At 32.0% G+C, this 72089-nt stretch overlaps 3 protein-coding genes across 4 annotated transcripts in view; 2 read left to right on the top strand and 1 right to left on the bottom strand.

The window, feature by feature from the left end:
- The window catches only part of LOC140446458 (uncharacterized), an 8645-nt gene extending 6450 nt beyond the window's left edge, over positions 1 to 2195 (top strand). Inside the window, exon 3 of the mRNA XM_072539031.1 lies at positions 2125 to 2195. Coding sequence (XP_072395132.1) covers positions 2125 to 2195 — 71 coding nt within the window. The remainder of the gene's footprint in view (positions 1 to 2124) is intronic.
- An 8256-nt stretch (positions 2196 to 10451) lies between these two features.
- On the top strand, positions 10452 to 24288 carry LOC140449348 (uncharacterized). Of its 2 annotated transcripts, XR_011951782.1 has the most exons (3): positions 10452 to 10529; positions 16060 to 20944; positions 21350 to 24288. XR_011951782.1 is itself a non-coding variant. In XM_072542494.1 (2 exons), exon 2 carries the CDS (start codon positions 16144 to 16146, stop codon positions 19837 to 19839), a length of 3696 nt encoding a protein of 1231 aa, XP_072398595.1. In that variant the 5' UTR covers positions 10452 to 10529; positions 16060 to 16143; the 3' UTR covers positions 19840 to 21343. The 2 variants fall into 2 exon arrangements, 1 of the variants encoding a protein (XP_072398595.1); XM_072542494.1 differs by lacking the exon at positions 21350 to 24288 and having other exon boundaries at positions 16060 to 21343.
- A 1988-nt stretch (positions 24289 to 26276) lies between these two features.
- Positions 26277 to 26729, bottom strand: LOC140446512 (uncharacterized). Its single transcript, XM_072539085.1, has one exon. The coding sequence runs from the start codon at positions 26727 to 26729 to the stop codon at positions 26277 to 26279; it is 453 nt and encodes a 150-aa protein (XP_072395186.1).
- Between the last annotated feature and the right edge of the window lie 45360 nt (positions 26730 to 72089).

Consider the following 72089-nt stretch of genomic DNA (forward strand, 5'->3'; position numbering starts at 1 on the left):
TATTATGGTTGGAGATTAGTATAAATCAACTTATAATAATTGGATATTAGTATATTGAAAAGAAGAATAAATATAAATGCTGTTTGCTGGTTTGGTTGGTGGTGTATAGATGCTGGTGAAGAAAAATATATCTTAAATTGGTAGAAGCTGATAATTGAAAAAAGTAATTTCAAAAAAAACAAGGATAACTGAAGTACGAAGACATTCAGTGGTGATTAGAATCTATATACTTAGTGGAAAATAGTTCATTTAGGCATTCAGTGAAAGAAAGGTACAAAATTTTGTTAATATAATTTAGTTAGTGTCATAACAATTTCAATTTTGAAGATAGTTTTGTTTAAATTTTAGATTGTCTATAGAATTTAATTAGTTTTATAAGAATATCAATTTAAAGATAGTTTATTTTAAATTTACATTGACTAGGTTAGATATATATGTGTGTTTCATAATAGTTATAATAAAGATAATTTAAAAAAGTACTTACAAGCTAATTCTTTGAGAACCGCGATAAAAACCCTATATATTATATTATTAAAAATACTCACTGCTCATCATTCAAACAAAAAACACATCATAACAATATATATATATATATATATATATATATATATATATATATATATATATATATATATATATATATATATATATAACCAAGAAAATGCTTATCAGAACTGAAATAAATTTCTGGCCCCATTCAGCTGGACTATCCATACTTTTTACCAATAAAAACTACAAGGAGATCAGTGCGTTTACCGAGGTTTTTTAAACTATGTAGTTAGTTACTTCCTTATATGAGAACTATTTATAAAATCTTAAAATAGTACCAGTAATTATAATAAAAGGTATAGTGAAAAACGTTATAGGACGAAAGAAGCAGAAGTAACAATTTGCGGTTGTAATAATTTTAAACATTTTGCAACTATAAGAAGCAACACAACTCATGTATTGAGAGTTGAAAGATACGAATTACTTCAAGTTATACTGTAAGGAAAAGTACAGGGCAAAATATCAGTAGGAAGACGCCAGAACTCGTGGCTGAAAGATCTGAGGAGATGGTTCGACCGCTCATCCGCAGAAATATTTCGAGCAGCAGTTTCCAAAACTACAATTGCCATTTGAATAGCCAACCTTCGAAAGGAGACGGCGCTATGAGAAGAAGAACTATAAGAAGCACTTTTACCCAGTATTCCGGTTTTATTTACAAGTGTAAAACATGCAAATGGGTTTCACAGCATTTGTAAAAGTTACATATATGAAGAAGAAGTATAACTTTTTTTTTATTTTTAGTAAATTTTATATATTATGTATTATGTATATACTTAATTGAAGAATGTAATTTTGCTATTTGGGTAATACAAATGTCAGTTTTTTAAGCAAGACAAAAATAATTATTCTATCGACAGTTTCGCAACAATTAGTTTAATTTTTCAAGATTAAAAACTTTGTCAATGTGTAATAATTTTATTTTGTACCGGGTGGTTCAATAAGCCGATCTCTCGGCTATATATCAGAAACTATTCATGTATTGAGAGTTAAAAGATACGAATTACTTCAAGTTATACTGGAAGGAAAAGTACAGGGCAAAATATCAGTAGGAAGACGCCAGAACTCGTGGCTGAAAGATCTGAGGAGATGGTTCGACCGCTCATCCACAGAAATATTTCGAGCAGCAGTTTCCAAAACTACAATTGCCATTTGAATAGCCAACCTTCGAAAGCAGACGGCGCCATGAGAAGAAGAACTATAAGAATCACTTTTTCTCAGTATTCCGGGTCGCCTTTGATGCCCCCTCTAACGATTATTCTTTAGATCTAACGATACAGAAGTTGATCGATGGATCTACCGAAAATACCTTATTTTCTACGGATTTTTATTCTTTTGACATTTTACCCTAGATGTACCTAATCTTGTACATTTTTTCGTACAAGACAAACAAGTATATTTTAAGATATACTACCCAGTATCGTCCTGAAGATTCGTGCATTTAAGTTTTTTAAAATGGTGTATTATTTTTTAAATCATCGTGTATGTTAAAGATTCATACATTTTAATGAAATAGGTAACATCATAATCAAAATATATTTTATCTTCTCTAATTTAATGGTTTGTTTATGTTAACAGATAGATTGTGTTTAATTAACTTGTGTCAACGTGTGTTGAGCCCCAATTTACTTGCCCCTGAGGCCACTTGAAGGCTAGGTGCTGACTATCATAGCAACTGCTGATCCCTACATTTATAATAATATCCGTAATCCTAAGATTTTGTCGTAAGATATATAAATTTAGTTTGCTCGTTTATATATTATTACTTTAATTAGTTATGGTTTTCGGCATCTCTTATTTTCCAAAAACAATGATTTTGTCTATACTTCATTTCAGATGTCTGTGCAGTAAAGGAATGTGCAATTTCCGTTTGAAAACAAGTATTTATAGGCTCCATAGTAATAAGGGTTTTAAAAAGTCTTCTAGACAAAAGTTAATGAGTTTATAATGGTTTTATTTACAAGCGTAAAACATGCAAATGGGTTTCACAGCATTTGTAAAAGTTACATATATGAAGAAGAAGTATAACTTTTTTTTATTTTTAGTAAATTTTATATATGTATTATGTATATAATTAATTGAAGAATGTAATTTTGCTATTTGATTAATACAAATGTTATTTTTTTAAGCAAGACAAAAATAATTATTCTATCGACAGTTTCGCAACAATTAGTTTAATTTTTCAAGATTAAAAACTTTGTCAATGTGTAATAATTTTATTTTGTATCGGGTGGTCCAATAAGCCGATCTCTCGGCTATATATCAGAAACCATTCATGTTATACCTTTAGGAGAAAAAATTCCTTATTAAAAGTGGCCAAGAGAAATCGCTGGAAATAACTTTCAAGTTTCTGGGTTAACCGCTATAGGGCGTACCCTGTGAAGAAAACTTTGAAAACCAGTTTTTTGGGAAATATGCCCAATTATACCAAGTGCTAAATAAGTAAACTAGATAGTGGCCTAACTTCTTCACAAAGCTGTTCAAGTACTTTTTTTTATTTTTTCAAATAAAGGGTGGGGGAGTGTGGGAAATTATTTGTGGATAAATACCTATAACTTTGGTATGGATCAACCGATTTTAACAAAATTAGTGTCATTAGAAAGAGTGTGGATGATGTAATTTAAATCTACTATAAAATAATTGCATTTAGTTTTAATTGTCATAGGTAGAGGGTACTTTCGAATAGAAAAAGTTAAAATTTGTTTTTCTTCAAAATGTTTAATGGAAACACCTATTTATTGTTAATTATATTGAATTAAATTCGTAACAAAATGGCGCAAACCGCATGTTAATAGCTTTTATCGAACTCGAGATATGAATAAAAACACATAAACCTAATTAAGTATAGTATTGACTCACATAGTATTATAAATTAAATTAAAAAATAAGTCAGTAGGTACTTTCAAATTTTTTTTATAGCAGAAGAATCTTAATGTTGATACCTATTTTGACCATTGTTATTTCATATGATTAAAAATAGTTTTTTCGAAACTAAGTAGGCTAAGACAATGAATTTGACGGGGAGTTCATATTGTTTATTTACTGACAGCAGTCAAAACATTGTTAAGAAGTGTTATATTATAATTCGAATTGAAGATTGCACTTTTTTCAATAGATATTAATATTAATAATATTAGTAATTAATTATCAGTACTAATAATTCGTGGTGAGTATATCAAATGCAGAATTGTATGATATGATTGGAGTTTATTTCAAAAGTCACCAAAATGCCGCTATTGCCTCACGTATATATTCTGTAAGATATCCTGACAAGAGACATTATGGCAAAGAAGTATTTGAAAGAAAGGCAAGAAGATTAATAGAAACTGGTAGTTTTCATCGTCCTTGTTTTAAATGACGTAGTAGAGGTATGACCGAAGATAACTCAATCAATGTTCTTGCTTTAATTCAACAGAATCCACATAAAAGTAGGCAAATCAGTAGAATATGGGGCACTCAAACCAGACAGACACACTGCGCATGCGTCGACATAGACCAGACATAGCGTCGGTAAGCATTGGATCTGCATTACCGGCCAACGTATAACTTAGCATGGTTCCGAACCTTTTAGTCATGACCGAAACCATTTCAATTCTTTTAATTATATTTTAACTGTTTATAATATTTTAATTTCTGTTAACCATTGTTTTATTCTTACAATAATATTTTCAATTAATTAATTTTTTTTAAATTAAAGAAAAAGTCATCCAGAGGTAGGATTTGAACCCGTATGAAATATTTACTAGACCAGCATACTGCACGCGACACCACGAGCTATTAATGTTATGCGCTTAAAAGAGTATAATAATATAATCCGGTTACCAGCTGTGTAGGAATTTTAAACATATAGGTACTCCTCGTTTTTATTGCTGACAAATTAAGTGACTAAGATGAATTATACTAAGAGATAGAAAAAAAAAATAGCAGGTTAGGTTCTCGAAATAAATCAGTGCGGTAACAACACATTTATATTTTTTAAATAAAAATTATCTATTATAAAAGAAAGTTTTTAATGAGTTCTAATAAACGAAAACTATCATTGACCCGGCAATATTAAATTGATATATAGTGGTAAACCGCCGTACAGGATTTTAAATGGATAACTTAGAGAAATATCAGTCTCTAGCTGTTGGATATTTAATGAGATGACCCCATTGGTTGACTTTAAATGAATTTTAATATATATACTACCCCTACAATTCATTGAACGTCTGCTGCTTGACAAAGGCGTACATTGACCTTTAATGCACACTGGTTGACACAGTTCTTTCATGCACACATATCTCGTACACTGCTCAATATAGACATACAATTTCGTCATACACTCCCAATCAAACAACCACTTTTAATGTTAACAATAATTTTTAGGAATTTATTCACAACGGGGTACTCAGAAACTTCATTTGCCTAATACACTTTTTGTTATTCTAAACCATCGTCCTTTTAAATGCAGCACAGATAAATGTCGTTTCAACCTTTCAATAAAACATCTTACTTTCTCTCTCTCATACTTTAACTTATTGGTAAAAAAACTTAAATTAAAAAAAAGTATTCGGAATTTAATAACATTTATTCAATCTAGCAATTGGAATAATACCAGAAATAATTTTTATGCACGGGGTTTTCAGAACTTTCATTTGTCTTTGTTATTCTAAACAATTGTTATTTTAAATACAGCACACACATGTGCGCGCGACGGCCATCGCATCAACTTTTAATGAATGATTCCTACTCTATTACTTAATCATGTTACCAATAAAAATCGCCTTGCAAGACGGAATAAGAACAGAGATGGTAAAAAAGGTGGATAACTCTAGAATCAATAAAAAAATCCTTAACAGATGCCTAACAAATTATAATCGTGGCACAACACTCAAGAATAGAGATCGAATAAACATGAACCGGCCAATTAGTCTTTTACCACACCCATAGAAATTATTAACAAAGGTTATATATATATATATATAATAACGGATTTATTACGGCTGTCGCCGCTTCTCCGCCCCCAATTTCCATCTTTTTCTGTCATATGCAGTTGCCTCTTCTAAGTCTCTTGCCGCCATTGCTTCATCAATATCGTTGCGCCAACTTCTCCGTGGTCGTCCTCTCTTTCTTCTTTCAGGAGGGATCCATTCCAGTACTCTCCTAGGCCATCTGTACTCTGGCATTCTTTTAACATGTCCGAACCAGATTAATTGTTTTCTTTCTATGTCATCATTGATATTTCTCTCCATTTTCATTTCGTTTCTTATTTGTTCGTTTCTAACTCTCTCCAGTTTCGATCTACCGCAGCTTCGTCTCAGATAATCCATTTCTGTCGTCATAAGTTTGTTTTTATTAGCTTTGGTGACGTCCCATACTTCCGAACCGTAAAGTGTAATACTTTGAACTATACTACCGTAAATGTGTTTTTTGGTTTCTCGTCGAATTGTTTTTTGCCAGAGAAGAGAGTTTAAGGCACGGGTCGCTGCTCTGCCCTTGTTTATTCTTTCCCTGATTTCATCTGCGCTATTTCCCTTCTTGTTGAAAATGACCCCCAAATATTTGCAGGATTGCACGCCTTTGATTTTGTCGTCTTCCAAGACTAGGTCACATATTTCATCTGTTCCCACTGAGAGATATTCACATTTTGTCATATTCATGTTTAGACCTGCCACCTCATATTCTTCTTGCAGTTTTCTTACCATATAGCTAAGATCGTAGCTGTCTTCGGCAATTACTACCTGGTCATCCGCAAAGAAAAGTGTATATAGCTTGTTTTCTTCCACCGTTATTCCCATGTTTCTGCATTTTTTTACCCATTTCACTAAGGATCTGTCCAAATAGATTTTAAATAAGGTGGGTGACAGACAGCAGCCTTGTCGTAGTCCTTTTGTTGTTTGAAAAGGAGAGGTGATTTCTTGTCCCATTTTAATTCTCGCAAAGTTTTGTTCGTAATATTTTTGAGTGGCGTTAATAAGAATTGGGTTTATTTTCAAGTTACCCATTTCTATCCATAGTTGGGAGATCGGTACACTGTCATATGCTTTTTCCAAATCTATTAAAGCTATATGAGTTTCTCTATTTCTCTGCACTCGTTTTTCCATTGCAATTTTTAATGTGAAGATATTATCCATAGTGGAGCGTCCGGCCCTAAATCCCGCTTGTTCTTCGGGTTGTTTGTCTTTGATATCATTTTCTATCAGGTTTCGTAGTACTTTTGAGTATAGTCGGCCTATAGTAGCAATCACTGCGATCCCTCTATAGTTTTTAGGATCCAACAAAGGTTATAACAAATTAGATTTATACCAAAGACGAACTCCACCAAGGATAGAATACAAACGATCATCACACATACTTGGAAAAATTCCACTTAAGTCGGCATTTTTAATAAAGCTTGCGATTTTATAGAACAATGGGGAATGGGTAGTTCATGCATTAGATAACGGCAAAAGTTTTTTAGAAAACATTTACAGTAAAGCAAAATTTAAAATAAGTGAAAAATTAATATAACAAGTTAATGAGGAGTCAGACAAGGAGACACGATATGTTCCAAGCTATTTACAATTGATTTAAAGGATATTTAAAAAAAAACTGGAATGGGGACAAAAAGTTACTTAACGCATCACTTGCGATTTGCAGATGACATTGTACTAATTACTAGTGATTGTGTACAGGAGATATAAGAAACGTTAAAAGGCTTAAGCATCGGGGATAGTAGGACTAGCATGTTGAGAAAATTAACGTAATATTAGCTGAAGAAGTAGACTCTTGACGATAGGAAAATTGATAAATATTTACGGGATATAAAATAAAAAAAGAAAATCAAATTGCAAAATGACTAAAAGAACCAAAGGGATAATAGGTAAATTCAGCTTTATTATAAAAGATCCAGTTAATTTAAAACGAAAGGTTTTTGGCACATGTATCCTTCCTGTTATGACCTGAGACCGTGACACTTAATTGTCAGACTTAAAGAGCTATTGAGAGACATGTTAAATGTAAGCTTAAGAGATCATACGAGAAACGAAGATATAAGAACAAAACAGATTAAAGCTATCGCAAAATCTAAATGACATGTGGTAAGTGGGGAAATAGCACATAAACAATAGGAAGACCACGAAGATGGATCGAGGATATTAAATAAAAGAGAGAGGAAGAAACCGGATAACTCAAGAATATGGAAAACATATGGTCCAGGACTCGACCAGAAGAAGCTGCTAAAGACCAATAAACGGTCCCAAATGCCTCGACCCTTCCAACAAAAAAAATGAATTACAACTGAAAATATCAATATGATACAATTCATGGGTGATAGATTCCAAAAACTTGAAAACGGACAAAATTATAAGTAAAAATAACATCTCTATTGTTTAGTCAAAAATACTTTAAGATCACACAAGTTCTGTCCAAATCAGTCAATTCGCTACCAAAAATTTGATTTACGAATAAAAACATTAGTGATAATTGACTCCCGAGTTACAATGGATCAACCTACTTTGTTTTTTTTTTTAGAAATTTAAGGCGTAGAGCTGGAAAGGCTTGAATTAAAAAAACATAAAAAATGTGATTTATTTAAAAAGTAATTAACATACAATTGTATTATATGAGTAATATTATGTAATAGGTTTTCAGCATAGTCTGTATACGGTCTATCAAGCCATACATTATTCAACTTTTTTTTTGGTTGATAGATATCCATTTAATAGTGACAAGTAACCTAAAATCATTACAATAGCAATTAAATGTGATTTTGCACTTTCAATTTTACAAATTATACAACAGTTACATGTTTTAAAAAATACATAGTTCCTTAGAGAAGAATCATCTATGTCCAGAGGTTCTCAACCACTGGTGGTATATATCATTATTTTGCGTTGGTACGCAAAAACAGCTAAAATCAACACCACATAAAATAACACAAAAAATAATAATATTTTACGTTACAAGTTTAGTAGGTGACTCTAAAATTAACACTCGGGGCATTGTTAAAATACTGTTTTATTTAAGTTAGGTAGTACCAAAACTAAAATAAAAAGAGTACATTACTCAAAAAGGTTGAGAACCACTGATCTATGTGATTTTACATAATTATATAATATGAAAAATATTATAGGCAACTTACATTCTACCAGCTTTTGTGTGCTGGGGTATTAGACACATAAATCGTCTCTATATTTGTTTACGGCTTGGCTATACTGAAAAAAAATCAATCTATTTTGGCTATATGTAGTGTCTGTAAAGATAAGGTTTAAATATTAAGTGTTTCTGTCTTATAATAAACTGTACTCTGGTTGTTAAATTTAATTGTTACGTTCAGTAGTGGTTCCTAGCTATTGAAGTATACCTATAACAAAAAAAATGTACGCAAAAGTGTAAGGACTTTTAATCAATTTGGTTCAAGCAAAATTCATTTGTTATAGTTAGTTTCTCACTTTGTGTAAGCTTTTCCATAAAAATGTTAAATTTTCAGAGAAAATAATTATTTCTAAAATAACTAAATTTTGCTTTTAACAGTAGTCGCCACGAGAAGGCATGATTCAGTGACTACCGGGAAGGGGTAATATTAGTATGGGACAAACAGTTAGTATGGAGGTGAAGGTATACTTATCTGTTATCCGATACATATTTTAGTAAGCAAAAAAAAAAAACAGTATTGAAATAATATTACAAAAATAAGGGTTTAGTAAGCATCTTTTTATGACCTGTTGAACATCGTTTATTAGTTTTTGGAACATTTAGTATACATTTTAGGTTCCAAAAGTAAAAAATTTGAGTGGTTCAGAACAGATTCTTTTTTGTGGCTTATTTGACCATCTTTTTTTTAAATTATACAAAATATGGGCCAGTAAGCATCTTTTTATGGTCTGTTGAACATCTTTTATTAGATTTGTGCTTATTTTAGTATACATTTTAGGATAAAAAATATAAATAATTTGAGTGGTCCATACAGACATCTTTTTATGGCTTGTCCTGACCATCTTTTTTTTTAAATTATACAAAATATGGGTCAGTAAGCATCTTTTTATGGTCTGTCGAACATCTTTTATTAAATTTGCGATTATTTTAGTATACCTTTTAGGATCCAAAATGTAAATAATTTGAGTGTTCCATACAGACATCTTTTTTTTATGACTTGTGCTGACCATCTTTTTTTTAATTATGTAAAATATTGGGTCAGTAAGCATCTTTTTATGATCTGTTGAACATCTTTTATTATAGTTTGGATTATTTTAGTATACATTTAGGTTCCAAAAATAAATAATTTAAGTAATCTATAACAGATTATTTTGACATCTTTTAAATTTTGGTATCTGATTTAAAACTTTGATTTGAGCTATTTTGAAAATAATATTAGAAAACAGATAAGCGCTTCTACCATAAGGATAAGAAAAGTAAATTAATTTAATCTGAAAAATAAAAAATAATAATACGTTAATACTATAATTTACTAAAACTCTTATTATCTATATAAAAATATTCTAAATAAAAAAAAAACAAATATTAAATTTTGAGTTTTTTGTAACCGTAAGGTACCGATGTGAAATTTTCGGAAAATTTTCTCTTGGTAGAGTTAGGTCTATATATCTTTTCAAGAGTTTTTGTAATGACACAATGATCTTGGGTCCTTTGTATCTGTTTAGTAACGATAGAAACAGGATCAGCCTTTTCGAGAACCATTTCTTTAATTTTATCAAAGTTTATGGTTTTAGATGCTGCATTAAGTAATATTCTCAATCATCTACATATTTCATTTTCACTACAAGTAAAATATTAAACACCCCGTATAAACGTCTTAACGATTTCAACTGTTATTGCCCTCAAAATTCTTGTTAAGTTAATCAAGGTCGACAAGAACCAAGTTCAAAATACCAACGAATATAGGCGGGGCGTTAACCACGTACTCGTTTTCATAAAGGTTCGTGGTGAGGCCGGTCAGTGCTGTATATATTCTACTTCACTTTGTGTTGGGTTGACATCGGTGCTCAACATTTTTTATTTAGGTAGGTACAGATCAATTTTTTAATTAAGATTAAGAAACTTTTTAATTTTATGTAATACTGATTTCTTTTTTAAAAACGTTTTAATTTAATAATATTTTGTATATTTATTTCAAAAACGTTAATCATAAAATTAACAGATTATGTTTATATATATATATATATATATATATATATATATATATATATATATATATATATATATATATATACATATTTTCTCTAATGTAAATATACGCAAAAATACATGCATTTTTAAAGGTTTGCTTTTAATGATAGAATGAACAGATTATGTTAATAAATACATTTTCTAATGAACGAAAAAATATATCGTTTAAAAATTAGCGTATACGGGGCTCCAAAAAAAATTGTCGGATTTTTTTTTTCTACTATAAAGGTATGCTTTTATATTATTAAAGGTGTTAGTAAATATGTTTTCTAATATACGAAAAATATATATATATATAGTTTTTAAAAAATTAGCATTTACCAAACTAAATTCAATTTAGTCTCTCCTCCACTTTACCGTAAAATTTTCCAACATTTCAGCACCTGTTTAAAATAAACACCACAGGATATTTTCTTGAATATCACCCGTAATCGAATCCAGAACCAACAATAATAAATATGTATGCTGATTGTCCTTTTGTCATAATCTCGTTCTAGACACATAGTTTTTTTCGTTCACAATTTTCACATATTCATCCGGGGTTTATTTGTTACTTAATCCTCAGCAAACTTGGTCATGTATTTTTTTTGTGTAAAGTTCAGCGTAAGTTTTTAACAAGGTTAGTTATAATCATTGCCCCAAATTGTTTAGCTAAGATATGCGTCATCGGTCTATGCTTCTTCTGCATAGTATCTTGGGTATAATAAACTTATTGTAGAATAATCTACAGCAACGCATATCTCTCACGTCTCATGACAGATACTGCAAATTTCATTTTAATCGTATTTAATATCTCCTTTTCTTGTTTTACTCTTTTTTAAAACGTCGTTTTTGGCAATCTTCTCCATCCGACTTATTTTTAAAATGTTTCTATAACCCCAATAATTTAAATGCTTCTATTCCGTTACTTATATCCTTCTTTTTTACCGCCAAAACCTCAGTTCCATATTACAGAAAATATATAACACCTCAGTATTCGTACTATGAGATGCAAACTCATATCATTGCTGCACAGTACTTTTCCCTCTTTTTGAATGCTGATCAGGCTATACATGATTTGATCTCCTGTTCTCGGTTACAATTGTTTCCAAGTATGTATATCTGCTCACCTTTTGAATGAGCTCATCTTTAACCCATAACGTCTGTGCCTTTGCAATGGTCATGCATTTCGTCTTTTTTTTATATTTTAAGTAAGTACGGCCTTTTTGCTACAATCTTATTTATCAATACCAGCAATTCTTTAACCGACTAACCGACTCTGCGACGTATCATCATTTGATAGCATTTACAGGTTCTCTGTTGAAAGTAATTCAACTTGCTGTCTCCTAAGGACTTTCTGAACTTCCGGCCATACATATTTGCTTTAATACATTAAGGGCAAACAAGACCGTTATTATATCTATTCATTGCGTTTCTGAAGCCAAAACTGAGTATTATCTTGCTCCAGTTTTTTTTTGAAAATCCTTTGATGTTTTTTTTTTCTTTAGAGTGTGGTTTATTTACCTTAAGTCACTGTCGCTCGATTTGTGTGCACCGATAGTGGCTGCGGACTATGAGCCCGCATACTTTTTTTTTTGCATGTGCAAAGCGTCATATATATTACACATGACTTTTTTTTTTATAAACAAGCATTGTAAATTATTATTATATTTTAATTTGCTAAAAATATACAAAAGAAGAATGTAAATATACAAAAAGAAATAAAAAATATAATTTAGGTATTTCTTTAAACAATATTATCAGAATAACATTTTGCACATGTATTCAAAATCTGCCTCTAAGTATAAAATGGTGTCTCCAAATTTTACGACCACTTTAGCAGCCAGCATATAAGTTATCAAGTTTACTACACTCGTTCGTGATGTAAGAAGTAGGTGCCTACTTAATGTTTTCATCTTTTCTAACTAAGAAAAGGTACTACTTGTGTCTCTACTATATCCTCTTTGCTGCCTTCGTTGTTATTTTTCACCCTCTTTCTATTGCTCTATACCCCAAGTCAGGCCCTGGCCTTAGTATATATTTGATCTGATTAATTTATTAATTTTTGATAGTATTTCGTCAGAACCTGTAGCCTATTATCTTTTGCCGATTTTACTGCATGCATACCTTCTTCTTTTTGTTATTACAGTTTCTATGTTTGCTTCTTGCCTGTCATTTTTAAATAATTTTTGTATGCATCTTCTTCTTTAGCCTTAAATAATCCAACTTTGGACATAGGTATCCTCTAAATCAATCAAGGGTTTTCTATTTTGCGCCACTTGCTTCCAGTTGTGTCCTCCGATCTTTTTGATGTCATTAGCCCATATTATTAGTTGTTTTCCTTCGCTCCTCTTTTTCAATCATGGTCTCCATTGTTGTATTTTGTGGTTCCATCTTTTATTCTTCAGTCGGGCATTGTGTCCTGCGAAACTCCATTTTAATTTAGCAGCCTGTTTTCCTGCGTTTTTACGTTTGGTTTTGCTTCTAATTCATTTGTTTTTTTTTTGTCCGTGCTCAGTCTCAGTCCGAGCATTGATCTTTCCATTACTCTTTGTGCCTTTACTATTTTAGTCATATTAGACTTGGTGAGTGGCCACGTCTGTTAACCATACGTAAGTATAGAGAGAATACACTGATCGTAAATTCTGGTTTTCAAATATTGTTCTATGTTAGTGCTTTTCAAGATCCAACTCAGTTTTCCAAATCCTGCCCACACCTGTATGCATAGTTTCCATATAATCTCGTGCTATTCTTTTTTTTTTTGTGTAGACATTACTCTGTATGTTTGTTCAATGTGCCTCCAGTTGTCATTCCATCGTTTTTGTGGTCTTCCCACTGATCGATTTTTATTGTAGAACCGTCTCTTTTACCACTCTATTTGGTGTCATTTGGCTTATATGGTCGTTTTAGTCTGTTTTGTTTTTTGTTTCACCCAGTTATTAATGCATGTCAAATAGTGCCTTACCATCGATTTTTTCGAAGGGTTTTCATCTGTGCTGTTTCATTTCTCTCTACCAAGTTAAGTTTCTGCCGTGTACGTCAAGTGTTCTGATGACTGTTTTCTGCCTTTTTTTTCCGATATTTTATTGGCCCATATTTTTTATTTTAGCAACCTGCGACTTTTTTTTATTTATTTGGTTTTCAACTTTTGCTTCAAACTTTCCGTACCCGTATTATGTAAAGATATTTAAACTCCATCACTTATCTGACCCTCCAGCACTAATTTACTAGTAAATTTGCTGTTATAACCATGCATTTCGTCTTTTTTTTTATTTTTTGGCAGCATATGTTGTAAATCATCTTCGCTTTGAGAGATTAGCATCGTCTGCAGATTATTGTAAGTTTTTTCCCCATTTAATGCTTTTTTTTTCGTTGTAATATTTTCGTGTTTTTTTTTAATTTCACCTTTATCTAATAGGATCGTATGGTTTTGTTTTTCAGATTCGACCAGTTCTTTTCTATATAGATTGAAGTTATCATGTAAATAGTACTTATATTTTCAATTGTTTAAGTAGCATTCTTCTTTGACTTCTCATATTTTCTAAATACACTATATATACCCTTATACTTTTTAATGTCTACGCTCTTGTACAATCTTCACTTTTTGACAACTTAAGTGTAATTTTTTTCTATCATCGGTCTAATAATGAAAAGTCTTTCGAACCGCTACCTGTGTTCTGATCTCGCACCAGCTTCAATTGGGTCAGTTAGTTAAGGATAATTTCACCTTTTTCATCCAATAGTACACTGTGATTTATTTTTCGGATACCGACCAGTTCTTTCCTATGTAGATTCAGGTCATCATGTCTTTCCAATACTACTTATACTTTCGCTTGTTTGATTACCATTGTTCCTTGGCTTGTCTTATTTTCTAAATATACTATATATGCCTTTACATTTTTCAATGTCCACGCTCTTGTATAATCTTCATTTTCGATCATCTGGCTCAAATTTTTTAAGTCGAATCGCTACCTGTTGTTATGATCTCGTAATCAGTCGGTGTCATCATCTGCTAGATATATTTTTCTAGTGCAAACCATTGCATTTTATCTTTGACATTTCTACAAATTTCTTACTATATCTTCGAGGGGTATTACTACTTTTACTCGTTTTATGTAAGTTCCCCTTTCAACATTTTATGTCGTCTTTGTGTGCCATTAGGGTTACCCAACCCGATGAAATTCTGATTTATAAATTCGAATCTTCTATAGAATTTTAGTCCTTATGATCCAACATTTGGGTGTTTTCTTGATTACATTGTTGATAGGCTTTCCTTTATAAGTATATCAAGCCGTCTGCTCTCAGAGTATTTTTACTTAAAGGTTTAAGTTATACACTTATAACACTTATTCCAAATTCGTGTACTCCTAAATTTATCATACATTTGCTTTAGACCGCTATAGTAACTAGTTTTGATAACCGGCTGTTTTTAAATATTCCTTTTTATCCCTGCTTCTTATCGCGCAGTCTTATTTTGAAGATTTAGGATCGCAATTGTAGCTTTGGAAACAGCAAAACGAGAAATTTCTGCGGATGAGTGGGCAAACCATCTTCACAGGTCTTTCAGTCATGGGGCGGGGTTGTCTTCCCACTGATAATTTGACCTATACTTTACCTTCCAATATGCTTTGCAGAAGTTCATATCTTTCACCTCTCAACTCATACCCCTAGTATTTTTTTTTTATTCTTATCTAATTTCCTCTTTTTTCTTACTAGTTTACCTGTTTATTCCTGTTGATTATGCCTTTATGTTACAGTTTCTTCGTAATTGACCCACATTTCTACCTAATGGTAATTTGTTATCATTCAGTATTATATTATTGTTGCATTCCTGTTAATTTCGCATTCTCTCATTTCTTCATTCACAGTGTTCTACCCTCATTTCCGTTGTGTATGTTTTTTTAATCGTATAACGGCTCCTTGACGTGATTTTAATCCTAACGTGTTTGTTTCTCCATATTGAATTGTTTAGGCATTTCTGTCTCTAGATTTCCATAAGCGGTTTAATGCTGATGACGAGTGTTTTCAGGTGTGATAAAGTGTGTTTGGTGATTAAATTAGTGGGTACCTCATTATTTTTATTATAAAAAAAATGTGTTGTTATTTCTAACTTCCGTTATGAACTTCGAATTAAACTTACTTCAATTCCACCACTTCAATGTGATTAAACACATTTTCTGCTTCTAAGCAAGTTTTTGGTGAAATGGCAACATAATGTGCGTGTTAAAGAATGATGGTAGTAAGAGATAACAAGAATTTGACAAAAAAAAAAATAGAGAATAAAACTTTCTCTTTTTTTAAAACCGTTTAGTTTTCCGTCCGATTAAAGTTTTCCTTAATATATATATAACATCATTACAACTATTTTTCTTCATTCCGTTTCAGGTATTCTTAGTGATCGGACTTGCTTTGGTGAGTTTTGTAATATTTATAAACTCTAATTTTTAATAATTTTATAAGATTTAAAATATGGAAAAATTTTTAATTGTTAGAGATCAAGTTAAAAAAATTCATAAATTCGGAGTTCAGGGGAGAACTCTGGAATTTAAAATAAAAAATGTGCCTGAGGGATCAGACCCGGTTAAATGGACCAAAATGGCAATAGAACAAATTGTGATGAAGGGAACAGAGAACATTAAACCGCAGGATCAGGTTGGTTTCACGTTCTGTAGCAAAGATTTTTTAAGAGGACAGGGGTGGATGCGATTTAGACCGGCTGCCGATGTAACTGTGGACGATGTTTTTAACAAAATATCATCAATTTATCAGTCCAATTCTACAGGTCTTAACACCGAGACATTTTGTCTAGGGATTACAATCGTTAAGATGCCTAAAGGTCAGGGAAGACCACGCAAGTTTAATACGTTTGATGAGGAGTGTACAAAAAGACAAAGTATAATGGTCATTAAAAATAAGGATAACCTCTGCCTTCCTCGAGCTTTGATTGTAGCTAAAGCGTACGTAGACAAAAATCCTAAACTTTCAAAAATTCGTCAAGATGTAGGTAGAATGCAAGAAATAGAAGCAATAAAATTGACAACGGATGCGGGTGTTATTATTCCCATTGACGGCGCTGGCATCCCAGAATTACAACAATTTCAATCGTATCTCAGTAATTACAAGATTGTTGTATACGGTTATGGAAGTAAGGGCCGTGATGTGGTTTTTGAAGGATTTGGTGATGGACCGAAATTGAATCTTCTGTTTCATGAAGGTCATTATAACGCAATCAGTTCTATGACTGGTGCTTTTTCATGCAGCTATTATTGCGAGGCGTGTCATACACCTTATAATAATAAAAACGAGCACAGGTGTGGTGGGACATGCTATGCTTGTTGTCGTTCACCGGCTTGTTCTAAAGATACTTTGAAAATTCCCTGTTGCAAATGTGGACGAAGCTTTTACGGTGAAGCGTGTTTCAATGCCCATATTTCATCTATTTGTGAGAAAATTAAAAGATGTAGGGATTGTTTTAAAATCTACACGAAAAACCATGTGTGTGGAGAGATATTCTGCAAAACTTGCGGAAAAAATTGTCCTAATGATCATCTTTGTTATATGCAAGCAGATTTCGGTACTCCTCCATTAAACGATTTTCTTTTCATTTTTTACGATCTGGAGACAATCCAGGAAACGGTAATGCCTGATGGTTCGGTTCTTCAAGAACCTAATCTGTGTGTTTTTAAACAGTGCTGCGACAAATGTTTGGAATCCAATACCAGCATGTGTATAAAATGTGGTGTTCGTCTGCAGGTTTTAAAAAAAAACCCAATTGAACGGTTAATGGAGTTTGTATTGAATCAACGTAAACTTTTTAAAAGAGTCGTTGTTATGGCCCATAACGGATCTGGTTTCGATCACCAGTTTGTATTAAATTATATTCTAACAAAAACTGATATTACTCCTGATCTGATTATGCGTGGTACAAAGTTGGTGTCTATGAGTGTTGGGAATGTTAGGTTTCTCGACAGTCTTAATTATTTTCCTATGGCTTTATCAGCTTTACCTAAAGCTTTCGGTTTAACTCAATTGAAGAAAGGCTACTTTCCCCATCTGTTTAATAAGGTAGAAAACCAAAATTATGTCGGGGTTGTTCCTCCTCTACAGTACTACGATCCAGATAATTTGAAGGAGGATGCACGAGAGAGGTTGATAAGCTGGCATGCTGAAAGAGTTAATGAAGGATATGTCTTTGATTTTAGAAAGGAAATCGAAGAGTACTGTATATCTGATGTTGAAATATTAGCACAGTCTTGCTTAAGTTTTAGGAAACAGTTGCTTGACACGTCAAATGTTTGCCCTTTTTTGGAAGCTACAACTATAGCCTCGACTTGCAATAAGGTATATAGACGTAATTTCCTACAGCCTAACACTATAGGTCTTATTCCTAAAGGTGGTTATCGTTTTAAAGACAATCAGTCAAAAATAGCTCTGCAGTGGCTACTGTGGGAAGAGAAGCAGCGTGGAATTAAAATACAACATGCTGCAAGGGGATCAGAGGCTTTGATAGGAAATCTCAAGGTAGATGGTCTTCACGATAAGACCATTTTTGAATTTCAGGGCTGTTATTATCATGGGTGTCCTAGCTGTTACCCCGAAAAGAGAACGTCTCCTCTTCACGATGACCCTTCGGATTGTATGGAGAATCGTTATGACAAGACAAATCTTAAAAACCAATATTTGCAGTCTCAAGGTTATGAAGTAGTAGAAATGTGGGAATGCACTTTTAGAAAAATAATAACGCCAGAAATAGCATCATACACCGAAAACCATTGTCTTATGATGACTTTACCTCTAAATCCTAGGGATGCTCTCTACGGTGGCAGAACCGGTAATACTGTTGAATATTTTACTTGTAGTCAGGATGAAAAGATAAAATATGTTGACGTTTGCTCACTTTATCCATTTATTTGTAAATATGGAAAGTTCCCTATCGGTCACCCAAAGAAAATATATGTTGGGGAGGAATGCAATGCTGCAGACCTTACTGAGTTGTCTGGATTAATAAAGTGTAAAGTATTACCACCTACAACTCTTTACCACCCTGTTTTACCAGCAAAGATGAATAGCAAATGTATGTTTGTTCTCTGTCGTAAATGCGGTGAGGATTTTGTACAAACCGAATGTGAGCATTCAGATGAAGAACGATCTCTCACAGGAACATGGGTAATTGAAGAAGTGGTGAAGGCCTTAACGAAGGGTTATAAGATATTGGATGTGTATGAGATATGGTCGTACGACAGTTTAGAGTTATCGAAATCTCAGAAAGGTCTTTTTTCCGATATGATGAACAAATTCATCAAACTCAAACAACAAGCTTCTGGTTGGCCTCGTGGATGTGAATCTGATGAGCAGAAAAATCATTATATTGAAGAGTTTTTTCAACGAGAGGATGTAAGATTGGACTTTTCTGAAATATCGGAGAATCCTGGTCTTAGATCTTTGGCAAAGTTAATGTTGAATTCTTTTTGGGGAAAGTTCGCTCAGCGTGAAAATCTTCCTAAAACCTCCATCATAAAACAGCCAAATGAATTTTTTTCTATGTTGGTGAACCCTTCGCTTTATATCAACACCGTAATTCCTGTAAACGATGAGACACTTGTTGTAACTTGGGAATACGTTGAAGAAGCGGCTTCAATGTCTCCCACAGTAAATGTGGTTCTTGCCTCTTATGTGACAGCTTTGGCTCGTCTTAAATTATACTCCTATTTAGATTTGGTGGCGGATAGGGCTTTTTATTATGACACTGATTCAATTATATACATGACAAAGCCAGGTTTAAAGGACCTTCCTACCGGCCAGTGTATTGGTGATCTTACGGATGAGTTAGGTGGTGGATCTATCTCTGAATTCGTTTCTGGAGGACCTAAAAATTATGCCTATAAATGTATTCTTCCTGATGGTCAGCAGAAAATTTGCTGTAAAGTTAAGGGGATATCACTTAACTATGCAGTATCTAAAACCATAAACTTTGATAAAATTAAAGAAATGGTTCTCGAAAAGGCTGATCCTGTTTCTATCGTTACTAAACAGATACAAAGGACCCAAGATCATTGCGTCATTACAAAAACTCTTGAAAAGATATATAGACCTAACTCTACCAAGAGAAAATTTTCCGAAAATTTCACATCGGTACCTTACGGTTACAAAAAACTCAAAATTTAATATTTGTTTTTTTTTTTAATTTAGAATATTTTTATATAGATAATAAGAGTTTTAGTAAATTATAGTATTAACGTATTATTATTTTTTATTTTTCAGATTAAATTAATTTACTTTCCTTATCCTTATGGTATAAGCGCTATCTGTTTTCTAATATTATTTTCAAAATAGCTCAAATCAAAGTTTTAAATCAGATACCAAAATTTAAAAGATGTCAAAATAATCTGTTATAGACCACTTGAATTATTTATTTTTGGAACCTAAATGTATACTAAAATAATCCAAACTATAATAAAAGATGTTCAACAGATCATAAAAAGATATACTAAAATAATCGCAAATTTAATAAAAGATGTTCAGCACAGACCATAAAAAGATGCTTACTGACCCATATTTTGTATAATTTAAAAAAAAGATGGTCAGGACAAGCCATAAAAAGATGTCTGTATGGACCACTCAAATTATTTATATTTTTTATCCTAAAATGTATACTAAAATAAGCACAAATCTAATAAAAGATGTTCAACAGACCATAAAAAGATGCTTACTGAACCCTTATTTTTGTAATAATATTTCAATACTGTTTTTTTTTTGCTTACTAAAATATGTATCGGATAACAGATAAGCATACCTTCACCTCCATACTAACTGTTTGTCCCATACTAATATTACCCCTTCCCGGTAGTCACTGAATCATGCCTTCTCGTGGCGACTACTGTTAAAAGCAAAATTTAGTTATTTTAGAAATAATTATTTTCTCTGAAAATTTAACATTTTTATGGAAAAGCTTACACAAAGTGAGAAACTAACTATAACAAATGAATTTTGCTTGAACCAAATTGATTAAAAGTCCTTACACTTTTGCGTACATTTTTTTTTGTTATAGGTATACTTCAATAGCTATGAACCACTACTGAACGTAACAATTAAATTTAACAACCCGAATACAGTTTATTATAAGACAGAAACACTTAATATTTAAACCTTATCTTTACAGACACTACATATAGCCAAAATAGATTGATTTTTTTTCAGTATAGCCAAGCCGTAAACAAATATAGAGACGATTTATGTGTCTAATACCCCAGCACACAAAAGCTGGTAGAATGTAAGTTGCCTATAATATTTTTCATATTATATAATTATGTAAAATCACATAGATCAGTGGTTCTCAACCTTTTTGAGTAATGTACTCTTTTTATTTTAGTTTTGGTACTACCTAACTTAAATAAAACAGTATTTTAACAATGCCCCGAGTGTTAATTTTAGAGTCACCTACTAAACTTGTAACGTAAAATATTATTATTTTTTGTGTTATTTTATGTGGTGTTGATTTTAGCTGTTTTTGCGTACCAACGCAAAATAATGATATATACCACCAGTGGTTGAGAACCTCTGGACATAGATGATTCTTCTCTAAGGAACTATGTATTTTTTAAAACATGTAACTGTTGTATAATTTGTAAAATTGAAAGTGCAAAATCACATTTAATTGCTATTGTAATGATTTTAGGTTACTTGTCACTATTAAATGGATATCTATCAACCAAAAAAAAAGTTGAATAATGTATGGCTTGATAGACCGTATACAGACTATGCTGAAAACCTATTACATAATATTACTCATATAATACAATTGTATGTTAATTACTTTTTAAATAAATCACATTTTTTATGTTTTTTTATTTCAAGCCTTTCCAGCTCTACGCCTTAAATTTCTAAAAAAAAAAACAAAGTAGGTTGATCCATTGTAACTCGGGAGTCAATTATCACTAATGTTTTTATTCGTAAATCAAATTTTTGGTAGCGAATTGACTGATTTGGACAGAACTTGTGTGATCTTAAAGTATTTTTGACTAAACAATAGAGATGTTATTTTTACTTATAATTTTGTCCGTTTTCAAGTTTTTGGAATCTATCACCCATGAATTGTATCATATTGATATTTTCAGTTGTAATTCATTTTTTTTGTTGGAAGGGTCGAGGCATTTGGGACCGTTTATTGGTCTTTAGCAGCTTCTTCTGGTCGAGTCCTGGACCATATGTTTTCCATATTCTTGAGTTATCCGGTTTCTTCCTCTCTCTTTTATTTAATATCCTCGATCCATCTTCGTGGTCTTCCTATTGTTTATGTGCTATTTCCCCACTTACCACATGTCATTTAGATTTTGCGATAGCTTTAATCTGTTTTGTTCTTATATCTTCGTTTCTCGTATGATCTCTTAAGCTTACATTTAACATGTCTCTCAATAGCTCTTTAAGTCTGACAATTAAGTGTCACGGTCTCAGGTCATAACAGGAAGGATACATGTGCCAAAAACCTTTCGTTTTAAATTAACTGGATCTTTTATAATAAAGCTGAATTTACCTATTATCCCTTTGGTTCTTTTAGTCATTTTGCAATTTGATTTTCTTTTTTTATTTTATATCCCGTAAATATTTATCAATTTTCCTATCGTCAAGAGTCTACTTCTTCAGCTAATATTACGTTAATTTTCTCAACATGCTAGTCCTACTATCCCCGATGCTTAAGCCTTTTAACGTTTCTTATATCTCCTGTACACAATCACTAGTAATTAGTACAATGTCATCTGCAAATCGCAAGTGATGCGTTAAGTAACTTTTTGTCCCCATTCCAGTTTTTTTTTAAATATCCTTTAAATCAATTGTAAATAGCTTGGAACATATCGTGTCTCCTTGTCTGACTCCTCATTAACTTGTTATATTAATTTTTCACTTATTTTAAATTTTGCTTTACTGTAAATGTTTTCTAAAAAACTTTTGCCGTTATCTAATGCATGAACTACCCATTCCCCATTGTTCTATAAAATCGCAAGCTTTATTAAAAATGCCGACTTAAGTGGAATTTTTCCAAGTATGTGTGATGATCGTTTGTATTCTATCCTTGGTGGAGTTCGTCTTTGGTATAAATCTAATTTGTTATAACCTTTGTTAATAATTTCTATGGGTGTGGTAAAAGACTAATTGGCCGGTTCATGTTTATTCGATCTCTATTCTTGAGTGTTGTGCCACGATTATAATTTGTTAGGCATCTGTTAAGGATTTTTTTATTGATTCTAGAGTTATCCACCTTTTTTACCATCTCTGTTCTTATTCCGTCTTGCAAGGCGATTTTTATTGGTAACATGATTAAGTAATAGAGTAGGAATCATTCATTAAAAGTTGATGCGATGGCCGTCGCGCGCACATGTGTGTGCTGTATTTAAAATAACAATTGTTTAGAATAACAAAGACAAATGAAAGTTCTGAAAACCCCGTGCATAAAAATTATTTCTGGTATTATTCCAATTGCTAGATTGAATAAATGTTATTAAATTCCGAATACTTTTTTTTTAATTTAAGTTTTTTTACCAATAAGTTAAAGTATGAGAGAGAGAAAGTAAGATGTTTTATTGAAAGGTTGAAACGACATTTATCTGTGCTGCATTTAAAAGGACGATGGTTTAGAATAACAAAAAGTGTATTAGGCAAATGAAGTTTCTGAGTACCCCGTTGTGAATAAATTCCTAAAAATTATTGTTAACATTAAAAGTGGTTGTTTGATTGGGAGTGTATGACGAAATTGTATGTCTATATTGAGCAGTGTACGAGATATGTGTGCATGAAAGAACTGTGTCAACCAGTGTGCATTAAAGGTCAATGTACGCCTTTGTCAAGCAGCAGACGTTCAATGAATTGTAGGGGTAGTATATATATTAAAATTCATTTAAAGTCAACCAATGGGGTCATCTCATTAAATATCCAACAGCTAGAGACTGATATTTCTCTAAGTTATCCATTTAAAATCCTGTACGGCGGTTTACCACTATATATCAATTTAATATTGCCGGGTCAATGATAGTTTTCGTTTATTAGAACTCATTAAAAACTTTCTTTTATAATAGATAATTTTTATTTAAAAAATATAAATGTGTTGTTACCGCACTGATTTATTTCGAGAACCTAACCTGCTATTTTTTTTTTCTATCTCTTAGTATAATTCATCTTAGTCACTTAATTTGTCAGCAATAAAAACGAGGAGTACCTATATGTTTAAAATTCCTACACAGCTGGTAACCGGATTATATTATTATACTCTTTTAAGCGCATAACATTAATAGCTCGTGGTGTCGCGTGCAGTATGCTGGTCTAGTAAATATTTCATACGGGTTCAAATCCTACCTCTGGATGACTTTTTCTTTAATTTAAAAAAAATTAATTAATTGAAAATATTATTGTAAGAATAAAACAATGGTTAACAGAAATTAAAATATTATAAACAGTTAAAATATAATTAAAAGAATTGAAATGGTTTCGGTCATGACTAAAAGGTTCGGAACCATGCTAAGTTATACGTTGGCCGGTAATGCAGATCCAATGCTTACCGACGCTATGTCTGGTCTATGTCGACGCATGCGCAGTGTGTCTGTCTGGTTTGAGTGCCCCATATTCTACTCAAATCTCTATAGAATTAAACATACTCAAAAATACTGTTCTAAGTATTTTAAAACATTACAGGTTGGTTTTCATATTATAAAGTGAACGTTTATGTCAGAAACTTGGAATTTCCTTTAAACTTTAGATTCAACTTTTATTGTAATATTCCGATAAAAACGGCAACACGGCGCTTTTATCCTTTTATCTGTTTCTTAAAAATACTTATTCATGATTTATCTTGTGAAACAATTGTGGATATTTCAAGTTTTTTTGAGTTTTAGTAAATGTAGTGGTTTCTTTTTCACCAATATTTGTTGTTTTGTTTTTTAGACTGCATCCTTGTTATGTAGTTCTCCACCAAGCTTTACTTGAGAGAGATTTTGATGCAAGGCTGGATTACTGCAATTGGATGTTAGGTCTGCTAGAAAAACAACCGCATATCATGTCAAAGATTTTGTGGACAGACGAGGCTACATTTAATACTGCGGGTGGTGTTAATCTGCATAATATGCATTATTGGGCTGAACAAAATCCGCACTGGATACATGAGGTGCAGGTTCAAATTAGATGGAGTTTTAATGTTTGGTGTGGTATAGTTGATGGAAAGATCGTAGTTCCATGTTTATTTGATAGAACTTTAAATGGCAAACCATATTTGGATTTTCTGGACAATCAGTTGCCTGTTTTATTGGAAGATATTTAATTGCAAACAAGAAGATATGTGATATTACAACATGACGGGTGTCCTGCGAACTTTTCCAGACGAGTTCGAGATTATTTGTATGCAAGTTATCCAAATAAATGGATTGGAAGGGGAAGTATATTTTCATGTCCAGCTAGATCTCCAGACTTAACATGACTGGACTTTTATCTGTGAGGAAGATTAAAGGACTTAGTGTACCAAACTCAACCAACCACGCGAGACGACATGAAACAGCGCATTATAAACGCAATAAATAGTATATCAACAGCTGAGATTGAAGCAGCTGTTATGTCTATGAGCGAAAGATTACATCTTTGTGTGGTTAACGATGGAAAACAATTTGAACATTTAATTGAACATTAAGTTTTAATGATCAAGATATTTGCATGATCTTTCACATATTTAATTTTAAGTTATAATAAAGGGTGAGTCAATACTATACTTACTTACGTTTATGCGTTTTTATTTATATTTCGTGTTCGACAAAAGCTATCAATATTCGGTTGGCGCCATTTTGTTACGAATTTAATCCAGTTCCATTATAATTTACAATAAATAGGTGTTTCTATTAAACATTTTGAAGAAAAACAAATTTTAATTTTTTCTATTAGAAAGTACCCTCTACCCATGACAATGTAAATTAAATTATCCACTTTTTTTTAATGACACTAATTTCGGTAAACTCGGTTAATCCAAACCAAAGTTATAGGTATTTATTCAAAAATACTTTCCCACTCTCCCCCACCCTTTATTTAAAAAAAATGTACTTAAACAACTTTGTGCGGAATTTAGGTCTCTTTCTAGTTTACTTATTTAACACTTAGTATAATTGGGCATATTTCACAAAAAACTGGTTTTCAAATTTTTCTTCACAGGTTACGCCCCCTAGCGGTTAACCCAGAAACTTGAAAGTTATTTCCAGCGATCTCTCTTGGCCACTTTTACTAAGGAATTTTTTCTCCTAAAGTTATAACATAAATAGTTTCTGATATATTGCCGAGAGATCGGCTTATTGAACCGCCCGGTACATACTAGTAATAATTTTGAAAATTTCTATTAAAAGTAATGGAAATAATACATATTGCTATACTTAAAATTTTAAATAATACTAAATAGCTAAAAGAATAATTATAATATAAGAAGTACCACGTTATGCATAATCTACATTGACTTATTGTTGATCCGTGGGGGTGTCTTCAGGAGTTAGGTTAATAATTAATGGTTCCACCAAGACGTCTAATGTGTTGTCCAAGTCCCATATTTTTCCTTTTTCTTTTATCACATGTTGAATGCATTTGTTTCAGTTTAAGGCAGTGACATTGTGTAAAGCGTGTTTAAAAAGTTTTTTAAAGTCTGCTGGTTTGTAAGTGGTGTTATTTATTGCCACGTCTCCTTTTACATGGGCCCAAATCAACTGTATAGGATTTAATTCACAGTGATTAAGCGTCAATCTGAGTACTGTAATCTTAAGTTTTTTGGTCATTTCGTCTACGACATGCATTCTTGATGGTGTGAAGGTATGCGTTGCCTGGCGATTTGCATAAGCTCCAATTTTAGAAGGTAGAAGGTCATCTTTAAAGGATATATTTTTATTAAATAACCACTGTCTAATATTCTCTTTCTTCCACGTTGTTATAGGAAACTGTTCGGTTTGCCGTGAACGATATTTAGCATTGTCCATAACGATACTCAAACCTTCTGGTATAAAGTTCAGCATTTGTTTAAAATATTCTTTAAACATATTGGCGTTCATGTCCTCGTGGTAGTCAACCGTCTTTTGGTTTCAAATAGGAGCAACCCTTCTTTAAAAAAACCCTCATAACTCCCAATGTGGGTAAGGGGCCTTCTCTCTTTTCCCGACGGTGTTTTAATACCTGTGGACAATCTCTTCAACACAGTTTGGCGGTTGCTTTTAACATTTTTTTCTTGCAATACCTTGGAAACCGTATGACCTCCATTTATCCATGTCTCATCTAAATAATATATTCTTTGGATTTTTTCTCTATGCTGTTTAGTTTTTCGAAGATACTGCGTTCTCCAAGAAACGATTTCTGGACTGTCTATAACCATTGATTTGCTGTTAATGGTTTCCCACGAAAAACATATTTTATGAAATATCTTCCACAATCGAGTTCTACTGATGCCCAGTACATCATCGTCTTACAATGCAGCATGAATTTTTGAAATTGTTCAAATTTCCTTGGCAACAAAAAAAAGAATGAACCTTTCTTTGAATTGCACTAAAAATTTTTATTAATTTTCAGTGGTCCTTTCCCTGATTTTACAACAGTACTCGTGATGACCGCTTCTTTGTTCTCTTTTCTTAAATTCTAAATAGAGCTCTTGGAAAATCTTGTGTACTTTGCATATATCTCCACAACACTGTCTACAGATCACTTAGAATTAAGCTGTTGTGATGCTTTAAAAACATTTATTATGATGATCATTTTTTTGACCGCTGGACAAATTCGATGTTAATATCAGGATCGAATTGTTTTCTTTGCCCCTTTGTCCGATTCTTCTGGATCGACGATGGTAATACAATAAAATTTTGTCGTCGAGTATAAATAATTATAGTTTTATTGACAGCTACTAATAATTACACTATAGATGTTGGTTAGGTAACTTTCTATAATAGACTGCGCTTAAATGAGCTCAAATCCCCAATTTATAATTTCACAAATAATGTATACCTCAGCACAGAGGTTAATGCTTCTATAATACTAAGAAACTTTTAAGTATGAGCTTACAATATAATTTAATCTAGGCCGTTGTTGCAACACTTAGAAAGTTCAATTAGAAAATATATTATTTGACAATTTATTAAGTGCAAGTTTGCAGGTGAATGGACTCTAATTATTACAATATTATTCGATATATTTCACAATGTCTCAATTGTATACGGTGAAATCATAAAAGGTTAAGACAAATTAAGGGAGTAATTTGTGATTGAACCACCAGGAATGCAGTGAGCCTTAGCCGTTTTGCTGGAGAAAAATCCGCCATGACGTCGTTACAAAAATTTACCAATGAGTATTTGAGATTTCCAGAGATTTAAAATATATAGGTACGGTGTTTACAACATTTGGAGGCTGTCCACTTTAAAAGTAATTAAATAATTACATTAGAAAGTAATTAAATAATTTCTCATGCCCATTAAGTACAAAATATTAAAATGGATTCTATGAATGTATGCAATTCAACCAAGTCTAATTACCAGGTATAATAATTATTCGTAATTATTCAAATGTAGTAGATATCATAAATTTCTCTACTCTATTTCTTCAGTACAGACCCCTTGTTGATTATTGTTTATCACGGTTTAATGATGTTGATTGTTGTAAGCTCTGACAATTACCACAATTCCATTTTTAATTATATATATATATATATATATATATATATATATATATATATACATATATATATATATATATACATATATATATATATATACATATACATATATATATATATATATATATATACATATATATATATATATATATATATATATATATATATATATAATATATATCTTTATTTATTATTCTCGTATTTATCCAGAAAATAATTTCTTTATTATCCAGTATCATTCAATTTCACATGTACATATCTCCTCAAATCACCCTCTATATCATAAATATCATAAATTCACCGATTGCATAACGCGCTGTATACATTACAGTCCATAATGTGCATAATTAGACCCATACACAAACAATAAAACAAATTAGTAATTATACAATATACATTATTAATGTGCATATTGCATTTCGAATGGAATTCATTCCACGTCCGATGACCACCCCCTTCCGTCCTATTTTGAACAATTTATGTTTTGATAAGCCACAAAAAAATTCTAATTAGCGACGGAGACAAAAACGCGCAGTTGACATTGTTACAAATTAAACCACAAACAAAAAATATTGTTTGTACACAAAGAAAAGTAAATTTGAGTTTAAAATTACTGTAAAGACTACGTGACTCTTAATCTTTATATATAATGTGAATCTATTTCTCTGCTTTTTCTTAACTTACTTTTAAATTTTTCATTTTTTTTTATTTTACCTTTTTACTATAGCATTTACACCACAACATATTTTCCTAAACATAACAAACAGAATAAATTTTTGGAAGACGAAAGTAAGATTTTTGTTCATAATTTTTTATATAACCTTTTTGGTACCGTTATAACTAAAACAATGAGCGTGCGCATTTTTTGATATAGATGAAGATCGTTTTAAATTTCAGTATTATTTTCGTATTTTATGGCGAAACCTACACAATTAGGGCAGTCAACGTAAAAGGTAACATAGGCTCATGGGCCCTTTTTTAGCAGAATTGCTATTTAGATCCACCATGATTCCAGGAATACCAAGGAAAATAAAGATGACAATTTATAAAACAATATATAGGCCATACGAAGCAGAAAAACTGGATCTTAAACAGAAGACATCAGAGTACTATACAAGAAAGAAGCAGAGATGAAATATCTCAGAAAGACGATATAGGCAAGAAGGACAGATATAGTCAAAAATTAATAAATATGTAACAGACGTAAAACCAAACTATTACTTGACACAATAAAGGAGGACAGATTAGCATGGCTTGGTGATATAACACGAATGTCAGTAACAGTCTAGTGAAAAGAGTATGAGAAACTAAACCAATAGAAAAAAAAAAGAGGAAAACCAATAAAAGAGTGAAACAGAGACATTACAAAATAAGTGCAAATATTGGCAAAAAACAACACAGATGGCGAAGAACTGAAAAAAATGGAGAAAATTCATCAAAAGCTAAAATCACCTCCCTGGATACCTAATGGTTAAAGAGGAAGGATTATATATATATATATATATATATATATATATATATATATATATATATACTATATATATACTATATATATATATATATATATATATATATATATATATATATATATATATATATATATTAGAAATGATTATTTCGAACAAAAAATAATTTATAAATACGTTCAAATTATCGGGTAAAGTGGTCTGTAATAAAAATCTTTCTTTTTTTCTTAATTACTTAATTAAGATTATTTCTTGAGATGTATTACATTAACAAAAATAAAAACACTTTAAATTATAAAACGGACACTGGACAGTTAAGTAACATAATTGTAACATATTGAACAAAATTTATAAATATTCAAAATAGCCAACATTCATCTTAATAACAACTAACCTTAATAATTCATTAAAGAAATATTATTCTTCTAACTTTTCTTTTATTGTTATTTTTATTTTTACATTTGAAATAATTTTAATTTTTTATCATATGGCTGTAACGAACGTGCTTAAGACAATTTAATCTTGACATTCAATATTTCAAATACTTCAATGTAATTTTTTATTTGCGAAATCTTTTAAATTCTGTAAGTGTTTTGAAATGTATTTGTACGCCATTTTTTTGTAATGTTCAAATTGTTTTAGTTTACTTCTGAAGAAGCTGTTAAATAAATGGCGAAATATTGAGTAATTAAGAAAAAAAGAAAGATTTTTATTACAGACCACTTGATTGTATTCCATTTGATCGTATTTATAATTTATTTATATATATATATATATATATATATATATATATATATATATATATATATATATATATATATATATATATATATATTATGTATATATATATATATATATATATAAATTTATATATATATATATATATATATATATAATATTGTACAGACTACGACCTAAGAAAATTTGTATTAAGTTAACGGTAAAAGTTCGATATCTTTTGATCACAGTGTCCTATCAAAAAATGTTTTAAAGGTGGAGAGTTTGACTTTCATAAGCAATTTTTTTATGTTACTACAAATCTTTTCTTCCTTCTACTTCTAAATTTTGTTGCAATGTTTTTTTTTATAATAAAGTACAACACAATCACGTAAAGCTTTTCATAATTCAACGATTATCGGCTAATCAATCCTATCATCTGTAAAACTATTTGGGCTTTTTAGTTGTTTAGGCATTTTGCTTCCAAATTTTAGTTTTAATATTATGTTTGCAAATATTATGGATGATTGTATATAAAATAATAAATAACCAAATATAATGCTATTAATTAAAATATACAAAATTTACATATTAAATAATTCCAATAATATTCAATGCAATAAGTATGCAATTTATGGTAAAAATTACTTGCAAACATTTATTTTAATTTAAACGTATGAACATTATTATGAGGCTTGTGTCAAAACCAAACTATGTAACTTTCAAGTATTTAGGTTTTTACAAGAATTACAAATTTTTTTTTCTTGTTCGGTAGCACTCTTTGTAATTTGCTGCCCTATTTATTTTACTGAAAACTCGCTGTTACTAGATGGCAAATAATTTCCATTACCATTCACTGGCTTATCGAACAACTCTCAGATTTTCTCCAACTGACTTTGCGTAAGCAGCCTACGAGCCACATTACGACACACCTCGAAAAAATAAGTACTTTTAGTTCAACAGAAATCTTCTTTTTCTTCCTATTGATAAGCAATTCTGCGTTTATTGGTGGAATAATATCTCTATGAAAGGTTGTGACTCCATCTTTTGCGCGGTCGTCCGATAATTCTTTTGCCGATTGGTGACTTATCCCTTGCTATTTTGACGACACGGGTCTCCTCCATGTCACTGCTTATGTGGTTATTCCATTCTTTTTTCTATTTTGGTTCCATTCATTTATTCACTGTATTTTACATGTTCTAATGTCTTTACTTCTCTTTCAATTTCTTAGCGTATTTCCTATAATTATTCTCTGTTATCTCATCTCTGCCGTTTCCAGTAGCCTTTGCGTTGTGGCTGTGGCGGGTCTTGTTTCTGTGGCATATGTCATTATTGGTCTTACACTGGCTTTATAAATTCTTGACTTTATCTCATTGTTAATTTGTCTGTTTTGCCATCATACCAGTCTATTTGTTTTTTGTACTTAATTTCGCACTTGTTTGTCCAGGTTTCCATAGCTGAACAGTGTAATTCCCAGGTATTTTTTTTTCATTACTTGTTCAATATTGAGGCCATCAATGTGTATTTTACATCTGGTTGGTTCTTTACTGACTTCTTTTTCTTAAAGTGCCTTCTCCTCAATGGAGGTTGGCTACTACAATTTTAAACTCTTCTCTATCTTCAGCTGTTCTTATTAGCTGTTCAAAATTTAGCCCTGTCCATTGTCGGATGTTTCTGAGTCACGATAGTCTTTTCCTTCCTAGGCCTCTCTTTCCCTCGATTTTTCCTTTCACTATAAGTTGGGCATATTGGTACGTATTATTTCTCAGTATGTGCCCTAGGTATGACGTTTTTCTAACTTTTACTGTGTTAAAAAGTTCTCTTTCCTTGCCTATTCTGACCTTTACTGACTACTATTGTTTTAGTTTTCTGAGATGAGATTGTTATATTAAATTATTTTGCTCTTATGTTAAATCTATGGACCCGTTTTTGCAAACTATCTTTATCTTGGACTATTAATATTGCATCGTCTGCATAACAGAGTAGTTTTATTTCTTTGTTTCCCATTCGAACTATATAGAATATACCTGATATCATAAAACATATTAAGATATAACGTCTGCGGTGGATAGGGCATGTAATGCCGATGGAATAAAATGATTCAGCTAGAAAAACGCTCCTTGATAGACCCATTGGTCAGAGAAGAAGAGGAAGGACCCAGAACAAGGTTCCTTGATAACATCGATGAAGACATGAAAAATATGGGAATACGTGCTTGGCAAAGAAAGGCGATGGATAGGGAAGACTGGAGAGAAATTCTTGAGGAGGCTAGGACCCACGCAGGGTTGTAAATATAAAATGATAATGATGATGTCTTTCATTCTGTATCCTCTTCCTTTGTTAATGCTTTTGATGATTTTATCCATGATATAAATTGAAAAGTATGGGGCTCAATGAGTCCCCTTTTCTTATTTCGATACCTATTTCTATAGGTTCTGTAAGTTGTCCATTTATTTTTACTTCCATTTTGTTGTTTTGTTAGATGTTTTTGATAGTTTTTTAATGTTTAGGATAACCTCTCTATTATACAGAAAATGGATTAAATAAATAAATTAAATTAAGACGCATCTGTATATAGAGCTATTGCCTCTTTGTATTTACTTGTTACAGATAGAACAATATTTTTATTTAAATATATATTTTCACTATAATTTGGAACAATAATATCTGTATGTAAAAAGAAAGAAGAGTAATCACGTAGTTCGTTCTATCTATATTTTTTAACAGTGCTATATTTTGATTATACGCTTCGCAAAGTAAGGGAGATTTCTTTTTTTGCCAATATTTATTTGTCAGGTCATGGCAATTCAAAGTGACTATATTTTCGTATAAAGATGAGTAAAAAAGTCGTCTACCCATGAGTTACTTAGAGGCAGTGGAAAGTTAACTTTTTTCCTGTTCATTTTCCTTGCTTGGTTCCAAATAAGACTAGATGGAGTTTGTTTATTTAATTTTGAACACCATTCAACCCAACTTTGTTTGGCCTTTAATTTCAGGAATTTTTTGACACGGGCATTCACTTCTTTGCATTTACAAAAATTTTCAGGAGAAGGATTTTTTTTTGTAGTTTACTAATGCTTTCTTTTTTTCCGCAACGGATTCATCACATTCCGAATCCCACCACGGAGGGGGAGTACGTTTACATTTAAATGATTTATATTGGCAAATTGATTGTTTAGAAGCTTCATTAATACAGTCAATAAGGAAATTATATTTTTCTTGCGTATCTGAGTAGGCGTGAGGGTTGTTAGTTAATAAGGTTTCAATAAACTGAGAGTATAATGACCAATTGGCTTTTTTATTGTTCCACTTACTACTGGGATAAATGATATTCGCATCAGTTCCCAAGATATCGTATAAAACCCTTATAAAGAAGTGATTTTATCCCAAAGTATCAGTATCTACAGACCACGAAATTTTATCAAAGAGATAAGGTAAGCAAAATGTGACATCAATCATGGAATCTGTGTTTCCTGGTCTCGTTTGGCAAGTTGGTTGTCCATTATTCATTACCACATAATCTAGATTCTGAATTGTCTTCACAATTTGATGGCCTGTTTTATCATTTTTAAATGAGCCCCACAGAAAATTATGTGCGTTCATATCTCCTCCAATGATACAAGGGTGTTTTAATTGAGAAAATAACTTATCCCAATTTTCGGTGTTAGTTTTAGCTTTCGGACACCTATATACAGAGAGTAAAGTTAAATGACTTTTGTTATAGTTGATTTTAATACCACAAGCAAGCAATTCTTTATTATATTTTTTTTTAATTTTTATGTTTTCAAAGGGAATACCAGTTTTAATTAAAATAGCAATTCCGAAATAGCCGTCATCCCGATCTTTGCGTATTACATTATAACCTCTATAACTATAAACAACATCCCGTTTAAACCAGGTTTCACTTATTAAAGCTATATCAATATCTTCGGTTATTAAAAAGTTGAGAAGGCTGTTTCGTTAGCAACAGCTGATCGAGCATTACATTGTATTATTTTGAGTTTAGCTTTGAAAGTAATTAGACTAGTTATTTTTTAAAAATATTATCTAAAACATTAATAATACCTTTGGCTAACATATTGATATCAAGTGATTTTGCCTCTTCAAAACAATTAATATTTTGAATAAAATCTGAGAAAAGAATTACTAAAGAATCTACTAATTTATTTTTATCATTGTCTACATTTGAAAAACTTTCCTTGTTTAAGGGTGGTAAAGGTTGAGATGGTCCAAATCTGAAAGGGATGTGAGGAGATGTAGGATATTCGGAAGTTGGAGATAATTCTTTTCTTTTTATATTTTCCCTATAATCAGTGCTTGAGTACAACTTGGTTGACTAATATTTTTGGTTTTATGAATATTAGTCATTAATAGGTTGGAATAAGCAGGTATATTAACTTCAGATGTGTTAGTTAATTTTGGAAATTCTTTATCTGAATTTGACAATATTTAAAATCTTTTATTACAAATAAGACCCGAAAAAGAAGAATCGTTCAAATTTTTGGCCTCCAAATATAACATTTTATGTTCAATCATGACTTTTTTTTTATTTTTTTTTATATTTGAAAAAAGGACAGTTTTTAGAGATCGATATATGCTTATCACTTTTACAGTGTATGCAATACATTTTTTTTTCATCAGATGTATGTGTATCAGTTTTAATTTCTCCACATCGTATGCAGTATTCCTGTGTACCTTTACATTGTCTAGAAATGTGTCCAAATTTGAGGCATTTATAACATTGTGTAACTTTACCTAACAATTTTTCAACTTGAAAATATACATAATTAATTACAACATAGTTTGGCAAACAATTGCCTTTAAATGTAATTATGACATTACGTCTAGGTACATATTCTGTATTTCCATCCTTTTCTATTTTCCGGTGCATTCTTTTAATATCAATAATTTGTGAACTAGAGGTCATATATTTTTTCAAATATTCAATGTTATATTTGGTATCGATATCACGTATCAGCCCTTTGATTTCTAAGAGGTGATTGGGAATGTACGCCTTTAAATTATCGTCTTTTAAATGACTATTACTGACTAATTTATTTGCATTCAAAATATATTTAAGGATTACTTTAACACGGTTTCTTTCTATACTTTTAATTTCCCTAATATTGTTGATCTTTAATTTTTGATGTAAAATATCACCCACAACCATAGGGTGTAATCGGCCTATATTCTGATCATTGGTCTTTTCAACATATACACTTTTCATATATCATATATCACATATCTTTTCACTAACACTAACAACTTCAGAAGTATTTAGTTCGCGCATTGGCGTCTTATTGGTATTCTCCCCTATTAGGGGAGAATATTTTCACTTTTTTATCACTATTTTACTACAATATATGTAAATATTTTTAAACACGACGAAATTAAAATATTCTAATTGTTACAAAAACTGGGAGCTTAATGACTTTATCGATAAACACGTCTACCCGATATCAATGTATCGCTTTGACTGTATGAAATCCTGTTGTTCATCTGCCAAACTTATCCTCTAATTTATTAGTCCTTGTAAAATTTTAGTTGTAAGTTTTATGGTAGTAGTTATATTTTTTTCATAGCTTATGTTAAAGTGTTGCTATAACAACTGTTTAGAGTAGATAAAGTATCACTTTAACCGCAAGGGTAGATAGAATGTTTAACTTTTTTTTATTCAATAAAATTAACAAATTCAAACACATTAAGGATTAAAAACAACTGAAATTTTACAATTAACATTATTAGAAATATCTATTTTTGGAGCATCACAACTTGTACTCGTTTGCTTAAACGCTTGATTCGAGGTACTGGATTGATTTTCTGGTCCGCCAAGTATAAACTTGGATACAGCAATCTTATTGCTTACCGACTCTTCAATGTAAGATTCTGCAACAGATGACGATTTCCATCCACCTAAACGTTTAACTTTTACTAGATCAGCTCCAGAATTTGCGAACATAGCAGCTGAAGAACTATCTTAACTAAATATTAAAGAACTATATTAACTAAAGTTAATCGCTTTCTTCGACTTTTCAGAAAAATACGCCAGTAGTATTTTTTACTCACGCCATTGATATTCTTAATTCTTTTTCACTTTTTAAAAGACTGGTATTCTTTCTTATACATCATCCTAGATTTTTGTGGCAACAATAAACTTTCTGCTTCCAACGCTGCATTTTCTACATCTGATGCCAGGTTTTCCTTTTCTTGTGTCAATTCTTTTCCGTCTATTTCGTATTTGTTCACTTTGTACACAAAACGCAACAATATTCTCCCCAAAAACCAAAACGTAACATTTGTTTGACATTTGTTGACAGAGTAATTCATATCCCTAGCAACGGAGCAACACAATTGCGATTTTGTGCTAAAAATTACAATTTTCTTTGAAATTATATTTTTCCCCTGAACTTGAAGTCTTGCTATAGAAAAAAATGTTGTATTGCACACGACGATAAAATAGCATTATCTTCTCGAGCATTATTAGCGTCCCGACTGACGTCTCGACGCTAAAAAACGCTCTCGAAGATAAAGATCAATTTTATCGTCTTGTACAATAAATAACTATTAGTTTATTTATGTCAAGTTTTTACCTCTATAGTTTCCTGGTTGCTTTTTATCTCCTTTCTTGAATAGTAGAATTAGTTCCCTCGTTCTCCATTCTTCCGGTATTTTATTGTGTTCTATAATTTTAATAATTAATGTTGTTAATTGTTTTGTCATTACTACTCTACAATATTTCAGTAATTCGTTTGGTGGTATCCCATCTTTACTTGCCGCTTTTCTATTCTTCAGTATATCAAGTATTTTACGAACTTTCATCGTATACATTTCTATTAAGTTCTTTATTTGCTGTAATTTTTGGTGTTTCCGGTTGGAGCGTCGTTTGATCTTCAACAGAAATAATATATTAAATCAGAAATAAAAGTTACAATAATAATATTAATACACCAGATACGTTATAAATTTAAGAACATACTGAACTTATTTGTAAGTTATAAAAATTATTTCTAAATGGTTGCGCTATAATAATTTTTTTTTAAATATATTCAACAGAAATGCGTAAATACAAGCCAAATAGTTATTTTATTGGTTACCCTTCTTTTTAAGTAAATCTGATTTTATTGCACAATTCTTTTAATTTATACTAATTTAAAAATACCGCAGTGTAGACTCTGGTTTCACAACAAGAATCCCCTCTTCAATAGCGTGTCCCACCCCATCGTAAACATAATTTCCTATTACCCTAATGACATATATTTCGTTTGGTCCGCATTTTCAAATCTGGTACACACTTTGAAGGTTTACAGCTCTTTTATGTCGGCGCTAATTCCCTTTTTTATGTCTCTATCGTCGCACATAAAAATACATATCAGATATTTAGCCTGTGGTTGTTGGACTGAAGGCTTGGCCCTGGCTAATTCCAAAGTTCGCACATTATATGGGTTGAATTACGCTAAACTTAATACCCGTATTGTAAAATGTATAAGTATACAGGTTACTGAAAGTGCCTGATTTAAATGTTTGCATTACGTATAGAAATAATTAAATAAAGTTTAACATTTTAATTGAATTCGAATCGCCTGAATTAAATATCAATATCTATCTATATAAGAGGCTATGATGACAAGTCACACCGATTGTCCAGTACCCTAACGACGCCATCTAGGAAAGAAGTCTGAACTACCACCATTTGACATTTTAATCATATTTTGTTTTTGAAGCAATATGTTAATTTATAATACAAAAAATACTTATTACATATTAATATAATTAGTATTAGTATGTGTTTATGACAGAATAGAGTTTTTCCACTTAAAGCAACTGGGCCCACGCTATTCGTTGCGGTTGTCCACGAGTTTTTTCGAGCTACGAACAGTCTTCTTTTGTGCTGTTATGTTATTTTTGTATGTTTTGTCTCTGGTGTTTCGTTATTTTCTCTCTAGTATATGTTTGGAGTTATTCGATTATTTGTTGTTTCGGTCTTTTGTACTTCCATCTGTGAAAAGCGTCATACCTCATCATCTTTCGTATTAGGTGACTTGGATGGTTCTCTATCTCTGCAAACTTTGTTCTTGCTTTATCTTTCATGATTTCAGTCACTCTGATTTGCTGCAATTTATTGAAGAGGAATCTTTCTGCGACGTATCTCGGTACGTTGGCTGCTTCTCGTAGGCTGCTGTTGTGTACCGCTTGTATTTTCTTTTTATTATTATTTGTATTGCATATGTCCCCATGCGAGAGATGCATATGTTAGTATAGGAAGAATTATACTATTTATTAGTCTTAACTTCTTTTACGTTCTTATTGACGCTTTGGCCATGTTTTCTTTTTGTACTGTGGCGTCTACGTGTTTACTGAATGTTAAGCCTTTGTCCATAATAGCTACTGAATAGCTCAGCGTCATTATATTCCCATTCAAGACAATCATCGTTCAAACAGATGTCGTATACTGTCGTAGAGAGCACGACTTACTTAAGTTTAGGAGCAGGGTAGGTAGATAATTATGGTAACTTAAAATATCCGTATATTCAAACAGACGTAATGGACCAGGAACTTAAAAAGTTGCATAGAGTTTCACAAGATAGACAATAGAAATTCCTCAAACCGCCAAAATAAAGAAAAAGTCTTGGACGACAAATAAGATTTTATATAAATATGATGGAGGAGAGGCAAAAGCTCAAAGAACTAGACACAACAATATACAAAATGAGAGACAAAGAGATCAAAACATCAATCAGAATAGCTAAAGATACGCGGTTAAGAAAAAAATATGCGGAAATATAGCTATTGCAACATAAACACGATTCATTCACTAATAGAAAACTTGTGTGTTTGACAGACAACCAAGGCAAACCACTATTAAATGTAGAAGAGAGACTACACCCTTGGTAGAAATATGTGGAAGTGACTTTTGCAGATCAAGGGCACAATATCATTAAAGACACCGAATGCTAAACTGGACCACCGATTACCATCGAAGAAGTCACATCAGCTTAGAAAAACTAAAAATGGTGAAGCTGTAGGGCCTGATAAGTTTTTTACAGAATTTCTGAAACTTTGGGATGAACAGATGAACATTATTGCTATAATTAAAAAATTAATTTACCAACATTCGAAGAATTTAAAACAATAATCCTAACAAGCTACTTACTTCAAATGTTTTTAAAAGTTATAAACTGCAAAATATAGCACAACATGTGAAAAACAAGTGTCATGTACACAATTTGGATTCTGAGATGCCTTAGGCACCCGAGAGGCTACATTCGCTGTACTAGTGCTTATATAGGGGTGCAGGGATGTCAACTGCGACGTATATATTTGTTTTATCCACTAAAAAATAGAATTTGCTAAAGTAAAACATGATAAACTAATAACCATTTAAAAAAAATCGGGCTAAAATAATAGATTTGAGAATCATATATAATTTATGTTACAACTAAACTGCCAACATTAAATTTTATTAGACCAGTTGACAGAAGCAATCTCCATAGATACATGAGAGACAAGCATGCTATCTGTTCCCGATGTTACTTTACATTAGTCAACGATGTGCATCTAAATAATATTAGATATACTGACGATACAGTAGCTTTTGTAGACAGCTTGGATGGTTTGCAAAAAATAATATCGCACATATCAGATATAATAAAGGAACATAAACTAAATATTAACACAAAAAAAGTACATGATAGTAAGCGCAAAATAATACATACACAAGGATTCCATGGGTAGATAGAGTCACGAATACAGAAGTGTTAAGGAGAATAGGCAGAAAGAGGGAAATGGAAAATACAATAAAAGAAAGGAAATTGCAATATCTCGGACATGTGATGAGAGGCGAAAGATACAACATCTTGAGACTCATAATTTAAGGAAAAGTAGAGGGTAGGAGAAGCGTAGGAAGAAGACGCGTTTCCTGGTTGAAGAACCTGAGAGAGTGGTTTGGTTGCAGCTCAAGGCAATTGTTCAGAGCAGCTGCATCGAATGTCAGAATAGCCATGATGATTGTCAACCTTCGTTGCGGAGATGGCACTTAAAGAAGAAGAAGAATAAATACACGGCTCTTGGTTAACCAATAACCAATTGACAGAGTAAACAGCTACACAGCAACATATTTAGCCAATAGAACCACTAGGCATAGATACGGTGATAATTATCTTTATTTAACGTAATAAACTTAAAAATGGTCCAATGTCCATTGAAACCTAAAATTTAGCTGCACGTGTACAAAAAAATATGAATGTGAATACAAATTGCTTATTCGATAACATATTATTAAAGTATTTACTATTTAAATGGCAACAAGCCACAATTAAAGGTTAAAGTAAGTTTATTGAACAAAAATGTTTGTATTTTGAGAACGATTTCCGAAGTGGAAATTGAATCATCAATAAACTTACTTTAACCTTTAATTGTGGCTTATTCCCATTTAAATAGTAGTTACTTTAAAATGCCACAAGCAATAGCTTCAGAACAATAACATATTACTATTTAAATAGGAATAAGCCACAACTAAAGGTTAAAGTAAGTATAATTTTGGATTACTTGATTATCATAAGATTTTTTTTATCTTAAAATATTTTATATTTTAAATGTCGTTTGCCAGACCCTGTAAAATAAAGAGAGAGCCGGTTTTTAATATCAGAAAGGAAATGGTATAAAGTACAAAACAAATAAAAATCTTGCCAATTATACTAAAGCTGATTTTTGGGTTCTAATTAACAAGGTCCGGGATACCCCACACCAATAAGAAAATTTTTATCCGAAAGCGAAAAATTTGTAATAATTACACGATAAATGGTAGGTAGTGTTTTATTATAAATTTCATTTTTCATATTATTTGTTGTTACTATTGGATCACAAGTCAATAATAGCGGGCACTTAAATAGTAATTACTTTAACATGCCACAAGAAAATAGCTTCAGAACATTAATAAATTCATTTCAAACTGATAAGCTTCTATTGAGCCATGTTAATTAGTCCCTATTTTGGACACGTAGTAAGGGGAGACCGATATAATATTGTTCAACTTATTATGATGGGTAAAATCGAAGGAGGCAGAGGAATTGGTAGAAAGCAGGCCTTTTGGTTGAAGAATATCAGGGAGTGGACAGGAATGAGGAAATCTGAGCAACTCTTTAGAATAGCTCAAGACAGAGACAGTTTCGCCATGTTAATCGCCAACGTCAAGGGGACTTGATAGGGAACGTTAAGAAGAAGAAGCTTCTATTTGTAGGGTCAGGAAAAAAATCTACTTCGGTTATTTTATTTGTCCCTTGTTCATTTGTCGTGAAATATATTCCTGCTGCGTTTCTTTTTTTTTTCTTTGATGCGCTCATTGATTGTTGCTTCTCCCACATTTCTTGACAAACAAATTTGCCAAAACTTCTTCTTCCTTAGCAATCGTAACTGCCTCTCATAAAATCTTTTGCTTTTAGTATTTTCTTAATTTTTTTCGTCTTTCCGTCTGTTTATAAATATGCTTGTTGTGATTTTTTCTCGCTTATTGCGTTTTTATCCAGCTCAAAAGTTTTCTATTTTTCAATGTCCTATACATACCTTTCTTTATTTGAATTTTGTTGTGTTAATCCCTTACCGCATAGTGGGTGATATATGACACAATACTTAGTTTTATACCTAACCGTTAGAGATCGAATCTTATTTTAAAGTATTTATGCATGTTATGTTCATATAGAGCAAATATTTTTTATAACCGGTAATAAAGCGCCATCTGAATGCAGCAAAGTGAATTTTTATGAAAAATTGCAAATGGCGGTCTGAGAGCTGTTCATAAGAATTATGCAATTTGATATTGAATTATCGAAGTTTGTACTTGATATTTTTGTACAAACAAATAGCGACATTAAGGATATATTTTCAAAAAAGAATTTCTGTAAGTATTTTCACATATTTCTTTAGATTTTGGTATTTTTTGATCAAAAATATGCTTGTACCATATATACCACAATATGCACCGTCTCTTTAATATATGGCACAATATACGTTCTGCACTAGGTATTATTATTACTTTGTATTTTAGATAATGGATCCAAAAAAATTTTACGGTGAAACTCTTGTGGTAGTGGACATACCAGATGGTAGTCAGGACGAAGGGATCATATGATGATATTTCCCCTATTAAATTAGCCCCAAAGTCAGACTATGAAGATGATATAATAAATAATATTGAATTAGATATTATTATCTCAGAAATGAATTTAGAAAGCAGTTCGGATAGCAAAGATGATATTTCTTTGGACAAATTATGACGTAAGCTAATTAGGAATAGAAATAAAAATCATCCAACTGGAAAGGAAGAAAATATGGTAACATCAGATATTGATATAAGATTTCTCGGTTCTACTGACCTGCCACCTGAGTTGCAACAAGCGGATTCCCCTTATACATTTTTGCATTTTTTTTTTAACAATTGAGATGATCAAAGACTGTATGACATTATCAAACTATATAATATTCAGTGAAAAAAAGACCTCAAAAACCTTTTAAACTTTCTGAAAATGAGCTAGAAAAGTTCTTGGAAACCTGTATTTATATTTTAATAGTGCAATTGCCAAACCCTAGAAGTTATTTGAACTTTAGCCTGAATCATCGATTGATCTCAGATGTTGTCATGCAATAGATGGAAAGAAATAAAATGTTTTTTACATTCTGCGAATAGTAACGATGCTATTTCTGCCGGTAATCCTGTTCATGGTAAACTTTCGAAAGTCCGACGGCTACTAAATAAACTAAGGAATCAGTTTCTCAAAGTTAGAAAGATGAATTTTTAGTCGTAGGTGAGCAGATAATTCCAACAAAGGCGCGTTCTTCTATAAAACAATATAATTTGCGAAATTCTCTCAAATGGGGATATAAGGCGTTTGTTCTTAGTGGTGTCAGAGGATTTTCCTATTGTTATAAAATTTTTGTAAGAAGCAAAACTAATGTTGTACTCGATGGTTTTCCTGATTTAGGAGTAAGTTCAAATGTGGTTCTTCGACTAACATAAACAGTACCAAGACTTATAAATCATAAAATATTCTTTGATAATTGGCCAAGAATCTATGGCAGAGAAAGTCGCCACAATTGATGGTACAAAAATATCTGTTGTTACATGATATGACAACAAATTAGTAAACATTTTATCAACATATGCTGAGAATATGCCAACAGTTGAAGGTAAATGATTTTCGAAAAAAGATAAGACACATTATAATGGTTTCATGTCCAAAAGCTGTAACTACCTACAACAAGTATATGGGGGGAGTATATACTTGTGGTTCAAAAAGCTTCATAAAATGCGAGAAGTGTAATGTTTTTCTTTGCTTAACCCTTTGTTCCCCGACGGGACTCTAAGGTCCCACATAATTTAAAATGAGTGACTAAGTATAATATTTCATATTTATCAATAAATTCGTGACGGTACTCTCGAGTACACATTATTTGACACACGATTTGACAGGTATGTTATTGTATATTTATTATTATTTATTATTTATTGAAAATACGGTGTATCTACCTAAAATATGGAAAACGGATCATAAAAATTGGACGCAAGGACGTTTCTATGAGTATTAAAAACTTGATGAAAAAAATGAAAATAAATTATTTGAAATATAGGTAGGTAACATTTTTATATTTTTTTTTATAGAAAAATGTATAATTGGCTACATAAAAAGCCACTCAATGATGATGAACTTTTGGCTGCAGCTGCAGAAACAGCTTTTGAACTAGCAAATCTGCCACTGGACAACGAATTGATAACAGACGAAGAGCAAATTGTTGAAAAAGATGAATATTTCGAAACAAACAACATGACAACGGTTTTTTAGGAAGTAAATTTAGACAATGAAAATGCAGCTTCTGAACAGCAGGCAAATACTGGAATATAAAATAATGCTCCTGTTGCATCTCTTGAAGTTTCAGAGCCAAAAAAACAAAAGACGAAAAAAAGCAGAAGAAGAACAGAAAAAAGAGAGAGCTTACTACCAACATTCCGTCATACAGCTTGGATGAGAATGTAATTAAAGAATACTTACAACACTGCTCAACTTACACTGATTACTTTCTAACAGTGTTGGGGCCAAATACTATAAGGAACATCGTCTACCAGTCAAACTTGTATGCTACTCAACGTGGAAACACTATGAATTTTAAAGAATGTAAACTATTGGTTTTCTTAGGACTTAACTTTTTTATGGGCTACCATACACTACCAAGTTATACACATTACTGGTCATATGCTGAAGATCTCGGAGTAGCAATTGTAAAAAGAGTAATGCCTAGGAGTCGTTTGGAGCAGTTTTTGCAATATCTGCATATAAATGACAATTCCACAATACCCTTCAACAACAAAGACAAAATTAATAAGATAATACCTTTTGTGACAGCTTTGAACGAACGCTTTGATATTTTAAATAATGGAACGAGGACTCTTACAGTTGACGAATCCATGATAATCTTCAAAGGCCGCTCCACATTGAAGCAATACATCCCTAAAAACCCATCAAAAGAGGGTACAAACTATGGTGCCTGGAAGACCAAAACGGGTATATTAAAAAATTTGATGTATACCAAGGAAAAAATGAAGTAGCCGAAAAAAAGTTTTAGGATTTCGGATTGGGCGAAAGAGTTGTTTTCACTTTGATCGAAAATTATTGGGGCACTAGTCGTATAATATATTTCGAAAATTACTTCACGTCAGTCTTTTTATTAGAAAAACTAAAAACTGAAAACACGTTGGCATGTGGAACAGTTCAGCGTGATCTGATCGACTAGGATTACCATCAAATAATATGAAAGAAAATAAATTCTTTCGGCGAGGTGATATTGATTATAAAGTGTCAAATATGGATATATCATTCTTCAAATGGTGTGACAATAGGATAGTACATGTTTTATCCAACTTCCATGGCACAGAATTGACTACAGTCAAACGTCAACAGGAAGATTGTATCAAGATCGATATAAAGTGTGCCCAGATTGTCGATGATTATAATAAACATATGGGTCGTGTAGATCAAGCGGACAGACTTCGCCAAGCATATTGCATCAATAGCGGTCCAAAAAATGGTGGCACCACCTATTTTTTGGAATTGTTGATATTGCATTCATCAATAGTAGTTACATCGTCTATAAAAAGCTTCATCCCGAAGAGCATCTTTTTTCTGATTTTAGAAGAGGAGTTGCCCTAGGACTCATGAATATAACCAACAATCCTCTCACACAAAATAAACGAGGATCGGCGTCTTTAGTGACATTTCGAAACAGTCCACCAAATTCTTTGGTATGTGCAAAACGTAGGAAATATAACTACAGTGTTTCTGACGACGTTAGACTGGCAACCGTGGAGTGCACTGGTCAATTTTTACCACAAAACGAGGTAGATGCGAACAATGTTCGTCTGTTGCAATAGAGTCACGACCATATTCAAAATGTTCAAACTGTTCGGTATATCTATGTGTTAATGATAAGAAAAATTGTTTTACCAAATACCATAATATTACTGACGGGACTTGTATATCCCGGCTCCCCACTTCTTATAAGGGGTTGGGCAAAAAATTTGAAAAAAGTATTTTATACTATTTACATATCCCTTAAATTATATTTGTACTCTTTTTGCCAAAATTTCTAAGAAATCTTATTCTGGGGAACAAATGGTTAAACAAAGATAGAAATTGTTTTTACAGTTTTCACACTGAATAATTATTATAATTAAAAACGTCTTTTTTTATTAATTTTATTTATTGACTCTTGTTTTAATGTATAGTGTGCTATATACAGTGAACATCTAAATTATGGAATAATATCATTATTTCGAGAACCGTCGAGTTTTGAGGGAAATCCAGAAACAGGTCGATTTTTGTTATAAAATATCCATGTTATAACAAACGTGGAGTAGGGATGATGTTACCGGTGTAGGTGTAGTGACGTAATCGTTAACTTTTTTAAATAGAAATTGGTATAATGCGACACCTCATTTAAACGAGAATTTAATTCTCTCTTCAACGACATTACATTTTTAACTAAACTATTTTTTTAAGGGTACAAAAACAATTTTTTTAATTTAAATTCAACTAAATTACAACTAATGATTTAATTAATAATGTGATTTAAAATAACCAAATTATGCATAATAATTATTTTAAATTAAATGTTCAAAATGTCATCCATCGGTTTCTTGACAATATGCGAATCTACGGACACATTCATCAAGTACATTGCGGATGACTTCTGGAGTAATTAGACTCATTTCATGCCTAATTCTATCTTTCAAGTCCTGTATGTTTTGGGGTCTATTGACATAAACTTTTGATTTTATGTAACCCCAGAGAAAAAATTCTAGAGGTGTTAGATCTGGCGACCTTGCTGGCCACTCTGTAAATCTCGTCTTCCGATCTACCTCCTGAGAAAGCAATGATTTAAAAATTGACGTACTTCACCTGTTCATACTTCAATAAACCAGATATTTTCACTAGGTAAATTTGAATTATTGGCATTTGGATACATGTTAGCAAGGACAGGTATAACTTAATGTATCAAAAAAGTTAAATAACGTTCTCCTGTTAGATTTTCCTCTAAGAAAAAAGGGCCAATGATTCTGTGATTAATGATCCCTGCCCATACATTTACTTTCTGAGGATACTCCGTGTATGACTTAGTCATCCACTGTGGGTTTTCTTGACTCCAATATCTGCAATTTTGACGATTTACGATAATACCATCTATAAAAAATGTGACTCCATCGGAAAACAGGATTTAATTGATGAAATGTCGATTGCGGATATATAAATCCTGCATAAATTCAGAAAATTGCCGCCAACGATCGGGATCGTCGTCGTTTAATTCCTGATGTAGTTAAATTTTGTAGGGATGGTATTTTCCTTTTTTTTTAAATACGTAATACCGACCGTTAGGAAACTCCAGCATATTCACCCATTTGTGTTGAACTAATGTGAGTATTGTCATGTACATTTAATAAAATATCAGGTTTCACATTGTCTTTAAATTTAGGACGTCCAGCGTTTGGAATATGTTCTGTTGGAATATGCCCAGGTGTTGGAATAAATTTTTAGACTATTTTACTTACTGTTGATTGGCTGATGAGTCTGTCTGGATATTTTGTGTTGAATAAATTGCATACTTCGTTCTGTGTTCTTTTTTATCTCCGCATCCGCTAAGAATTAGTATTCAAAAGTAAAAATTACAATTGACAACTGATGACAATTCACAAAATCAAAACATTTACGTCAATAAATATTAAAGTAACTATGCCACTATCACTTGCTTGAACTAACAATTGACAAAAAGTTTCAGTGTTTATGAGATAACTTTTTGTGTCCATTATTATTTTTAATTATTTTTGCTTTTTTAAGTATTTACTTCAGAAAGGCATGGCAGGAACCGATGGATGGCATATTTCGAACATTTAATTTAAAATAATTGTTATGCATAATTTGGTTACTTTAAAGTACACTATGAATTAAATCATTAGTTGTAATTTAGTTGAATTTAAATTAAAAAAATTGTTTTTGTACCCTTAAAAAAATATTTTAGTTAAAAATGTAATGTCGTTAAATAGAGAATTAAATTTTGCTTCAAATAAGGTGTCGCATTATACCAATTTCTATTTAAAAAAATTAACGGTTATGTCACTACACCTACACCGGTGACGTCATCCCTACTCCATGTACGTTATAAGATGGGTAGTTTATAACAAAAATCGACCTGTTTCGGGATTGTCCTCAGAACTCGACGGTTCTCGAAATAATGATAATATTCCATAATTTAGCCGTTCACTGTATGTATATGACACACAAAAAAAACCAACCAAGTAGGATTTATGATTTATATTTTTATAATAATCTTGAAGTCAAGTTTGTAATCATTGATTCTTTTTCATAAAAAATATAAAAAATCATGCAGTGAGGGGTTAATTTTTGTACGTACATTTTTCAATTTAGTTTAATACTTTAATAACATGTATAACCTGCATCTGGTCTTATTATGTTTATTACAGTTCAAGTAATTTTGTATGAATAATACCTCTTAGTACCTGTAACTAGGTTCAAAGCTCTTCGATCTTGTATCCATTAATCTTCTCAACAGTAGTAAGAACAAAGTCATCAATTAATATTCTACAAACCATACTTAACACTAAATAAACAAAATCATCAAGATAATAGAGCCCGGAAGTACATTTCTATTCAGTTTTTTAGATAATCACCCATGTATTTGCTTATATTCAATGAAAACACTTTTATTTCTGATGACTGTGGTTTCAATATTTATTTAATGTTGATGTTATTAGACAATCTGTAGGTATTAAAAAATTGAAAAATCACGTTAATATTGTTGCCGAGAGGGGGCATTTGGGAATGTAGGACCCATCGCCGGCTCTTCGAGCTTCTTCCTATCCCCGGAACTGGATCGGGTATTCACCATCTTTGGTTTGTCGCTGGTAGAAAGGTTAAATACCACCGCTGTTATAAATAACAGTTCCAGTGACAAATATCTGTTATAGGTAACGTTTCTAAGGAACAGTTACAAAGTAACAGAGCAAAAATGGAAAACAGATAGGTAAAAATGATCTAAGTATTCCTTGACTTACGGAAAGAATAACTTAGTAAACAAGTAAATTAAATGGTATAAAAATATAATGCAAAGAAAAATGTTTTTAAGTGTTTCTTGACTTACGGAAGAAACAACTTAGGACAGAAATATAGATAAATGAAATATGTAAATGTGAGAGTAAAATATGGAAATATTTCTAAGTGTTTCTCGACTTACGGAAGAAACGACTTAGAGTGGAAAAATAAAATACTCAAAATATAAAACGAGAAATGCAAAAATGAAACAGATTATAGAACTATGTCTAAGTGTTTCTTCACTTACGTAAGAAACGACTTAGAAAAGAAAATAAACAAGAGAATCAAATATAGTAAAATAAATGCACAAATATTTATAAGTGTTTCTTGACTTACGGAAGAAACGACTTATAATAGAAAATAAGAAAAATCAAATATAGAAAAGATGTGAAAATATTGCTTAGTGTTTCTTGACTTACGGAAGAAACAGCTTAGCAAAAAATGGAAAAATAAAATAGACAAATATATAAGTAGTTTCTTAACTTACGGAAGAAAATATCTTAGATAAAATATCAGAAATAATAATGCGATATGAAAATATTTCTAAGTGGTCTTAACTTACGGAAGAACAAATAAGACACAAAATACAAGAAAAATAAACAATCAAAACAATCAAATAAAATATCAAAAAAGCAGTACATGAACAAATATAGATCAATGGAATATTCTAACCTGAAAAGATCTGAATATACAATAATGCTAAAATAAAATGGTATATAGGAAATCAGAAATAAAACAATAACTTAGTAGGAACAATAATAGCACCGACTAGGTCTACAGTAGAAGAGGCAAGCTCGACTGACCGATGAGAGAAAATCTACATGCTTTTATGTAAAACAAATCCTTTGTTTTACGTAGCAAAAGTGGAATTTCCCTGCATCGAGTCAATTAGAAATTTGGATTTGGCCAAACTTGGAATTCCCAAGTATTTTGACCAATATCCAAATTCCTTGATGCGTCCGGCACGGCTGTCAGCTCCCGGCTGACACGCCTCCGGAGACAATATAGCAGTTCATAAATACCCAGTTTGCAAAATGTAGCAGATGAACTAAAAAAAGAAGTAGTATAAAAACGTCGTATATTGTAATACTAGCCATTGTTCTATACTTATAACGAACTTAAGTGTGGCTCACATATTTTGGTTTATTTCCTATAATAGGAATGATGACAATCTGTGAGATCTACTCTATATCTCTAATTAAATTCACTGCTCGAATTATTATTGTTTTAAATGAAAAGTTACCGAGTATTGTTTTATTTATAATCATAAATTTTTGTCATCATCAAACCCTAATCTGCTTTTCCAAATCATAAAAATCCCCCAACAAAAAACATCAACCTAGGTATTGCTTTCTCTTTCTCCTCCCCGCACATCCTGACGTTTCAGTCATATAAATCAGGATTATTAACACCAGAGCGACTAAATAAGCTTTTTCCTGAAAAGTATTTTGCATCAGCCTACACCAATTCTCATGGGTGCATGAATGGAAAAATTAAGCCCCACGTAAATGATTTAAATGGTCAGATTTAGAGTCGACCGCATAACAAACACGAAATTATGCGGACTTGTTTTATGTTTAAAGCAGGTAAAAGCGTTGTTTTTATTGTTTTTATTACCAACCATAAAAACAAAGATTTTAGAGGAAATATTTATATAAAATTTCAAACAGTATACCCCAGTTATTAAAAATATACATACGATAAAGTTAATTCCTTACGATTTCTTACCGCGAAAACCCATATTATATTAAAAAATTAATTTGTTAAAGTTTGTAAATCAAAATAAGGATTCCTAATAATTTTCATCTCCTGGGATAAACTATATATGTATTTAAAACATTATTTTATGTATACTTGGATAAAAACAAGTATCACTTAATGTCATAAATATTATGACTTTAAGAATGTCTGGTCAAAATGTTTTTTTATCGACTAATTTCTACTCTAAACTTAGTTTTAAATTTATGGTGTTCTGCAGGAGCTCTATAATAGTGGTAACAAAGGTATCTATTAATGATAAAAAAGCAGCCATAAATTCTAGACAGCTTCTTTAAAAGGTTTAAGACACAATTAATTCGACGCTCGCAAATAAGAACATCGTAACTCGATTTTTTGCAAAAATTAATTAAGGTGGCTTTGCTATATAAAAATGCATCCTTTTTTAGGTAAAATAAAAATTACGATCGTTTTGAAAGAAAATACATTTTTTTGGAAAAACGTATCGTATCGTTATATCGTATCTTATGATCGTGGTAAACTAGCCCTAATATTATCGTAACTTCATTTACCATTTTGTCATATTACATACAAAGCAAATAATTTAGTCGTGTCTAGAGTTACAAGATACGACTAAATTTTTAATTATTAAATTATTAATTTATCAACAATATTAAGTATGTATTTTTATCGTAAGTAAATATTTTCATACTTACGATAATATTGTAGCTCTACGAGTTAAATCGTATTATCGTAAGTAGGAATGAGATCTACATTTTTATTTTACCCAGTGCTGATCGCATCGAAACTTAATATACGATGTTATTACGCCTACATTTCTACGACTCGCACTTTCTGTATACAAGCTAAGACAAATTACGATGCGACTACGCACTAGTTGCGATAATATTAGTCTTTGTTTACAAACAGTAGATACAAGACTTTTTTATTTTCGGTGCAGTTTTTTTAAACTAGGTATAAAAGAACGGTTTTTCTATAAATTTAATATCACAGTAATTGAGTCGTTTAGTTTCAAAACCAGATACATCACTATTTTCACGAAATTAAGATTAAGTCGTTTTTGGCAAGTTAAAGGCTACATCCATGTACCTGATAAATCTTACGCTTCAAAAACAGATACTTCTCATTGATTTTAGGCTTTAAATTTTCGAGTTAGTTTTAAAACCAGATAAGTCATACACCGTCTGTTTCAAAAGCAGATACATCACAGAAGTGAATATGGCTTGCGCACATTTGAATTACGTCATCCACAGCTGGATTTCTCAGCAATGTGTCAGTCAGTATTACTCACAAGCTTGTGTGTGTTTGTGTTACTCTTATCATCTAAAGTGTTTTCTTTCTGTTAATTTGATTGCTTGTTAAAATACAGTGCGAGAGTGAAAATAATGGAAGTCCATCCTTCAGAGATGGAAAATCCCCGGAAGAGAAAGCGAAATATAGATTCGTGGGCAAGGGAACCAGTTAAAAAGCAACGGTAAGTTTTAGGTTAGGTTGTATTAAATTCTTTATCCTAATGTCGTTTTTGGCTTTTGCTCCGTAAAGGGCAATTAATTAGCCAGCATACTTCAGACAATTAGTCAGCACACTTCAGACAAGTTCTGCAATCGATTTATCTTACAGAAAATACGTTTTTAAGTATTCAGGACTTTTATTTGTTTACAGATATGGTCCTCCTGGTCCACCGAAGAATATAACTTGTCGACATGGAAAAAAAGGGCAAGCTTATCGTTGCGGCGAAATACAACGTTGTGATCAGTTAATATTTCACAAGAAATTTTACCGGACAAGTAGTGAGAGATCCTTAGACTTAAAAAGTAAACAAGACTCACTTGTATTAAAATACACGGATGCTTTTGCTACAAAAAAATCAAGACTTGTTACCAACACAAAGGGACCTAAATCAATGGCTGTGTCGTATTTTATTTTTTGTAAAAATAGGAAAGAAAAGATTCGTGTATGCCAAAAAGCATTTTTATACACTTTGCGCCTATCAAAGAACAGGGTAACAGGTGTTGTTACTCGACATTTTAACTCTGGTACAATGCCTTCAGAGACTAGGGGAGGCAATCGAAAATACAAACTATATGAAAAGAAAAGAGAATCTCCGAAAGCCATTATTGCAAAAGTAAAATCTGTAACCGCATGTATTTAAGTTCGGATCTTAATATAAATAGGATGTTTAGGATGTATGATGCTGAAACGACCGACGGGAGTAAGAAAGTTAAAGCTTCGTATTTTCGTCACATATTTCGTACAGTATTTAATATTAGTTTTGAGAGCCCAAGAACAGATGAATGCTCGACATGTATTTTCCTTTCTGAGAGAATAAAAAACGAAAAACATCAAAAGAATAAAGAAACACTAATGACTGAAAAAAGGTGCCACAAACTTAAGGCTAAAGCATTTTATTCATTTTTAAAGAAAAAACGGGAAGATCTCTTAATAATGTCATTAGATTGCCAGAAAAATCAAGTTCTGCCTCGAGTTCCAGATCAGAGTGCATACTATTCGCGACAACTGTACAAGTATAATCTTACTATATTACTATAATCGTTTGTGATTCGAAATATACACAAACTAAGGAAAATGTATACACTTATGAATGGAATGAAACCGATCATAACAAAGGTCCTAACGAAGTATGTTCTGCTGTGTACCATTGCCTAACGAATATCAACATACCAGAAATTATAAGAGCTGTTCGTTTAGTATCAGATGGGTGTGGGGCACAAAATAAAAATTTCTACATGATGGGTATGTTAAGTTTCTGGTTTTTGAAACATGCGCCGCAAGAAATCAAAACTTTAGACTACGTATTTCCAGTTGTTGGACATTCGTTCGGACCCTCTGATAGGGTTTTCGCGCACATTGAAAAAAGAATTAAAAAATCTGATGTTATAATAAGTCCCGAAGAGTACACCAAACTGTTTTCCGAATTTGCAACTATTATACCACTAACAGGAATAAATTTTGATTGGAAATCCACCATTGGAATGTTTCTGCGTCCACCAGGGTCGTGGCATTTTCAATTTAACCCTGCTAAAAGATTCATTTTCAAACGAAATATCGAAAACAATAATATTCTTGTTAAGGGTGAAGTACATTACAGAACGGATTTGGGTAACTACCAATCTGTCTGCAAGAAGGGAAAGAAAATCAAGGATATTACTTCTCCAAATCCTATTAAAGTTGGAGTAAAAGTATTACCTTTGATATTACGGGACGTATCTGCCTTACTTACAAAGAATTTTGGAAATGACTGGCAGAATTTGGTGTCGCTGTCGTACTACAAAAGCATAATAATTCCAGGTCAGGATGAACACGTTGGTCAGCAAGAGAACATAGAAGATGAAAATGAGAATGAATAGCGAAGGATGCAGCAGGAAAATATGGTAGATCAACAAGACAAAGAAGAACAGTGTGAGAATCCTTTGGAAGTTCCCGATCTAATTGTTTAGTTTTAACTGTTTCTTTAGTTTATACCCTAGTAGTTATTTGATTGAAAACATTAAACGGAAAAATTTTTTATTTGAAATAAGACATTTTTTGATATGTACCAAACATTTTTCTTATTTTTTAAAAAGTATTTAAATGTGTATATCTAAAATCTGTATTTAAAGTTTCAAAATGAAAGTTTAAAATAAATAATTTAAAAAAACCCTTTAAAAACTAGATGTATCTACAACATTTGGTTTCAAAACCAGATACCTACACCCATCTAAAACACAGTCATAACTTCTTTCATAGAAACATTTCATGACCCTAAATATGGCAAAAACATACTATCATCCACCTCTAACTGTTACCAAAATTTAGATGTGGTAATGTTTTATCTTCAAGTCCTAATTAATTTTCGTGTTTCCTGTAAAATTTCAATTTCATGATGTATCTGGTTTTGAAACCAAACGACTCACTTTAGAAATACACGGGATGGACTCAAGAGTAAAAAATTTAGTAAACCTTGTAATGGGTATGTAAAAATTTTGCTTTTAACACTGCGAGCCTAATATTTGCTAATAATTGGCATTGGTTGTCCCAAATATGCGATTTCAATTAGTGTTTTTAAATTCTATAGGGCAATATTAGGAGAAATAATGACAATAATAAGAACTTAAGACGATTAACACGTTCTCCGACACCTACAGAAAATGACGTTAACACAGGTCCTGGATACCAAGAGGTAGAACCTAGTACTTTATGGTCGACAGATACAATATTTTTACTCAACGTGAAGAAATTGTTATTGATAGTTTAATTGGTTTGCAGAACACCCAAAACACAGATGAGATATGAGAAAACCCAAATCTTTTAAAGTTTTTTTTTTATTCCAGATTGAAACTAAAATTCAACAGCAAACCTTATTCGATGATGTTACTGTTGAAAAGGAAAACTACAGTTTGTCCTTAAATGCGGGTATATCGGAGATTTATAAAGTGCGAATGCGATGGATCAGTCCCAAATGGATATAGCAAAGACCCCCGGTAGAAATAGATACAGACAACCACAGAACTGGAAAGTTCAAGAAGCAAAAAGAAAAAGAAACTCAGGCCAAGAATATGTCTGGTACTCTACAAAGAAAACAGTAAAACCTAGAATAATAAAAGAAAGTTGTGAAAAGAAAAATTGTAAAACGAAATGCTACACAAAAATTTCGGAAGAACAAAGAAGAACTATTTTACATTTTAGGTGCTGGGCAATCAGAACAGGCACATGGGCTTTTTAGCAAAACATTTAACGAAAGAACCAAAAAAAACTAGAGAATATCAGAAATACAAAATTGTCGGCGTGAGTTTACAATGAAATATTTTTTAACAGTTAGAGAATACAGCTTTAAAATTTGCAAACAATTTTGTTTTAACACCCTTGACATTAGTGACATGTGGGTAGAAACCGTCATGGTCAAACTTAAAAAAAAAATTGAAATAAGAAATCCAGAAAATCCAGACAATAGCGGCAAATTTACTAATAAAGATCCCAAAGTAGAAAGAAATAGAAAATTTATAAGAGAAAATATAGAGCCTTTGCCCACAAATGAGTCCCACTACACTCACAAGGACTCAAAACATGTATAAATGTATAAATTGTACATTGACTGGGCCAAAGATAAAAAAACGGGTGTGGCAGTAGAATTTACACTTCTATACACGCATTCGCCGTTACAAATTTATTTGGGAGTCAATCTGAACAATTATTACATATGTAATGCTATAGGTAAGACATAGCAGAAAGAGAAACAGAATTAATAACAACTTACTAACAATTGACCTGTAATAGGAGTATAGTAAATGAAGGATTGAATCAATATTTTGATGAAAATGTATATTTTTATTTTCATATATGTATGAAAGGAGTTGAATGCAAACATTTTTTTACACATACTCTGCAGTAAAATTCATTGTTTATTTTGTTATTAATATAAAAATACAATACAATACACTGCAACATAATTCAATATAATAATACAATACAAATTAAAATGCAATATTCCTAAGTACTTAAAAATAACAATAATATACATAAAAAAATACACTGCAATACAGTGAAACATAATTCAATATATTACAATACAAATTAAAATGCAATATAATTTAATAAAAAAGTCCTCCCTGACTGGGAATCGAACCCCAGTCTCCCGCGTGACAGGCGGGGATACTAACTACTATAATACCGAGGACATGACACAATCGTATTTAAAAATTGACAATTCTGGGTCATAGAGTGATTTATTGAGATTATTATTTTGAAATACAAAAGACTAATATAATTATGAACATTTAATAAATAATACAAAACATATCACATAAATAATAATATTAATAATTATTTTTTAATATATACAATAATACATATTTATATTTATATATATATATATATACATATATATATATATATGTATATATATATATATATATATATATATATGTATATATATATATATATATATATATATATGTATATATATATATATATATATATATATATATATATATATATATATATATATATGTATATATATATATACATATATATATATATATATATATATATATATATATATATATATAATATATATATATATATATATATATATATATATATATATATAAATATATATATATATAATATTAAATATATATACAAAAGGGACATTTTTATATTCGAGAGAGGAAGAGAGAGAAAATATATCTTCTGCCTCTCTCTTACTCATTATCTTACATATGTAATGATTTCACAGATTCACTCCCATACAAATTTCCAACGTGGAGCGCGCGTATAGAATTATAACTTCAAAAATTCCTATTGCCACTTGCAGACGGTATAGATATGTTTTTGAACATGACTTTAACATATAATTCGTGACAAATTTTTATTGGCATATAGTAAAACAGTAGAAAAATTAGATTCAGAAAAAAGAAAACATCAAGAAAATAAGGAAGATGTACAAAAATTAAAAGACAACAACAAGCTGCATGCGAAAGAGGACAAATCATTCAACGTGACATCTTACGATTTACAGAAGATTTTAGTAGCCCCCCACAGAGATGTAGTATTTTTTATTATAAAGTAAAATATAGCACTTACCAATTAACCCTATTTGACATAGGTAATAATAAATCTCATTATTACATCTGGCATGAAACAATTTTAAAGCGGAGGGCGAACGAAATTGGAAGATTTGCACTAGATTATATAAAACACAAAATTCAAGATGAAGTTAATGCTTTTGTATTCTACACAGACATTTGCGCCGAACAAAATCGAAATCGTTTTGTTTATGTAATGTATATATCTGCCGCGGAAAAATATAAAAAAAGGCATATTCAAAATGAGGGAGACAGTGTCCACGCATTAACAGAGCGACAAAGAAAGGTAAGGTCGTATATACTCCTGACCAATGGATTATGCTTATGAAGATGGCAAAGGTCACTGGAAAACATTTAAACGTAATAGAAGTTAACCAAGACATTCTTTATGTTTGAAACAGTTAGTAACAAATGATCGAAATTGGAAGACTGATGAAAGCGGAAAGTGCGTTAGAAGGAATGATGTAAGGGAAATAGAAATCTCCAGTGAAGAACCGCTGAAAATAAAAATAAAATATAACTTTATAGATGAAAATGAAAAATGTATTTTAGACTTAAACAAAAAAAGTAATACAAGACTAAAGACGCTGTTAATATGTACACCTAAAAAGTCTTGGTCAAAGCCTATAAAAACTTAATTCCCATTTAAAAAAAATATGACCACTTGCAATACAATGCAAGCACTGAGTTCCTGAATTGTATCACAACTTTTATAAAAATCTATCCCATCAAACACTTATCCAAGAAGATGTAGATAATGAAGAAAACTGATTACATATATCTTTACAGTGTAATGTACACATTTCTTTTCCAGAAAAAATTTTTCGTGTTTTTAAACAATAGTTTTTTTTACCTTGAAATCAAAGTAATGACTAACCATTGTCAAATTTACCTTTGTCTTCTTTTGTGTATCTTTAGATACGATGTTAGTGACTTCAGAAATAGCAAGCAGTTGCATCGTATCTTCACATACGATATTAAAAAATTTTAAAAAGAGAAACTGTTATATTGTATTATTAATATTATATTACAAATAAGGGCAGAGGAGCAAGCTCCTATTACGTCCAAAAAGCAAAAAATAAACAAAAATAAAAAATATCCTTATAAAACTAATACCAATTATAAAGTTAAGTAATTATAAACAATTAAGTATATCACACAAAAATTGAATTGTGAGACAATAAATAAATAAATAAATAATCTGCCCGAGAAAAAAAAAAAACAAAATCCTATAAATAAAATAAAGCGCTATCAAGTTTATTTTTAAAGATGTTAACACTAGTTGCCGATATTGGTGTCTTGATCCAAATTGTTCCAGATATTAAAGATTCTATTTGGCAAAAAGTTCACCCTGGAGCTAATTTGTATCGATGGCCTCTTAATCTTTCGTCTTGATTCAAAGTGAATATGGTGTTTAGGTTCCCAAAATTATGCTTTAAAATACGGAAGGACATAATTAGTTCACTTCGAAGACGATGCTGCTCAAATGTCGTAAGATGAGCCATAGATAATATATCTTCATAGTTAAGTCTTACAAGGCCGTATGCCAGTCTTGTGGCTTTACGCTGAATATTTTCAAGTAGGATCTTATCGCGAATGAGATCTGGATTCCACACTGGTCCTTCAAACTCAAGAATAGTTCTAACGTATATTGAGTAAAGTTTACTAACAGAAGTTAGAGATATACGTGTAAAACATTTACGGATTAAAAACAGTTTCGAGTTTGAACATTTACACACCGACACTATGTGATCAGACCAATTTAAGTCACTATTAATTATCACTCCCCTCCACAATTACCATTGTGGGAGATTACCGAGTTTAAGGGATCTCCATTAATAAAGTACGGCAGTGATGGGTTATTTTTGCCGATATGTAAAACAACGCATTTCTCAATGTTAAGCAGAAGTAACCATTCTGAGGACCATTTGAATATCGCGTCAATATCTTGTTGAAGAACATATTGGTTAATAGTTGGATTCACATATAATTTCGTGTCATCAGCGTAAATGGAAACCTTACTAGATACGATGAGAGGAAGATCACTAGTGTAGACACAAAATAGTAGCGGTCCAAGTACGGATCCTTGTGGGACTCCACTCTTGACTGGCTTATCTAGTGAGTGGTCTTCCCCAACACGAACCATAAAGTATATGTCGGATAGAAAATCTTCAATCCCAATATACCATACCCAATACCATAGTGATCCAATTTAGCTAGTAATCGACGTTTTGGAACACGGTCAAAAGCTTTGGAGAAGTCTTAGTAGACTAAAATCTTGATAAGATAATAGCTACTTTAAAATAAGTAAATAGGTAATTACATCGTATGTTTTTTTAAGTTAAAAGTTACAAATATTTAAGTATTTTTTCAATTTCATAATTAATAGACAGTTCAATGACAAAAAACTCAGAGGTGCATAAGATAAACAAAGAAGAAGTGAAAAAAGAATTGAAACAAATGAAAAATGGAAAAGCACCCGGGCCTGGAGACATTCCCATCGAGTTGGTGAAACATGGACCGGATGCTCTTTTGGAAAGCATAGTGAATATTTTTAATAAATGCTTAATTGAAGGCCAAACGATTCCAGACGATTGGAATTTGGCCCACATTAGCCCCATTTATAAAAAGGGAGACAGAAAAGAATGCGGAAATTATAGAGGCATTAGCGTAACTAGCTCGCTGGGAAGGTTATATGGTCGTATATTGAAAAGAAGAATAGAAGAGGAGTATAAAGAAATTGAAGAACAAAGCGGCTTCAGAGCAGGAAGATCGTGCGTGGACAACACATTTACCCTTCAACAAGTAATTGAAAAACGAACAGCTCGAAACCTCCCTACGCATCTGGTATTTATAGATCTGGAGAAGGCTTATGATACAGTTCCTTTAAAACTCTTATTTAGTGTCTTGACGAAAACGGACCTAGTACAACATATCTAAAAGCAATACTGAACATCTATAAATGTCCTCAAAGCACTGTAAAAACAGGAAATACTTTCTCAAGGGTATTTACAGTAACAAAAGGCTTCAGACAAGGATGTTGTCTTTCCCCCACCCTATTCAAAATATATATCCAAGAAGCACTGCACCAGTGGAGACAAAAATGTGCGGGAATGGGGTTGAAGCTTAACAACCATTATCTGACAACGCTGTTCTTTGCAGATGATCAAGTACTAATTGCAAGCTGTGAAGAAGATGCAGATTATATGCTTAGAAAGCTCAAAGATGAATACGAAAAATGGGGGATGAGTATGAATATGTCTAAAACAGAATATTGGCGAATAGGCAATGAAGACGAAGACCCGGATTTGGAAATTAGACAAATGAAAAGGTGCTACGAATACAAATATTTGGGAAGTATTATCTGCAGTAAAGGAACAACGGAACGAGATATAGACTATAGAGTGCAACAAGGCAGGAAGAGTGTTCAAATTCTGAATTCGATACTTTGGTCCAACAAAGCTACTATGAGAACTAAAATGACTATATACAAAGTAATTGTAGAGCCCATTCTTACATATGGAGCAGAATGTTGGCAAATGACAGTAAAAGGAAAGAAAAAAGTTGACACGGTTGAAATGGACTACCTAAGAAGAGCTTGCCGTATATCAAGAGTAGAACGTATACCTAATTCTGAAATTAGAAGAAAAACAGATAGAGTACACACAACTTCTGAAAGAATAGAAACTAGACAGTTAATATGGTATGGACACGTACAGAGGATGGACGACAACAGATGGCCAAAAAGAGCTATGGAATACAATCCAAGTAATAGAAGGAAACGAGGAAGACCAGCCAAGTCTTGGATACAAGGTGTTATGGAAACCATGAAAGATAGAGCCATTGATGAAGACACCTGGAGAGATAGAAAAAGATGGCGATCGAAATGCGGGAAGCGGCAGAAGCTGTAGGATCCCCGCTTATATATATATATATATATATATAATTAATAGACATATAACGATTAATGTTCTTTTAGCTCTAGCCAAAATTTACGTTGAAATCAATAAAAACTTAGTTTGTATCAATGAAAAAAGTAAAAAACTTTGAACTCGTTTTCTGAAAAGTTGTGATTATGGAATTACGATGTTCATATTTTGCAAGTGTCAAACTGTTGTTTGTACGTTATGTTCTTTAAAATTGTTGGTTAACTTACTTGGCCTCGATCTTGTAGGAAAGATAGCTTGTAACATTAAATAATCTTCTTCTTCTTTAAGTGCCATCTCCGCGACGAAGGTTGGCAATCATCATGGCTATTCTGACCTTCGAGGCAGCTGCTCTGAACAATTGCCTTGAGCTTCAACCAAACCATTCTCTCAGGTTCTTCAACCAGGAAACGCGTCTTCTTCCTACGCTTCTCCTACCCTCTACTTTTTCTTCAATTATGAGTCTCAAGATGTTGTATCTTTCGCCTCTCATCACATGTCCGAGATATTGCAATTTTCTTTTTTTATTGTATTTTCCATTTCCCTCTCTCTGCCTATTCTCCTTAACACTTCTGTATTCGTGATTCTATCTACCCATGGAATCCTTAACGATCTTCTAAATGTCCACATTTTAAACGCGTTAAGTCGATTTATTGTATTCCGGTTTAATGTCCATGATTCAGCTCCATAGTAGAGTACACTGTGTACATAGCAAAGTATATCTTTTTACTCTCTCAATCTGCTGGCCTTAATATTTCGTTTATATTGTTGTTCTTGCTAATTTTCATGAATTTGGTTTTCTTGATGTTAATAAAGAGTCCGTATTCTCCACTATATCTTAATATTTTGTTCATTATTCTTTCTAAGTCTTCTAAGTTGTCGGCTATTATGACTGTATCGTCGGCATACCTAATGTTGTTAATTAAACTTCCGTTCACTTTTATGCCGACTGTTTCGTTTACCAAAGCTTCTTGTATGATTTCTTCAGAATAAGCATTAAACAATAACGGCGACAGTATGCAACCTTGCCTGACCCCTCTCCTTATCTCCACTTCTTCTGACACTTCTCTTTCAAATTTCACATTTGATCGTTGGCTGTAGTATAAATTTAATATCAATGTTACATCCCTCACATCCAGATTTTTGTTTTTGAGTACTTCTATAAGTCGGTCATGTTTTACCTTATCGAATGCCTTGTTGTAGTCTATAAAGCATACATAAAGATCTCGATTAACATCCAAACATCTTTGGGTCAGCACGTTAAAAGAAAATAGTGCCTCTCTTGTGCCCATTCCATTCCGAAATCCAAATTGGGAATCACTAATATCCATCTCCAGCTTAGCGTGTATTCTATTATGGATGATTTTTAGCAGGCTTTTTAAGGTATGTGACATTAGACTGATCGTTCGATAATCACTACATTCTTTGGCATTTACTTTCTTTGGTAGACAAATAAATGTTGATGTCAGCATTTCACGTGAAATGATTCCTGTGGAATAGATTGTGTTCAGTAGTTGGACTAAAAGATCTATGTTTTTTTCATTGACCAGTTTTAGCAATTCACTTGGTATTTCATCTGGACCAGCAGCTTTGTTATTTTTTATAGACATAATTAATTATTTCTTTAAAAAATAATAAGAAAAATACGGGATAAGAATTTTCACTAGATATCAATAGCCTCTTGTAAGAGCCGGAACATATAAAAGATAAGACTGCTATTGCTACAACAAATGTTTTTATTGAATTATAAAAAATATAGCAATCTACTGTTACCTCTTTTTAAAATTCATTACCAACTTTTAAAACTACACACCTTTAAAATTACTTCATTCAGTTACAAAAAAAGGCAGCACGTTAGAAACGTTTATTTAAGCTGTCATTAAATTTATGACGTTGTAAATAATTATTATTTGCTAGAATTGCATTTACCGCAAACCGTATTTAAAACTACATTTTATGTTTCCAATAAACTCGCCTTCAAAAAGCCATCGTGTGATTGAAGTGACCATCATCACTGACCGCATCTATCACACACAAAATAAGTCGACAACATCCTTCCGAACGATGACGTTTCAGAAATAGGAATCGCAGCGGGAGTTCTCAGACAGAAGTGAATTTCAGTTCTCATTACGCTGATGAACAGTTGTTCCAGAAAGAGACCGGAACAGCCCAAACCGTGTCGCCGATATGCCCCATTCATGCAGGATCTTTTCTTTTATATTGACTACCGTTTATTGATTCTCCGTCGTGACAGGCAGAAACCTATTAGATGTCATCCAATTTGAGTACTAAAATAAAAAAAAGCTTTTTTGTATAGTGTTTTAAATCTAAAATTATACTCGTAGTTAACTAACGCTAAAAAATCATATTATACTGCGGCACCAAAGTTTCGCACTTTTCTTAAGCCTTCTTCAGGTGACGGTCATAACTTAAATTTTTTAAAATAAATAGTACACACTTTGAAATATTTAACCCTACAATAGTCGCACCCATTTTTGGTGCACTAATAGTCGCTACGCACTGTTATTCTGCATTTCTGAAAACAAGCTGTTACTTGCAAAATACGACTGGGGTTAACAAATTACCAATGTGAAAATTATAAATAATATATCAAGGGGTTCGAGCGAAAACCCGATAACTAACAAAACCATTGTTTAGGTATAATCGCGATTAAAGATTTTAGTAACTTTAAATTGGAGGTTTCATCAAATATTTTTTTTTATTAGAAAAAGATGTCGCATCCACCAAAAGATTATTAGCGACGGAACAAAATATAAATAACAAAGTTAAACACCTACAGATTGTACAAAATGTTTATGAATCTGAGATAATTCACTATATTGTCACAGGAACAGTTTTAACCTAGAGCCTGTGGTAGAGCGTTTGGGATCTTGTAGCACTGTCTTTCTTGGTCATATTTACTACAAATTGTTAAAAAGTGTTCGACTGTTAATCGGACGTTACACTGATCACATATAGGTGGATTTTTCTTTGTGAAAAGGTAGGAGTGCCTTAATCTGGTATGTCCTAGACGTAAACGCGCAACCGCAATTCGTTCTCGTCTATTGCGCAACGATGGAAACCACTGAGACACATTATTTTGACTTTATTTAGATTGGAATTAGTTTGAGACCACTCATTTTGCCACAAACACAACACATTATTTTTAAAATAAGCTTTTAAGTCACTGGAAACACACTTGTCTATCGGCTCCGACAAGTCACTTAAAATTGCCTCTCGTGCAGTCCTGTCAGCTTCTTCATTTCCTGTTATTCCGACACGTGAGGGACCCCATAAAAATTGGACGCTTCCTCCATGTTCATGAGCTTAGGAAAGCTGGTATTTTAGCAACTTTTCAAAAGGATGTTTCGGAAAAATGTGTTTTAATGAGTTTAGAGAGCTAAGGGAATCTGTTATGATCAGGGCTTTTGTAAGTGTAAGCTTGTTAAGAAGTTTTACAGCACGGTATATTGATATTCAGATAAAAGAAGCTGTATTATATGGAGACGATGGAAAAATCCATCAATGTTCCATTGAAGTATCGAGTTGAATGTTGTTAACAGATTCGGAGTTAGATGATACTAAACAATTGTCTACAGAAGAGTCACTATCTAAGTCAGAAATCTCTTTCCCTACATGGTTATGTAGTTTCTTTTGAAGTTTTGTAAACTTGCTTTTTGTAGATCTATCATTTGCATATTGATAGCTGCTTTGTAAAAGATGGAGTAAACCAGCCATTCTTCTTCTTCAAGTGCCGTCTCCATCAATGGAGGTTAGCGGTTATGGTGGCAAACGTTTCTCTATCTTCAGCTGTTCTTAAGAGTTCCTCAAATCCAAGTCCTGTCCAGTTTCTGATATTACGTAACCAGGACAATTTTTTTCTTCCAATTCCTCGCTTTCCTTCTATTTTGCCTTTTATTATCAACTGAGGGATGTAGTATTTCTCGTTGCGCAACAAATGCCCTAAATAACTGGTTTTTCTTCTTTTGACTGTTCTCAATAGTTCTTTTTCTAAATTGAGTCTCGCTAGTACTTCTTCATTTGTTTTTCGTGCTGTCCAAGGAATTTTTAAAATTATACGGTACACCCACATTTCAAATGCCTCGATTCTATTCAGGCTCTTTATTTTTAAAGTCCATGTTTCGACTCTGTAGAGAAGAACAGACCAGATAAAACATTTTACAAGTTTTAATCTCAATTTAATATTTATATGTGTATCGCAGAATAGAACGCGCATCTTAAAGAAACTATCCCTAGCTTGAGCAATTCTCGCTTTAATTTCTTGTTCTGGGTCCAGCTTGCAATTAATCCAACAGCCAAGGTATTTGTATTGGTTTACCTGTTCTAAAATATTCCCATTTATTTTTATAGGTAAGGGGATATTCTGTTTTCTTTGGATCACCATTACTTTTGTTTTTTTTTCGTTGATCTTCATTCCAAACTCTCGACAAGCATCCTTAAGGTGGTCTATAACCCTCTGTAAGTTTGTGTCTGTATCAGCCAGTAGGACAGTGTCATCTGCATATCTTATGCTAGATATTGGTTCTCCATTAATTTTTATTCCTGTGAAAAGGTTTTCCAAGGCTTGCTTGAATAGTAGTTCCGAGTAAAGATTGAACAGCATAGGGGACAGTATGCATCCTTGCCTTACTCCTTTATTTATACTAATATTTCTAGATGTATGATCGTCGATCCTAATCTTGGCACTCTGCCTCCAATATAAGTTCTTAATTAGTCGGAGATCTTTGCTATCCAAGTTGATGCTCTGCAAGGAATTTAACATTTTATTATGGTTTACGCGATCAAATGCCTTTTCAAAGTCTACAAAACATAGAAAGACATCCTTTTGTTGGTCGTAACACTTCTGCAGCAGTACTTGTAATGAAAACAAGGCCTCTCTGGTCCCCATTCCGGCTCTGAATCCAAATTGATCGTATCCAACTTCTTTTTCACACCTTTTGTATACCCTATTGTGAAGTATTTTTAATAGAATTTTAAGCATTTGGCTCATAAGACTTATTAATCTAAAATCTGCGCATCGCCTGGAGTTAGCTTGTTTTGGAATGGGAATAAAAATAGATTCTAACCATTCCTCTGGTATTTCCCCAGTATCGTAGATTGTATTAAACAAAATTACTAACAAATCAATGTTATTACTTTCGATCAATTTAAGTATTTCAGGATAAACTTCATCAGGTCCAGGGCTTTTATTGGTCTTTAATTGTTTAATGGCATATTCCACTTCGACTTTTAGAATTGGTGGGCTTTCAGTGACATTATTTATTGTAATGTCTATTCTTTCATCTCGGAACAGCTGTTGTATAAATTTTTCCCATTCTTCTATTTTATCTTTGGTGTTATGAATTAACTCGCCGTTGTTATTTACCAGTGGGCAATGTTGTTTTTTGTGGATGAATGAAAATTCTTTCACCTTCTTGTACATATTAAAGTAATCATGTCTATGTTCTAATTCTTCTATTTCTTTACATTTTTCTTCGAGCCATTTCTCTTTTGATTCTTTTATTTTTCTTCTTATTTCTGTATTTAATCGTTTGTAATCGCTTGTGTTCTTATTTTTGTATTTCCTCCTTTCGTCTATCATCTTTAGAATAGCTGGTGTCATCCAGTCTTTTTTTGCCATTAACCCTTTCGCTGCGTAAAGCGCACATGCGCGCCCTCCTATTTCTTTGTAAAATGCGTATGGCGCACATGAGCGGCCTATGTATATGGTGATTTCCATATACATTTAAAATTGACTCAGTTTCAGGAGATCAAGAAAACTTTGTCCGCATTTTATTAAAGGTCACTTCTATTCATAGGTGGCGTCGCGGCTCGGTGAATCATGTGGTTAGGTTTGCAAAGCTATTCATAGGTGGCGTCGCAGATCAGTTACTCACATAGTTAGGTTTTCAAAGGTGTTGTCGTTTCAAACGGTTTAGTGTGATTATAAGTTTAATTATTTGTATAATAATGGCCGATTTAAATAAAGCTGGACCTTCAGGCGTAAAAAGACGTAAGACCGTGAAAGTGAGAAATGAAAAAAATCTGAGTGTTGAGGAATTGATGCAGTTTTTATATAATTCAGACTCAGATGAAGATTATGAAGACTCTGATGTGGATAACTGTAAGTAAATAAATGTAATAATAAACTTGTGGTCTGAAATTAATATTTTTAGTTGAAATTGAAAATGTTTCGGAAGACTCTTCTGGAAGTGATACTGAGGATGATGTACTACAGAACGAGTTAAATAATACCGTTGCAGATAATCCTGACGTACAGATTACAGACAATGAATGGACCCAAACAACTAGCGGTATGAAACAAATTCCATTTACAAAAAAAAGTGGATTATTAGTCGATAGTCCTGGTGATAGTGCGTACGATTGGTTTAGGCTGTTGTTTGACGATGAACTTTTAAATATGATTGTCTTACAAACTAACAGTTATGCAGTTGAAGTTCTTTCTACCAGCAAAGGATGTGACCGTTCAAGGATTTCCCTATGGAAGGAATTAACAATATCGGAATTGCTAATATTTATTGGATTAACCTTCCATACAGGAACAATCCAATTGCCTAGCATACAAGACTACTGGAAGAAAAATAGATTATTTTCGACTTGTTTTTCTTCATACATGAGTAGAGACAGCTATTTGCTTATAATGCGATGCCTTCATTTTGCCGAAAATGTAAAAGAAAATGAACCAGTTCCAGTAGATCGACTATATAAGGTAAGACCCTTGCTAGATCATTTTAATAACAAAATGAAGACGGTATACTATCCAGGAAAGTATTTATCTCTAGACGAATCTATGATCTTGTGGAAAGGAAAACTGGTATTCAAGCAATATCTCCCTAAGAAACGACATAAGTATGGAGTAAAGCTTTATATGCTGACAGAAGCCGATTCAACAATTTTGGATATCCATATATATGCTGGTGCAGGTGATGCAACTGCTGGTAAGTCTCATACAGAAAGAGTGGTGCTACACCTAATGCGTAATTTTTTCGACCATGGACATTCGCTTCATATGGACAACTATTACAATAGTTATAACTTGGCCAAATTACTACTGGATAAAAATAGTTTTTGTACAGGCACTCTGAGAAAAGATAGGAAAGGCTGTCCAAAAAACGTCGTAGACGCAAAGTTAAAAAAAGGCCAGACCAAAAGTATGTACCTCAACAACGTAATGGTTGGAAAATGGCGAGACAAAAGAGATATCATTTACATTTCAACTGAATATAAAAATGAGATGGTAACCGTAAGAAATAGACGAGGGGATGAGAAAATTAAACCACTGCCAATCATTCAATATAATAAATATATGGGCGGAGTAGATCTTCAAGACCAAATGTCTTCTTATTATCCGCCGACACGCAAAACTTTACGTTGGTACAAAAAAATTGGCATACATCTGTTTCAGCTATATTTGCAAAATGCTCATAGATTGTATAATAAGTACCACGCAAATAACAAAATGTCATATTATAAGTTTCGATTGTCAATACTTGAAAAGTTATTACCAGAAAAATGTCAAGGAACAGCAGTTGTAACGGCAGAAGTAGCAGTTACTTCGGGTGTAAACCACACACCTTCAAAAATTGAGTTACATAATGAACGTGGTAAAACTCTTAGAAAAAAATGTCGGACATGCAATAAAAATAAGATACGTAAGGATACTATTTATCATTGTCAAGAATGTCCCGATAAACCTGGCCTCTGCTTAGGCAAATGTTTCAGAGAATATCATGTATCAATATAGAAAGACATTAGGAAAAAATTAATATTTTGTATACTTTTACTTTACATTATATGTTATTTGTTTATTTTACATCCTGTTTGAATGAATAAAATTTTAGTTTAGATCAAAAAAGTCGATTTAATTTACTAAATACAAAAATTTGTATCAAGCGCACAAGTGCGTCCTCCGCATTTTTAAAAGAAATTCCTTGAAAACTGCGTACAGCGCACATGTGCGTCTTGCAAAAATTCAGAAGAAAAATTATAATAATCCGTTTTAACATATGTACAAAAAACAATTGTTGAAAAAATATCGCATTTAGTGTTAAAAAACTACTGCCGCACTGGTCAGCGATATGTATTTATTTGACGCAGCGAAAGGGTTAATCGTGTATTTGGAATTTCTTCCCTTGCAGAATTGACGAGGATGGATTTTATTTGTTGCCAAGTTGTATTTGTATAAACCAGCCATATAAGTTGTAAATTCTTTAACGACGCTAATAGTGTCGGGGGAGCCTTAAACATTATCAATCAGTAAGGACAATTGGTGGTAACTTAAAACGAATGGTGGGATATGATTATCAATGAAATTTTTAAGAGTTTCCCGTGTAGGTGGGACTTTCGCTGAGCGCTTTTTTTTTGGTTTAGAGGGTTTGGGTTTTGCAAATAGATTTTCTGATGAAATTGCTGAGTATGAAGGAGGCGTGTCAATCTTACCAATACTGCGTTTTATGGAAGAACTTGCGTTTTCGCAATTGCTATTAGAGTTTTCACTTAGACGGCTTTATTACATTGGGAAGTGCTGGAACAGACTCATTGGTAGTGACAGAAGTCGAGCTTAAAGTTTTATTTGTAAGATTGGTTGAAATGGTTGTTTCAGAAGATTGTGGTGATGTATCAGTTTTATTAGAATTTTTTGCAGTTGTATCTAATGGAAAAGGAGCTGATAGATTGGAGGATATTGCTTTCGAAGTTTGTGAAGACGGTATTGCCGCTAAATGAGGTTGATTGAAATTGTTGCTATGAGTAGGAGTATTAGTAATTTCTTTGTCATGGAGATTTGTAGGTATAGGTGATATGCTCGGATTTGATAATGGATAACTTGATGACTGCTGGGTGTTTGGTTTCCTTGTGTAGTATACTTGTTGAAGCTGTTTGATTTGGTCCTTAATTGTTTGACTCAACATGAGTTGATTCCGTTACTGAACTGTTATTGCCTTGGGATGATATGTGTCCTGTATTTTTGCAAATAAAGCAGGTGAGTGTACCTTGCGACAAAAATATGCGGTAAGGTGTTTGGTCGAAATTTATTAGAATAGAATCTGGAATTGGTGATGTTATAGGGCTTATATAAACTTGCCTCAGAAAGCTCAATATGTGACTATATTCGGGAAGAGTCGAGCTAATTTTCAGAAATGTTATTGAAGAAATAAGCTTCTAAACCGATATTCTGTAATTCTTCAACTAATACTTGATGAGGAATTGACGGGCAGACTCCAGATAAGACTAGTCTTTCTGCTGGAGAGACAAGTCTTCGTGCTGTTACAACTTCGCGGAGTACTTCTATAGAGCCATGTTGTGTCATGAAGTTATCTACTACGGTTTTGTTTGCCAAATACATGCAAATTCTATTATGAGATAATTTAGATGAAAAAATAATATTTTTGGGTTGATGATTGTGCCCAAAGGAATAAGATAATCCTGCAGTTTAGCATTATCGATACGACTAAATACAATTGCTTGGGTCTTACTCGGAAAAGAATGTGAAGCGGCTGATGCATAACTGTTTGTGATATTCGAACATTGATTTACTGGACTGGTTAGATCGGAAGGTGTGTTTACATTGTGTGAAGTCATTTTAAGCTGCGGCGGCGAAGGCTTCTGCTCCGTCTCTGGTATGTGACAAACCAACCGCTTGCTACTATAAGCTACTTTTAGCAGCTAACCTCACAAAATGATTGTACGGTAGTGTATATTTATTATTTGACGTTTTCTTTTCACAATATTAAAATAATAATTACGTATAGATGACTTACGTAATAGTATCTAGTAGATAAACACTTTAATTTTAAAAAACTATTTAATAAAACCACTTGTTTTTATTAAAAACTAGAAGTACAATATCAGTACAACTTAACCATACATTGCCAGGCTTATCAAATATTTGTTATGTCCAAAGGATAGGGAATTTAATAATTAGATAAAATAATTCATTTTCAGTTTAATTTATGAAATTTTCAGTTTAATTTGCATTTACAAAAAAAAATAAAACGTAATTATCGGGTTTCCCTCACTAAATGAGATTTGATTTTATTTTTAATTTTTGACGTGACAACGTCTTAAATTAGGTTGTGGCTCGGAATCATTTAAGAAAAAGTGTAACGCCCGCTCACGTCTGTTACAGTGAGTCGCCGAACGAGAGAGAGGCCCGCCGGACCGGCGAATGCCTTGCGTCTCTCTCCCACACAAACATGATCGGTCCGCTGCGCGCGGCACTAGAGAATTAGGCGCGTTGAATCGCTAAAGTTGAAAATCGTTGAAAGTATCGTCAGCTGTGTCTGTAGTGAAAATGTGGAGTGCTTAGATTCGTCATTTACAACAACTACAACAATAAAGGTAAATAATTGTACACTAATATTTCATTATCGTAAACTATGATTGATTGATTAATTGTTAGATTGACACAAAAGTTGAGAAACTGAGTTTATAGGTTATATCATACTATTGACAAATGTTGATAGTGTTAAGTAAATTATTAGTTTAAATCACTTTGCAATCAATCGTAATTCAGTCGATTGAGAAGAAACAGCGCGTATTGCTAGTCAAACATTTAAAATAACAAATTATAACTTCTAACCTGTCAAAACAGGGCGACCAAACAAACGAACTAAACCGACCAATCACCACGCGCGGAGTTAGAATTTAACTTGTGTTTG

This window comes from Diabrotica undecimpunctata, chromosome 1 (genome assembly GCF_040954645.1).
Source record: "Diabrotica undecimpunctata isolate CICGRU chromosome 1, icDiaUnde3, whole genome shotgun sequence".
In the NCBI taxonomy this organism is placed as follows: domain Eukaryota; kingdom Metazoa; phylum Arthropoda; class Insecta; order Coleoptera; family Chrysomelidae; genus Diabrotica; species Diabrotica undecimpunctata.

Coding starts and splice junctions, on each gene's coding strand:
- LOC140449348 (XM_072542494.1), top strand. CDS start 16,144: ATGGAAAAATTTTTAATTGTTAGAGATCAAGTTAAAAAAATTCATAAA.
- LOC140446512 (XM_072539085.1), bottom strand. CDS start 26,729: ATGAACGCCAATATGTTTAAAGAATATTTTAAACAAATGCTGAACTTT.